This window comes from Rhododendron vialii, chromosome 7a (genome assembly GCF_030253575.1).
Source record: "Rhododendron vialii isolate Sample 1 chromosome 7a, ASM3025357v1".
NCBI lineage: Eukaryota > Viridiplantae > Streptophyta > Magnoliopsida > Ericales > Ericaceae > Rhododendron > Rhododendron vialii.
The window spans coordinates 16,190,746-16,262,834 of record NC_080563.1 but is presented as its reverse complement, the minus strand read 5'-3'; the positions used below and the strand labels follow the sequence as shown (position 1 = coordinate 16,262,834).

The 72,089-nt window shown below is 39.5% G+C and overlaps 3 protein-coding genes and 1 long non-coding RNA gene across 4 annotated transcripts; 1 reads left to right on the top strand and 3 right to left on the bottom strand.

Moving 5' to 3' along the window:
- Nucleotides 1–29,072: 29,072 nt before the first annotated feature.
- LOC131332703 (uncharacterized) lies at nucleotides 29,073–29,957 on the bottom strand. The gene is made up of 2 exons (XM_058366996.1): nucleotides 29,637–29,957; nucleotides 29,073–29,282 (listed from the first exon to the last, which is right to left on the bottom strand). Exons 1-2 carry the CDS (start codon nucleotides 29,955–29,957, stop codon nucleotides 29,073–29,075), a joined length of 531 nt encoding a protein of 176 aa, XP_058222979.1.
- A 12-nt stretch (nucleotides 29,958–29,969) lies between these two features.
- Nucleotides 29,970–41,344, bottom strand: LOC131332701 (uncharacterized). The gene is made up of 9 exons (XM_058366995.1): nucleotides 41,238–41,344; nucleotides 40,383–40,504; nucleotides 36,295–36,354; nucleotides 34,154–34,330; nucleotides 33,458–33,691; nucleotides 32,300–32,557; nucleotides 31,529–32,203; nucleotides 30,354–31,066; nucleotides 29,970–30,242 (listed from the first exon to the last, which is right to left on the bottom strand). Exons 1-9 carry the CDS (start codon nucleotides 41,342–41,344, stop codon nucleotides 29,970–29,972), a joined length of 2,619 nt encoding a protein of 872 aa, XP_058222978.1.
- A 4,645-nt stretch (nucleotides 41,345–45,989) lies between these two features.
- On the top strand, nucleotides 45,990–62,336 carry LOC131333776 (inactive poly [ADP-ribose] polymerase RCD1-like). Its single transcript, XM_058368506.1, has 11 exons — nucleotides 45,990–46,034; nucleotides 51,967–53,218; nucleotides 53,986–54,227; nucleotides 54,614–54,747; nucleotides 56,153–56,314; nucleotides 56,420–56,515; nucleotides 58,358–58,429; nucleotides 58,888–58,959; nucleotides 60,375–60,446; nucleotides 61,130–61,201; nucleotides 62,019–62,336. Exons 2-11 carry the CDS (start codon nucleotides 52,092–52,094, stop codon nucleotides 62,031–62,033), a joined length of 2,064 nt encoding a protein of 687 aa, XP_058224489.1. The 5' UTR covers nucleotides 45,990–46,034; nucleotides 51,967–52,091; the 3' UTR covers nucleotides 62,034–62,336.
- Nucleotides 60,607–61,123, bottom strand: LOC131333778 (uncharacterized). The gene is made up of 2 exons (XR_009201908.1): nucleotides 60,905–61,123; nucleotides 60,607–60,858 (listed from the first exon to the last, which is right to left on the bottom strand). It is a non-coding gene; the product is annotated as an uncharacterized LOC131333778 (long non-coding RNA).
- Nucleotides 62,337–72,089: the final 9,753 nt, after the last annotated feature.

Sequence of the window (72,089 nt, the reverse complement as noted above, 5' to 3'; positions counted from 1 at the left end):
CAAAATCCTGTGTTTTTTTGCAGGATCACTTTTGCAGGAAAGTAATTCCTGTAGGAAAACTTAAAAACATGTTTCCTACTACTTTCCTGCCAATTGAACACTACAAAAATCATGGAAAAGATGATTTTTCCATCATTTCCTGTACTTTCCTGGCAACTGAACGGAGCCTTTAAGAACAAAAAAAAGAAGGGAATATAGAAAAGTGAGGAAGAGAGAGAAACGGAAAGGAAGGAACGAGAGAGAGAAGGTGGCGGGGTACTGGCATAGTTTTAAATATCGGCCGATACGGTTCGTACCGGTATTTGAGAGTTCCGGTTCGGATATAGGCCAGTATAACGGGGAGACTGAAATTCGCAAGTGAACCGGCCGATTCCCGATACGTATCGGTATGTAACCGATTTGTGAACTGGTTCAGGCCGGTTCAACCAAAAAAAAAAAAAAACAACAAAGCTCCTCAACTCCTTCCACTTTTCACATCTTTTTCCCTAAAATTTTGGATCTCACCAGCATTCATATTGGCTCCGTTCAATTGTCAGGAAAGTGTAGGAAAGGATGGAAAAACCAACTTTCTCATAACTTTTGTAGTGTTTAGTTGTCAGGAAAGTAGTGGGAAAAATGTTCTTAAGTTTTCCTGCAAGATTTACTTTCTTGCAAAAGTGATCCGGCCAAAAGTATAGAATTTTGCGGAAAAGTTTTCTGCATTGTGGGGCCAAAATAATTGGAGGGCAAGAAAAAAAAAGAATGACGCCGATACCAAAAAAAAATACGAATTAGGTTCTTAGAAAGGCACTTTGAAATTTACGTGAGCAATAAAAATTTCGACTACTGTGATGCTTTTTAAGATAATTGTTGTAGAAAAAATTAGTAATTGATTTTTTTTTGGAAGTATTTATTTATCTTGTCATTAGTTTTCAGTTTTGTTTTGTACTTACTAATCATCAGTTTATAAATGAGTTTTTGTATCGGCAACTAATCAAGTATAGTTATTTAACATTTGTTTATTTAGTTATCATCTACTTATTTTTTAAGCTTCATGTTAAGGTTTTGCATTAGATAAAATACATTTTCCGGTATGGGTTAGTTCTCAAAGTTACTTTTAGCCATGGGAAATAAAGAAGTTTCTCATAAGTGTCTTTTTCCGACAAATGAATCACTAAACTTTAGTTTTTCTGCAAAAAAAATTTGTCAAATGAACAATCACAGGAAAATAGATTTTTTTTTCCTTTACTTTCCTTTACTTGGCTTTTCCTGAGAATAACTTTCCTGTACAACATTCCTGACAACTGAACGGAGCCATAGTGGAAGCTCTTCATATGGTAGTAATCCTACGATCAGAGAACCATCAACACATGGGTATTCACAATAACAATCCGATAGTAGCGGCACCACCAATAATTTTGAGCATTGTAATTTCACCAACAATTTCTACGGATATCTATTTGGAGCTATTGGGCAAAATTGTAACAACCCGGATTTTCGACCCTAATTTTTTTTTAAATAATAGAGTTAATATTATTAATAGCATTAATAATATCATAAAAAAAGTACTATTAGTAATAATATATATATATATATATATATATATATTTTTCTTTTCCTTATGGATATATACAAATATAATTATCTTATCTTAATTATCTTACTATTATTAATTTTTTTAAATTACATGCATGCATGCATACAAATTCCTTCCATCTCTCCCTCTCCTACTCAGTTTCTACTTTCTTCCTAGCCACAAATTCATCCGTATTTTCGTCCATCTCCTAACCCAAGAGGTAGAGTTTTAATTAAATTCAATTTCGTCACCCTCTTCAAAATTCGTCCATAAATACCCCATCACTCCGACCCTAGGGCATACCACAATATTCTCCACGCCCCACCAGTCCAGAAGAGAGAGAAAAATCAGAAAAAAAAAATCGAACTCCAATCCATGGAATTCTAGAGAGAGAAAGAAAGAGAGAAGAAAACGGGTTTTGTACCGAGACCCAACCGAGACCTGAATTGATCATTCCAATCACATCCCTCAACCCCAAGCATCCACAAGCATCATTCAATTCGAGCCCAAGGTCCCCCGATCGCCAAAACCGAAGTCGTCTTCCCCAAAATTCCAAGTTTCGTTTTAAAATCAATTCGGCCCGAACCAAGGTATTATAATCCCTTCCAAACAATCCTCTAAGTATATTAAGTGTTTTTACGCCTAACCCTATGCCCTAAATGGACCCATGCATCAAAACCGTGACGAAAAACCAAAAAAACCGAACCTGGACCGAACCTTGCGGCCGTGAGGTGCGGGCCGCAAGAACCAGTCGCCGAGTTCGCGGCAGAGGTCCCAGCCGCAAGGTCAAACCGGTCCAACCTTGCGGTTTGATCTGTTTTGGTTCGAATCGACTTTTCGACATCCCAAACACTGTTTTTGACCCCCGAACTATTTTTCCTAGACTTTTCACACCTCAAAGATCATAACTCGTTAAGATCATATTTTTTTAATTTAATTATCTATTTATTTAATTTTTTTTATTCGTTATCTATCAAAGTTTACAAACGAAAAATCTTTGCGACCTTCCAAACAACGTTTTAACACCCAAACTAATTTTTCCTAGACTTCTTGCATCTCAAAGATGATATTTTGTTAAATTAATATTTTTTATTTAATTTTTTATTTATTATTATTTCTATAGCGTTTCCGATCAAAAAATTCTTTACTACCTTATAAACGTTATTATAAATGCCCGACTAATTTTATTTCGACTCTCTATATTATGAAGATGAAAATTTGTTAACCATAACATATTTTAATTTTGTAAATTATTTATTATCTATTTACTTCACTTTCGGCCACTTTATTTAACGTCTTCATTTAAAATAATCCCGCGACCCTCCAAACCCAACTTTTGATACTCAACTGGTTGCATAGGACCTCTCGGACTCGTAATCAGGTCACGTTAATTATTTTAATATTTTTACTTAATTAATGCATTAAATTAGTTTTTAATTAATCTAATTACTTAGAAATAATTAATGAGAGTCTAGAAAAATATTTTTTTTAAAATTTTATTAAAAAGCTCTTACTTATTATCGTCTTGGCCATACGAGATTAAGGGCAACGGCCCATTCATAAAAAGTTACGTGATTTATATGCTTATTACGTATTTCAATTATCATTGTGATTATTTGTATACTGCTCCGATTTGTGATTTATATGTTAGATTGAAACCTAGAGATATGGGGTGGTATGCAAATAGAGTTCACTTAGACGGTACTAAGTAATGGGTAAATTGGAAAGTTTATTTTTAGATCTGCCTGCAGGTAGGATTTTGAGATGTGATGAGTTAGATGTGATGATTTGAAACTGGCAAAGTAAGCCCAGTGATGAATTGAAACTGGCAGGAGTCCAGTAATGATTTAAAACCTGGCAAAGTAAGCCCAGTGATGTTTTGATAAAACCTGGTGGATAGGGCCAAAGATATTTTCTGATGATAAAACCTGGCAAAGTAAGCCCAGTGATGTTTTGATAAAACCTGGCGGATAGGGCCAGAGCTATTTTCTGATGATAAAACCTGGCAGGTGGTCCAGCGATATTTTGCGACAGTAAAACCTGGAGGTTAGTCCAGTGATGTTTTGCGATGATAAAACCTGACGGTTGGTCAGTGACATTTCACGACGATAAAACCTGACGGTTGGTCAGTGATGTTTTGCGATGATAAAACCTGACGGTTGGTCAGTGACGTTTCACGATGATAAAACCTGATGGTTGGTCAGTGATATTTTGCGATGATAAAACCTGGCAGGTGGTCCAGCGATATTTTGTGTTGATAAAACCTGGCAGGTGGACCAGCGATATTTTGTTGATAAAACCTGGCAGGTGGTCCAGCGATGTTTTGTGATGATAGAATTGGTGGGAAACCCGTGGTGATTTTGATGTGGTGATTAAGATAGGCAAACCCTAGTTATGGTCTGGGCATGACTAGATTTTCCTTATTGTTACGTTATCGATCAATAATGAATAGATTTATAGGTATTTTGCTTTTTCTGCATTGATGATATATTGTTACCTGCTAGCTATAATGTAAAGGAGGGGTGATTGGGTTGGATTATATTACGGGGTGAACTTTTTCACTCAAGCACGGATTGTTTGGCATCCGTGTCAGATTTTGCAGAGAATCAGGTAGAGACTCAGGACCCTGAAGGAGGGCGATATTACCTAGAGGTGAATCCGGAGATGGAGACCGAGCAAGTATACGCTTGGGGTCCGTATCAATCCTAGAAGACGGCTCTATTATTTTGTCTAAATTATTACCACGAAGACTATTTTCAGTATTCCACTATGGTTTGTAATAGATGAATCTTTAGGGTGAATTATCTGTTTGAGATTTTGAATTTAATTTAATAAATTTTCAAAAAAATTAATATTTAATACCTTCGATTTTATTTCCGAAAATCGGGGCGTTACAACTTGGTATCAGAGCTTTAGGTTTCAAACCCTCAGCCTTGGGTAGATTGGGTAGATCACATCAGCTTGAATATATAACCATTAAGTCTATAATATCTTGTCTCTGCTTATATATACATATATACATATATACTTTTAATAAATAAAGCCTCCCCCATACTAAAGACAAAACACAACGGTATCTAGATGGTGGAAACAGGGAACGGATCGCACGGAAACAACAACCAGAATAATGGACAAGATGGGGGCCCTCAACTTAGCGGCCCAATCAGAACTGCTAACCTAGTTCAACTCATGCAAGCATTCATTGCCGCTGCCACCGCAAATGGCCAACAACAGCAAGCAGCCCCACACATACCCCGAGGACCCATGACTAGAAGCCATGCGCTAAACGAATTCTGCAAACGCCGCCCACTCTACTTTCAAGGGGAACCAGATCCCATAGCTGCAGAAGTATGGTTAGAAGAAGTCAAGAAGATTCTCAAAACACTAGACATCTGCGAAGCTGGCAATCGAATTGCTCTAGCTACCTATCAAATGCAAGGGGAAGCTCAACATTGGTGGAAACTAATGGAAAGCATGCACGATGTGGAAACCATGACTTGGGATAAGTTCGAGGAAATCTTCCTTGACAAGTACTTTCCAACACCAGTCCAACAAGCAAAGGCCCAAGAGTTCATGAGTCTCGAGCAGGGCACCATGACTGTAGCCCAATACGCCGCACGATTTGAAGAACTGTCTCGCTATGCCCAGACAGTTGTGCCTACTGACGACGCCAAGGCAAGAAAGTTCGAATGGGGACTCACCGAGACACGTCGAGATGTGGTGGCACAAACTCTCCCTACCTATTCACAGGTGGTGCAATGTGCACTTAAAATGGAGAGAGAAAACTTAGATTCTAAGGCGAAACGTGAACAGAAGAAAGCCATGATAACAACTGGAGGACCTATCCGCTCAATCCATAGCAACAGGAATGCTCCTACTCCCCAACCCTACAACCTGAACTATACTCGCCCCCAACAACCACAATTTAACCAACCTTGGAGGAACCCCGACCCAGGGTTTAACCAAAACCCTAACCCTAATCCTAACCAGATCCAGGCACAGAATTAAGGCTCAAACCCTAACCTTGGATCAAACCGCAACCTCTTTCTTCAGAACCAAAACTTAAACCGCCATTGTTATTACTATTTAGAAGAGGGACATATTAAGAGTGATTGTCCTAAGCTAATCGGAGCTGGAAACCAAGGAGGACAGTCGCAAAGTCAGGGTAAAACTGTAAGGTTTGGAAATCAGAATCAGGCTAGACCAATTGGGTTTGGAAACCAACACGGAGGACAGAATCAGCCTCGCAGTGGTTGGAATCAACCGCCAACTCACCCTTTTCAGAACAAAGGACCAAACGGGCAAATCCAGCCCACTGGAGGGAGGGTGTTTGCACTGCAAGGAACAGAAGCAGAGATAGACCCTGCAGTAATCCAAGGTACCCTCATCCTTTACACCACACATGTACAAACTTTATTTGATTTCAGAGCTTTGCACTCATTCACATCTGCTGCATACATATCCGCACTTGGATTAGAAACTGAAACCCTAATAACGACTAAGCATGCGACATCACGATTAGGGGGTAAGATATCAGTAGTACTAATCTGTGAAGGGTACAAATTAGAAGTGTCAAAATTTACGATTTACCTGCGATTTACGAGTAATTGAGACGACTGACTTCGGCGTCATAGTTGGGATGGATTGGTTGACTGCGGATCGAGCTGTCATAGATTGCCATTGAAAGATGGTGACAGCTTATTCACCGGATGGAACGTACTTCAAATTTAAGGGGGATAGGCAAGACCCTTCTGCACCCAAGTCTAACAACAACTAAGTGGCATAACAAAATTCACGAGATGCATGGTTAGCAAGCCTCAAGTTGGAAGAAAGGGACCATATGAAGTTAGGTCTTCACCAAATTATGTGTGAATACGAGGACGTACTTTGCTGAGAATTATCAGGACTACCACCACAATGGGATATAGACTTCATTATAGAATTGCAACCAAGAACGACACTAGTACCCGTGGCCCATACAGAGTGACACTGACGGAGCCCAAGAACTGAAGAAGCAACTCAAGGAACTCAAAAACCGAGGCTTCACCCGACCCAGTACATTTGCCCCGCTTGTTCGTCAAAAAGAAGAAAGGAACTATCCAACACACAATTTGGAACTAGCTGCCGTAATGTTCGCCCTAAAGTCTTAGCAAGCATTAATTGGGAAAAAAAATCACCTTCAAGGAACAACCAATGGAGATTAAGGATTTTAACGAGAAGTGTGTCAAAGGTGCAACACCGTTCAACCAATCTGAATTCTTTGGCGACATCGAGCAATCAAGAAATCAACTTGGGAATGGACCGATACTTAGGGCACCAACTACCGTATCTAGTACTCGTTAATTTCGAGGACGAAATTATTTTAAGGGGGATAGGTTGTAACAACCCGGATTTTCGACCCTTTTTTTTTTTTTAAATAATAGAGTTAATATTATTAATAGCATTAATAATATCATAAAAAAGTACTATTAGTAATAATATATATATATATATATTTCCTTATGGATATATACAAATATAATTATCTTACTATTATTATTATTTTTTAAATTACATGCATGCATGCGTACAAATTCCTTCCATCTCTCCCTCTCCTACTCAGTTTCTACTTCCTCCCTAGCCACAAATTCGTCCGTATTTCCGTCCATCTCCTAACCCAAGAGGTAGAGTTTTAATTAAATTCAATTTCGTCACCCTCTTCCAAATTCGTCCATAAATACCCCATTACTCCGACCCTAGGGCATACCACAATATTCCCCACGCCCTACCAGTCCAGAAGAGAGAGAAAAATCAGAAAAAAAATCGAACTCCAATCCATGGAATTCTAGAGAGAGAAAGAAAGAGAGAGAAAAGCGGGTTTTGTACCGAGACCCAACCGAGACCTGAATTGATCATTCCAATCACATCCCTCAACCCCAAGCATCCCCAAGCATCATTCAATTCGAGCCCAAGGTCCCCCGATCGCCAAAACCGAAGTCGTCTTCCCCAAAATTCCAAGTTTCGTTTTAAAATCAATTCGGCCCGAACCAAGGTATTATAATCCCTTTCAAACACTCCTCTAAGTATATTAAGTGTTTTTAAGCCTAACCCTATGCCCTAAATGGACCCATGCATCAAAACCGTGACGAAAAACCAAAAAAATCGAACCTGGACCGAACCTTGCGGCCGCGAGGTGCGGGCCGCAAGAACCAGTCGCCGAGTTCGCGGCAGAGGTCCCAGCCGCAAGGTCAAACCGGTCCAACCTTGCGGTTTGATCTGTTTTGGTTCAAATCGACTTTTCGACATCCCAAACACTGTTTTTGACACCCGAACTATTTTTCCAAGACTTTTCACACCTCAAAGATCATAACTTGTTAAGATCATATTTTTTTTATTTAATTATCTATTTATTTAATTTTTTTATTCGTTATCTATCAAAGTTTACAAACGAAAAATCTTTGCGACCTTCCAAACAACGTTTTAACACCCAAACTAATTTTTCCTAGACTTCTTGCATCTCAAAGATGATATTTTGTTAAATTAATATTTTTTATTTAATTTTTTATTTATTGTTATTTCTATAGCGTTTCCGATCAAAAAATTCTTTACTACCTTATAAACGTTATTATAAATGCCCGACTAATTTTATTTCGACTCTCTATATTCTGAAGATGAAAATTTGTTAACCATAACATATTTTAATTTTGTAAATTATTTATTATCTATTTACTTCACTTTCGGCCACTTTATTTAACGTCTTCATTTAAAATAATCCCGCGACCCTCCAAACCCAACTTTTGATACTCAACTGGTTGCATAGGACCTCTCGGACTCGTAATCAGGTCACGTTAATTATTTTAATATTTTTACTTAATTAATGCATTAAATTAGTTTTTAATTAATCTAATTACTTAGAAATAATTAATGAGAGTCTAGAAAAATATTTTTTTTAAAATTTTATTAAAAAGCTCTTATTATCGTCTTGGCCATACGAGATTAAGGGCAACGGCCCATTCATAAAAAGTTACGTGATTTATATGCTTATTACGTATTTCAATTATCATTGTGATTATTTGTATACTGCTCCGATTTGTGATTTATATGTTAGATTGAAACCTAGAGATATGGGGTGGTATGCAAATAGAGTTCACTTAGACGGTACTAAGTAATGGGTAAATTGGAAAGTTTATTTTTAGATCTGCCTGCAGGTAGGATTTTGAGATGTGATGAGTTAGATGTGATGATTTGAAACTGGCAAAGTAAGCCCAGTGATGAATTGAAACTGGCAGGAGTCCAGTAATGATTTAAAACCTGGCAAAGTAAGCTCAGTGATGTTTTGATAAAACCTGGTGGATAGGGCCAGAGATATTTTCTGATGATAAAACCTGGCAAAGTAAGCCCAGTGATGTTTTGATAAAACCTGGTGGATAGGGCCAGAGATATTTTCTGATGATAAAACCTGACAAAGTAAGCCCAGTGATGTTTTGATAAAACCTGGCGGATAGGGCCAGAGTTATTTTCTGATGATAAAACCTGGCAGGTGGTCCAGCGATATTTTGCGACAGTAAAACCTGGAGGTTAGTCCAGTGATGTTTTGCGATGATAAAACCTGACGGTTGGTCAGTGACATTTCACGACGATAAAACCTGACGGTTGGTCAGTGATGTTTTGCGATGATAAAACTTGACGGTTGGTCAGTGACGTTTCACGATGATAAAACCTGATGGTTGGTCAGTGATATTTTGCGATGATAAAACCTGGCAGGTGGTCCAGTGATATTTTGTGTTGATAAAACTTGGCAGGTGGACCAGCGATATTTTGTTGATAAAACCTGGCAGGTGGTCCAGCGATGTTTTGTGATGATAGAATTGGTGGGAAACCCGTGGTGATTTTGATGTGGTGATTAAGATAGGCAAACCCTAGTTATGGTCTGGGCATGACTAGATTTTCCTTATTGTTACGTTATCGATCAATAATGAATAGATTTATAGGTATTTTGCTTTTTTGCATTGATGATATATTGTTACCTGCTAGCTATAATGTAAAGGAGGGGTGATTGGGTTGGATTATATTACGGGGTGAACTTTTTCACTCAGGCACGGATTGTCTGGCATCCGTGTCAGATTTTGCAGAGAATCAGGTAGAGACTCAGGACCCTGAAGGAGGGCGATATTACCTAGAGATGAATCCAGAGATGGAGACCGAGCAAGTATACGCTTGGGGTCCGTATCAATCCTAGAAGACGGCTCTATTGTTTTGTCTAAATTATTACCACGAAGACTATTTTCAGTATTCCACTATGGTTTGTAATAGATGAATCTTTAGGGTGAATTATCTGTTTGAGATTTTGAATTTAATTTAATAAATTTCCAAAAAAATTAATATTTAATACCTCCGATTTTATTTCCGAAAATCGGGACGTTACAAAAATAGTCATGGTGATGATCAATTTAATGAGGAATATGTAGATTCTCCGATACCTCCGCGCCATTCATTTTGGCATTGAAGTTGTATTAGCAAAATTATGTATGACTTAAAAGCTATGAGCTTTAAACTAGTTGTGGCTAGCGATTATGTAATGTAAACCTCTATGGTTTGTTTATTTTAATGTATTCATCTTATTTTTGCTATATATGTCAATTATATCGAAACTCGTAATATTGCATTTTTCTCATATTTGTAAAATCTTATTGACTTGCGGGTTTTGATAAATTATCGGATATTTCACATGAAGAGAATGAGCTATTACATGTCTTAAATTAATTAAAATGTGATAATTTAAGCCAATGTTGGGGGCAAAAGCCGCAAAAGTATATTTTTTAAGTTTTATACATGTTGCTGATGATTTTTAAAAATTCACGACCGCGACACTCGATTCCCGCTACGTATCACCGATATGTTTCGATACCGATATACCGCGACCGACACCACGACGGCGACCGATATCGCGATTTAAAACTATGGGTACCGGTAAAAAGCTGGGAACACGTACATGGGATGGAAAAAAAAAAAAAAGAAGAAGAAGAAGAAGAAGGGCTTAGCAAAAAAAAAAGCAAGGGTAAAAATGTCATTTTAGTGCACATGGTAAAAGTAAACACCGACATTATTCTGACGTTCAAGTCTAAAAAAGTTGCAAAGGCAGGCGCGTGGGCTACACAAACCGGTGCCGCATCGTTAGGGGTTAGCATCTGCCAATTACGAATCTAAAAGTCTAAACAATTATTTTATCACAACACCTAGTCACACATCTACATTTATAATAAAGGTAGAGTCCGTATACATTACACATTCAGTGTGTATGGGATCCATTCTTAATGTGAGTGTGGTAAGTCTAACGGTACAGAACAAGTGTACAAATTTTGCGTATAGATTTGTGTGGGGCCCAGTACGAGTCCCACACAAATGATTCGAACCATTCATTAAATGTAAAACAGTTTTTCAAAAGCCCTCGCTAAAAATCAGTTCAATCCAATACTTATAGATGCTCAATCCAATTATAGAATGTTTCATTATCCGGGAATCGAAATCAAAAGTTAGATAATTGGATTGAGCATCTATAAGTATTGGATTGAACTGATTTTTCGTGAGGGCCCTTGAAAAACTGTTTTACATTTAATGAACGGCTTCGGATCATTTGTGTGGGACCCGTAGTGAGCCCCACACAAAATCTGTACGCAAAATCTGTACACTTTTTCTGTACCGTTAGACTTACTGGGTGTGTATTTGGGTGTTGTGGTAAAATTATTGAAGTCTAAAACTCACACGACTCTTTTATTTAAATTCATATGAAGTTGAATTTACTAAAGAATTTATTCAAATATTAGAAGGCTGTTTTCTCTCTTTTAAATTTATAATTATGTCATTAATATTGAAAACTTAAATGTGAATATGCCATAAACAGGGGTGGACACAATGGGGTGGGGTATCTGGGCCCTTTGACAAATCCAATATTCACATTAAAATTAGAGTCTTGCTACATACACAGCAGATCTGTGCAAAGATTGTGCACAGATTTTGTTGTGGGGCCCACCACGGGTCCCATACAAATCATCCGAGCCGTTCATTAAATGTAAAACATTTTTCAAGGGTCCCTGTAAAAAAAAGCTCAATCCGATACCAATAGGTGTTTCATCCAACCATTTAACTTTTCATTCAGATTTTCGGATAATGAAAAGTTATATGGTTGGATCGAGCACCTATAGGTATTGGATTGAGCTTATTTTTTACGGGGACATTTGAAAAAATGTTTTACATTTAATGAACGGCTCGGATGATTTGTGTGGGACCCGTGGTGGGCCCCACAATAAAATCTGTGCACAGATCTGCTGTATGTGTAGACTTTCTGCTAAAATTATACTAGTTTTTAGGTTAATTTAGAGAAATCTTATAGAATTGGCTCCCGAAAGTCTTTTGAGTGAAAAATTCATAAATTTTCCATGTGTGTGCGCTAATCATTTTTTTATCGTGGGTACAATATTAGATGACAATAATATTACACACAATTTTGTCTCCTTTGCGGAACTAACATGCAGTTATATATTATCATTTCGATTTTTTTTTTTTGCTATTAATGTAGAAATGCATGTGATTCGAACTTCTGTCAAATCGTAGGTCTGCCCTGGTCATGAAAGGGTTGCATTATCTGTACGATAGTTGGTTTGTTTGTTTGTTTGTTTTTATTTTTTATATTGGAGTGATTCCTTTGTTTACGTATTTGTATTTGTTTCTCCCTATTTATGGCCCCATGTGTTCTTACAGCTGTATGGTTTAAATTTAAAGGATATTCGATTCAGAAGGTGGCTTTCCTTTTATTAAGAGCATTGGCATTAGTCTTTTTATATTTTGGACCAATTTACACCTTATAAAGCTACTTTATTATTTTAGCTACCAACATTTAAAATGTTTACTGCATCAAATTCTCCATATTAAACTATCTCATTAAAAATATTATTTCTTTATTCTAAAAAAAATCACAAAACCAAACCCCTCTCTCTAACTTTATCATGTGGAGAGGTACTTAGACAAACACATGTCCAAGTTCATTTGAATTCAGGAAGGAAGGGATGAAACAATAAAATAGAAACTTTTGTATACCCTAGGTATAGGAGGGGTTTTGGTATCGCCTTCCGATCCGTTTTTAATTTTCTGACCATTTGTCGAGCACATTTTAATGATCGGTTTGGTTCATTTTGTAGAGCTCGGCGAGAATAATAATCTTGAAAAAAGTCATGTTCATTGGTCTTTAATAAATATATGATCAACCACGTGAAAATTGAAGAAAAATAAAAATTGGATCTAAAAACACACTTAATCGGAACCCAGTTTTTGTTTTCTTGTATTTTTCACGTGTGTTGATCATGTATCTACTAAATTTCGATGATCATAATTTTTGGCAAGATTCATGTTCTCGCCGAACTCTACAAAATGAATGAAATCGATCATCAAAATGTGTTTGAAAAAAGGCCAAAAAATTGAAAAACGGATTGGAGGGGTATACCAAGACCCCTCCTATACTTGGGATACAAGTTTCTCATTAACAAGCTTGTGAATAGTCCCTCACCTCTTGTAACAAGCAACTGTAGCAAAACTAAAAAAATTGCAAAGAGCGTGGAAGGCCACGAGATTGGTGGATCTCACTTTCTAGTATTTTTTTCTCCCTACTCTATCGTTAGAAGAGGAATAGAGAGGGAGATGTGGATGCTTTAGGGGTTTTCGGTAGTAAATAAGTTTTGCGAAGATACTATTGACAAGTTGTTAGTAGTTGTTTCCACTAACCAATGAGTTGTTGAAAAATGTCAAGTTGTTTCTATTAACCAATAAGTTGAAGATGAGTATGTGATTGAAAATTTGTTGAAAAATGTCAAGTTGTTCTCTCTAATCAAAGTTGTTGCTCATTAATGTGCATAACAAGCTAAAATCCCAAAACTTTTTGATTAGTGTGAACAATATGCTAAAATGACATAAGTTGTTGCCTATTTTTGTTAGTGAATGGGCTATTTTTTGGGTGGGGAAATCTACTAACACAACCATTTATATAACATGCATATGTGTCATTATTTCATTGGTGAATGGTTTTTAACAACAAAATTGCAAATAATTTGCTCACCAATGCAGCATATGCATGTTGTACAAATGGTTGTGCGAAAATTGATTTTCACACTCCCCATTTGTCCAATTGCACTATGTTTTTTCTTCTTTATTCATGGGATTACAAAACTACCAGAAAAAAAGTACATTTGGGATATATTTTTGAGATAAAGTTTTTTTTTTTATAGGTTTGCATATTTTTTCATCTTTAGTTATTTTTTAAATATTTTTAACAATCTCTTTTACTTTTTGAATAGAGTTATACTCTATATATACATCCAAAAAAGTAAAAAAAACCCTATTAAAAAATCACTAAGAACGAAAAACACGGATGACGAAACAATCAAAATTATGAAGAGAATATTTCTGAGAGAAGAACTAAACAAAGGCGCTAAACTACACTTGCAGTTTTATTTGACAGTTGTGATGATTCTTTAATGCATGTGATCCACATTTTGGCATAATTTAGGATCTAATAGTTTCACTTGATGATTCAAGCTGTTAATTGTGCAAGTCTCAATGTGTTTATTAGCTATGGAAAAAAGAAAGATTGATCAGATATCAGTGTTCATAAGTGAACTAGACGTTTAGTGTTTGATAATCCATTTTGATCAATACGATTTGATCCAGCCTTTACAGATCAAGTCTTTTTATATTTAAAAAAAATTCACAGAATACAGAATATATTTAAACATTTCGATTAAAATACTGAGTTTCCTATGAGTTACAAATTAAATACTAAACAACTATCTTAATGATGCTTTTATATACACATTATAGGTAAAAGTACATGGAGATCCCCTAATATTTAAAATTGTCCATACAAACCCCTCAATTATAATCCGTAACCAATCAACACCCTTTTGTCAAAAAGACTGTTAAGATGAAGAGGACAACGTGAACATTTTTAATGGATGAGGGGGTCAGCGTGGGCGATTTTTAAGGGGTAGAATCATTATTTTTCCACATTCTGTAAATAGAGTTAGCCAATTTTTTATTTCATATAGTTGAGGGGGTCTGTATGAGCGATTTTAAATGTAAGAAGGTCTTTATGGAAAAAAAATAATAGTTGAGGAGATCTCTGTGTACTTTCACCTACATTATATAGTCAATTAAAAAGTTCTTTCATAGAATAGGTTGTAACCCTCTTGATGAGCAATCGAATAGGTTGTAACCTTCCAGATGAGTTCATATTTTGTAAATAAGTGTTTGGATACTTATTGGATAGAACCGGAACCGAACTAAAACCGGACCAGTCTTGCAATTTGGTTCTAGTTAGATTCCGTGCATATATTGGTTAGGTTCTGGTTTTCAATTTTCTAGAACCTTTTAAAATTGTTCGATTACTGATTTTCTAGAAAATCGGACCAATCCAGACCGTGTATACCCCTATTCTAGACTCCAAAAAACGATTCACTATTACCCCGGGCTGGCCATAAGCTAAGGATCAAGAGGTATCCATGTGTAAAAATTACAACTCAAACGTTTTTTAGTACGCGGTATATAAGCCCAAATTTTAAAAAAATAGTACGTACGATCATGTAAGACAAAATAAAAAAGCACTCCCACTTTGAAGCTCACATGAAGCTCCGACAATGTCAAAACCGGTCCTGAACATATTATCTACATGATTTCTAATTTATAATGAAATTAAAAAAATAGTGCCGTTGTTGGGATCAATATTTTGATTTTGATTTTTCAATGTAATTCAAGCTCAAAGCACAATGCAACCTTGATTTTTTTTCCACTGACTTGTATGTCTTTTTATTTTTTATGATTTAATAAGAGCAAGTGAGAAACCAAGCTTTAGGTTGGGTTTGAACAACCCAAACATCAAGACCAACATTGATTAGCGATGCCGAAAATGCAGTTTTTTAAATTCAATCTTATGCTTTAACCCGATAACCTTGTTTCCACGCAAAACTCAAAGTACGTAGTTGCAATATGGGTCATGCAGTGGTTCAGTTCTGATCAATGACCGTTTCATTTCATTGAAAGATAAAATGAAGAAGAAAATTAAAGCCAAAAAAAATTAGAATCCCATTAAAATTTGGGGTTTTCATAGGCCGGTCAAATTAGTCCCCCAAGCAAATTATTACTACTCGATATAGTCCCGGTCCATTATTTTGGACAAAAATACCCCTTGGGTCACATACTTCACATATGCAGTTCATATATACAATTCACATACCGCCGATTATCACAATTAGTGTTACCGGTTTTGCCTAACGGCGAGGTGTGGACGTGGGCTTGGGGGGGCGTGGATCGTGGGTTCCTAGGCGGTTTCATTCCTGAGTGATTCCGGTTGGCTTAATGATGATGGGGGCTCGCGATCGGTGCAGTGGTGTGGCTGTCAATCTAGGCTTTACTCAAGCTTCATAGGGTGTTTCTATGACGGGGGAGTGCGGCAGGGTCTCGCGCCTGGGTTGCTGGTGTCTCTGACCGTTTGTAAGGGTCGAAGTGGCGGCTTCTTGGTGGAGTTCTCAGGGTTTCAGCAACGTAGGCAGTCAGCGGCGTAGTCCAACGTCTTCGGTACTTGCTGGGTTGTTCTGGTGGTGGTGGTGCATCTGGGTTTCGGCGGTCAAGGACATGGCAACGACAGTTGGATGCGGTTTGATCTGTAGAGGGTTAGGGTTGGTGGTGGTTTTGGGTTGAACCTGATAGATTTGGGCTTGCTGGCCCTTTGTTTTCGTGAGCTGTATTGTTTAGATCAGGGTATTTTTAGACCCATATTGGGGGTGTGGGCTACGGTCTTTTTAGATGGGCTTTGTCCCAATGGGTGTCTCTTGATTGGTGCGTTTTTTTGCCAATCGTAGGAATTGGGTCTCGAAATGGGCATAATTGTTCTTCTGAACATGATGTCGTTTTCTTGCTCTCATTAGTCTTGTAACAATTTCAAGATTAATGAAATTATTTCGCCGTTAAAAAAAAAAACATAGTTGAGAGGCAAAAAAGTCATTTTGTAACATAACAAAGCCTATCAAAAAGGATCCAGTGAGGATGGTGCAGAAAATCATTTCTGACTTGAGAGTTTGCATGAGTGCTTGGAAGAGTTTCAAGAGAACTCCTTTAAATCAGCGTCTGACAAGAATGGAATGTTTCTTGTAATATCCTTTGTTAGAATTCTGGTTCTGCTGCTGTAGCTTACCTTTGCAAGGTTGGCTTAGTCAGTTAGTCGTCTCTTGGTTTTCTTGTTAGGGTTTTGCTAGAAAATGCCTACTGGGTATCCACGAGAAGACAAAAGATTCATATTGCATTATTTTTCAAGATCCACACTAAAAAGATATAGGCAAAAGATATAAAAGAGACAAACAGAATAATGGACAATAAAAATGAGACGGATGGAGTATTAAAATTGTTCGAACTTTCTTCATTCATCGGCGAGTGGGCTTTTTTGTTTGGTGGGCCAAATGTCATCCAGCCAGTGTAAGCTTAACCCCAACCCATGGGCTAGGCTCAAACGATCTAACCGTCTTGTGGCGGCTTATGAATTTTGATCGAAAGTTATTAAAGTTATTATTATTTACACTCCTCTTTTTGTCTAAGTGCATTCTATTTTTTGTCCGCATTCATGTAGAAGTACAAAACTACCCTTCATCTATACACTTTCAATACGATACAACAATAAAGGGAGTGTTGATATCAAAAAAGGGGTGTGAAAATACTCATTTTTATTATTCAAATAATTTTTCTTAAATAACTATACACAAGAAAGAGGTTAGGACAACTTGGTCCGCACCTACGTAAGGTCAACACTATTAGAGCGGGCAGGTGGGTTTTTGGATGACTAACATGTGAAATTTTTAATGGGGTAAGTTTCACTAACCTCTCCTGAGATTTGTGATACCTCCCCCTGAGGTTTTTGAAATAAAACTATCCTCCCTTGCTTAACTGACATTATCGACAACTCTGGTAATTCGTCTTGGATGGCGTCAACATTTGCAAGTAAAGTACCAAAATACCTTTATAACAAAGTAAATAAATTGCACAAACATGTTCTTGAAATCACATCTCATCTCTTTCATTTTGTGAAATAAAATCCACATTAAAACCAATAGGCTCATTCGTGTTATTAATTTTGCCACATGTTTTTATTTTTTTTCAATCTTGTTGTTGCTTTTATGCCACCACCACCATCTCATACCACCATTGTTTTTTCGCCTCTTAATAATAAAGTTATGCAATGATAAAGTAAGACCTAATCATCCCTTAAAAACCATAATATTTTGGATGAAAATTTTATAGTAATTTCTTGATCAATCAATAAATGTATACATGCTCATTTCTCTATAATGGCAATATTATAGGAGTATTTTACATGGTGAATCGGTGATGTCCAGGTTCCCAAGTTATTGTCACTCTTATCACCAATTCAACTGAAATCACAAAAATACAAGTGTGTTTCACAATTTAAACAAAAAAGTGCGCAAACATGTAAAAAATAATCTAGACATTAGAGAAAAAAATTATGATAAAGGGAGATACTCTTTTGAACATATGTATGTATATCGTTTAAATTTATAAACAAAACAAATTGGTGGCATAAATTCTGATAAAAGAGGTGTTTAGATTTTTGTAATAGGTTGGGATAATTGAGCTTGGTTAGAGCCTGTAAGAGTATTAGACGAGGGCATCCGCAATGGAATAACCAAAAGTCAATAATCAAAAGTTGTCATATTATCTTTTAGTTATCCATTTAAAGGGTTGCTAAGAGTAACAATGCAGAGGTTCACAATGGTAAAATCAAATTTGAATAATCAAAACTTACCACATCATCTTTTTCAACTTACAAAAATCTAAAAATTGTGACATAGAAAATAATTTTTTTACAATAGTTTTCAAACTAATAAAAACAGGTTATTAGAAAAAGAGAAAGTAATTTTTTGAAAAATTTGATTTAAAAAATAATAATTTTTGGGAAAAAGTTGAAAAAAAAGTTTTAATGGGAAAAATAGTTTTAATAAAGAAACAGTTTTCGCAAAAAAAAAAAAAAAAGTTTTTGCAAAAAAAAAAAAACTGTTTTTAAAAGTATTTTTTTAAGAAACATGTTGAAACTGGAAGAGAGAATGTTTTTGTGTAAGAGCATCCATAGTGGAATAAACAAAATAAAAAATTGTTAAAGTTAACAATGTTGAATAAAAAAAGTGCTCATATTGGAATAACTAAATCTAACAACCTCTTTGTCACGCCCTCGATTTTCAACATAAATATAAATAACTTTTCTTAATTAGAATCCTCACAATAACGTACATCATACCCCAAAAGAGTTTTACCCAAGGCACATCGGCCCAGTAACTTGTAATTACAAGGAGTGAAAGAGAAATTTAATAGTTTACAGTTATCCATTTGACAAATTAGCTAAAATGAAAGTACAATTACATCTTCCAAAGAAATCCGAACGAGTGTCAATGCAATATCCCCAAGTCAACTTTCAAAAGGGTTTCCAATCAATGCATGCACAGCACTCCATGCTACAACTTCGACTGTACACCTGAAAAATGAAGGGTTGAGCAAACACGCGCCCAGTAAAAAAGTCTCTACAAATTTTGTATGCAAATGAAAAGATTTTGGACATAAAAAGAAATAAGTCTGAGACAAATAAAGAGATTGCAATGAACGCTAACTGCATGCCGAAAGCTCGAGACTTAAAGAGTACTTCATTTGTCATTGATTGATCTAGTCAATCCCTTAATTATCTTTTACATTTTCCCTTCCTATTCAAAATTTCATTCGCACACTTTTACGTTAAGTGACTTACATTCCGGGTCTTATGGACCCCGTACATCTCCAGTCGGTCTCCAATATGAGCTCAATTAGCTCTTCCTCCATTAATATACCGAACAGTGAACTTAAGAAATTTTTCGGATCTTAGGGCCCCATATACCCACAATACATTTCCGGGTGCTCACAACCTCGTACATCCGTTCCACATTCCGGGTGCTCATGACCCCGTACATCCATTTTACTTTCCGGGTGCTCATGACCCCATACATCCGATACAAGTTTTGGGTATCAAGACCCCATATGCCGATTACAACTCATTAGTATTGCATTTCGTCAAATGTGTTTCTAAGGCTCTTATTGCAGGATTGTAGGTAAAAAGAGATTGATATTGAGTAAACGCTCCACCTACCATTTCATATTTATGTTTTGTGTCCAACTTGTTATCTCAACTCACTACTCGTACTTCATGGCACAATTGTCAAGTTCTCGCTCGAGTTTATGACTTATCCATCCTCCTACCCAACAATCAATCTTATCCACACACGCATTTAGTTTAATAAGTTCACTCCGTCTATCTTAGCATCTTACAGTATCACTAGTAGCTAAACGAGTACACCAATAAAACATTAGGACGATAACTCATTCCATATGATACTTGTGTTCAACGCGACGAGAACCAACGAACGAGGATGACCAAGGGATCATTGGAGTGCGAATGACTATGTTTGGAAGTGGTTTAGAATAACTAGAAGTGATCGGAAACCAAAACGGTAAAAAATGAAGCAAAATAGTGAAAGCTGGAGATAAGTAACAGGTATCGATACCTAACACAAAGGTATCGATACCATTTGGTCAAAAATGATTCCAGACGCAAGGGTATTGATAACAACGGCAAATGATATCGATAACAAGTGGTTTTCTGGGTTTTGAAACACAAAGGTATCGATAACAAAGACTAAGGTATCGATAACAAAGGCTGTTCGAGCAGATTTTTAACAGATTCTCATGGGTTTCAACTACAACAACAATCACAACAACCATAGGCACAATTTCATGCACAAAACCAACTCAAGAACAACACAGAGTGAGAGAAATCCCTACCTCAAACTTGGTGAACGAGCTCCAAACGAGAGATCGGGCCTCGGCCTCCAAAATCAACCCCAAGCCAAATACGGCATACCGAGCTTCTATCGACGCGATTCGAGCTTCAATACAAGAAGAGGTGAAGGATTTGAGGTCGGTTGATGAAGGGTTGAAGTTGATTTGTTGGGTTTTTGAGTGAGAGTGGGAGTGAGAGAGAGAGAGAGAGAGGTGAGAGGCCGGGAGATGGAGGGAGAGAATGGAGTTGGGATTTTAATTCCCTACTCTTACACACACCTATATATACTCACACTTGCACTCCCTCCACTAACAATCCTTTCACATTGACCCCAAATCTCATAAACACATATTTCACATTTTCCTCAATTTCTATTATTAATAAATCTTTAAATAATTTCCAAAATTATGGGTCTTTACACTCTTAACAACTTATCAAATTTTCGCTCTTCAATAATCAAAGCTAGCAATATTTTGTCAATAACCAAATTTTATCTCTCAATCAAGTACACTAACATTACACACAAGCCTTCTTTTTTCCATTTTCTCTCTCTCTCTCTCTCTCTCTCTCTCTCTCTCTCAACAATGTTTTCAAAACATAATTTAAAAGAACTGTAACTATCAGATTTTTTTTCTGTTTTTTTCAGAAACTTTTTTTTTTAGGAAATCTTTTTTTTTCAAAAATTTTAAAAACTATAAGTAAATAAAAGTGTGTTTTTCAAAAATCTGTTTTTTGAAATTTTAAAACTCTTTTATAGAAAACTGTTTTTTACACAAAATCTGTTTTAAAAAAACTATATTTATAGTTTAATTTTAAAATTTCAAAACTATTTGTGTAAATATAATTCTTTTAAAATTTCTCAAAATTGTATTTACAGTTTTTAAGTGAACAAAGTGTGTTTTTTGAAAAACTGTTTTTTGTTTCGAATTTTTTTTTAACTGTTTCTAACATAAACTGTTTTTTTCCTTTAAAAATCGTTTTTTCAAAAAATATGCATGAAATTAAGGGAAAAAGTTTGGAAGGCCCATTGGTTTTGATTATGGGCAAAAAATAACCATTGTGGGATTTGACATTGCTAACTTTAGCAACCTCTAAATGGATAATCAAAATCTGATGTGGCATGTTTTGATTATTCACATTTTTTTATTCCACTGCTGATGCTCTAATTATGGTGTACTTGATTGAAGAAATATTGGGACAACTAAATTTGGTTATTGGCAAAAGGTTGTTAGTTTTGATTATCCAAGGGCCAAAATTTGATGAGTTGCTAAGAGGTTGCTAAGTTTGGTTATTCCAATGTAACTATTTTTTGAGCAAATTAAATGTTGCTAACCTTAGCAACATTTTGGTTTTGATTATTCCACTGTGGATGTCTTAGCAACTCATCAAATTTGAGCATCCATAGTGGAATAATCAAAACCAAAATGTTGCTAAGGTTAACAATATTTGCTCAAAAAAGTGACCACATTGGAATAACTAAAATTTGCAACCTTTTAGCAACTCATTAAATTTTGGCCCTTAAATAATCAAAATTAGCAACATTTTGTCAATAACCAAATTTTTTCTCTCAATCAAGTACACCAATATTACAAAAAAATATTCTCTCTCTCATCTGTAAAGTGCTGTTTCTTGTCTGAAATATTGTTAGAACATGTGTGAACGTTAAGTCCGACATCGGTGCTTCGTTCTCCAAGATAATGTGGAATAATACTCCAAGCGTAGGGCTTAACACGTCGGTTGAAGCATAATAAACCGGAAATCCGGGATCGTACCCAAGGGAATAATTATATGGCTTGGTCGGATTTGTAGATGCAAGTAAGGGCTTTCGGCTTTTAGACAACCAACTTTGTTTTACTTTAAACGGTGGAAATAAAAGGCTAAATTAAAAAAAAACGAATTAACTAGAGAAAAGATAGGCTAGGTCTAGGAATTATTAACACTCAAGACTCAAGCTAAATCACACTCTTCACCCAATTACACAATTTAAGATACTTGATTAAAGTTCTCAAATTGGAAGATAAAATGATTTGAGAACCAAGCTAGCTCTAGAATTCATTTGGCAAATACCTCGAGCGACAGAGCTCTAAGCATCATGTGTGGTGGGTAGGCGATGCTCCCACCTACACATGATCAAAGAGGTTAACACCTCGGTAATTTATCAAATAAACCCGAACCCCACATCAATTTTCAAATCAAAGTTTAAAACTTTATTGGGTGCAAAATGCAATTTTCGAGCGAGCCATGAGGTGCTAATCACCCCATGACCTAACCCTTGAAACTACTCGCACATATCTAGAGAGATAGGAGCAAGCAAAAATCTAGCTAACATAATGAAATAACAAGACTTGAAATAAACTAGAGATTATGATAGATCGGGAGAAGATAAACAACTTTAATTAAGGCAACAATAACAAAAATTAACAACTAAGGGCAGAAATTGAAATATTCAAAACTGAAAAATGAAGAACACTCAAGAACAATCACAAATCTAGATCTAGATCTAAAATTATGTAAGTAAATCTAAATCTACTTGTTTGTACAAAACAATGACATAAGCTTTTATACTCCGGGGATCCACGCTTGGAATATTCCCAAGATGCTCGAAAAATTTGCTCTTAAGTCCCTCGGCATCGATGGCAACGGCCTTAGAGTGCTTCACTATGGGGGTCGGCATCGATGGACTGTAAGACTTGACATCGATGCCGAGCTGGTTAGGGGACTGGACCACTAAGGGTCTCAGCATCGATGGAACTTTTGCCTTGACATCGATGCCGAGCTGGTTAGCTCGATGCTTGGCCTTCATCCTTTGCCTTGCTGCTTGCCTCTTGCTCGGGCAAATCTGCTTTCTGCTCGGGCAAATCAGGTTCTGCCTTGGCCATTTCTGGTTCTGCTCGGGCAATGACCTTCCTTACGCCTCGAAAACTCCCCTGTTTTGGTGATTCACCTATAAAACAGACTAGAACACTCTACAGGCAAACAACGTTAACAATAACTAATTATTAATTAAATTAAACTAAAACTGAACACTAGCGCACCCTACATTACATTCTCGGGTGCTTATCACACCCCCAAACTTAAGGTTTGCTAGTCCCTAGCGAACGAAATGCAGAAACTTAGAAAATTAGCAACTATGCAATCCTTCCGAATTCACAACTTAGAACATGCTCAATTCTGTAACCTAGCAAGAGTTCAACAATCCAACTTTTTATTTCATTTCTACAACTCACATTTTCAGCTTTCAATTAAACAGGCTAAGTATCAAGCAAGTTAAAGAGCAAGTCAAAATGGTCTGTGTCCTCGAACAATGGGAGGATACGGGACACAGAACCTGCGAATTCAGATTAAACCATATCCACCAAAGATGTGCTTAACAACAGGCATTAGAGAACCAGAAATACTATGCCTCAAACAATAAAGCACTTTATTCAACAGAATTAACAACTAACAGATGAAAGTTGGATAACGAAAAGAAAGCATACCATTAACTAGTTATGCAATTATCAGTCAGTCAATCAAAAAGGAATCCATACGCACAAAAGATCAACTAAGGTCTTTTTCAGCTTGTAATGACCTTGGTTACAAAGAACGGGTTAGCAAAAATGGGCGACGGTCTATTACTAGCTTGGTTAACTACCCGAGTGACCGCCACCAACATATGAAATGAACCAAGTCAAGGCCAAATCGGCCAAACCAATAAACCAACTACTAACTAACAATGCGCAAAGTTATACTACGAAATAAAAATGTAACAAAACAGAATAAAAGGATAGGATAGTTGGCATGTCAATTAACCAAGACCCCGACCAAGTAAGGGGAATTTCTAGAGCCACTGACTCTCTATCAGATCATCACCATGTCACCACCTCATCAAGTCATCCCATCAATCAGCCAACTCCTCACTCTCATACCTTGCAAAGTCATCACTTACTTCTCCCTCAACAACCGGCTCGGGGACATACTTCACCCCATGCTGCTGCTCTAGAACTGATGTCTGCCAGGCTATCTCTTTCCTTTGTGCTTCCTGTTCCCTCATCATCTTCCTCCTTTCAGCCTTCTCCTTCCTTTGACTATTGATTATTGAAACCCCTTGACAGAACAACTTCTTGAGCCAAGACCTCTGTTTCTCCTTTCTTGATGGCATCGTAGTCAAGTAATCCCCCTTTCTTGCCTGTTTACCCTTACTAGTAATCATACATGGAAATGACATATTGGCAGTAATCAAAGTATTGGCCCTAAAATCACGCAGCTGAGTAAAGATGAACATAGCCCAATCAACTATCAAATCATTAGCTGTTAAAGCAAACAAAATTTCTCCACTTTTCATGGTTGGCCTACTCTCTGAGCCTCGGGGATAAAGGTTATAATGAATCACTTTATTCAGAAATCTAAAGCTTGCTTTGAAATTCCCGGGCACATGGGGTAATGAAGCTAAAGCGGGGTCATGATACAAAGTCTCATTCACCACTTGCAAATCAATTAACTCATCCTTTCTAGGGTAATTCACAGATTCAGGAGGGGGCCTTTGAATTTTCAGATATGCAGCAATATCATTAGGAGTAATAACAATATCAATTCCCCCTACTTTCGAAAAAATTCCAACAACCGGGTCACTTTCCCAATCACCCTCAGGAATAATCATGAACTTATAAAACTCAATAACAACATTCTTATTATAACCCAATAACGGCCCAGTCCATAAATTCAAACCTTTCCTTATGATGTACCGAAGCCCCGTGTGATCATCGGGCAATGCCGTACTATCCACTTGCCTCTCGTTTTTGAACTTTCTGCCCGTGAAACTATCCTCCCAAACCCTCCTCTTATCCGCTGCAATCTGACCCGGAGTCCGTCTCCTCCGCTTACTCCTAGATCTCGAAGCCTCCGCGGGCTGATTTTCTTCCTCACTCTCAGCCATAAAATCATCCTCCTCTTCAATTTCAGGTTGAGAAGAGGGAGCACAGTGCGCAGTCTGTTTTATTCTCGGCATGGAAAACTAAAAGGAATTTTTGGTTTTTATTTTGTAATTTTCGAATTTTTAGAGGAATTTTCTAGGGTTTTGATTTTTTTGTGGGAAAATGGAATGTAGGGAAGGATTTATGGTGGGGAGTGGATATATGAGTGAAAAAATGGGAAGAAATTTCAGATTTTTAGGGGTAAAAGATGAAAATTTCGAATTTGAGTTGTAGGACATGGGTTTACCTTGATTTTGCTTGAAAAACTCGAAATCGATGGAGGAAACTTGTGTATTGTTGAAGGAGATGGAGGATTGGGAAGTTTTCTGTGGGAATATGGAGGATTTAGTGGGTGGATTGAAGGTTTGGGTTAGGATTTTGGTGGTTTACTGGAGGAATAGAAAGAAGTAGTCGGGTTTCAGAAGAATGGTTTTCCTTTGGTTTCTGACGTGATCAGCACTGATCTGTGGGTGAAAATCCATTCGGCATCGATGTAAGGTCTCTAATCCCATCGATGCCGCTCCCCTTAGTTGCTTTGCTTAGGTCACTCGGCAGCACTGTAAATCAATATACTCCATCGATGCCGATTTGCTTACTGGTCTGGCGAGATAGACCCCACGGCATCGATGTAAAGAGTTTTAATCCATCGATGCCGACGCCCTTAATCCAATTTTTTTTTGCTTTGCTTCAATTTGGTCCCCAGAGCTTCCAACAACTGATTCAACAACCCCAAAAAGACCTTTGCATATTGAAAACCACACCAACAATCCCTCCAAACAACCGGTCGCCTAGGCTAAGCAAAGAATGGGAGAATAACAGGATGCAAAATAGGACAAGGTGACTCATATGTGGTATAATCATGCAAAGAATGCCTTGTATCCTTTCCTAAGTGCGCTTTGGATTCCAAAATGATTGAAAATCGACATTTGAACACAATTAGACATGGACATGCGATTATTCACCTAACTACAAGTACGTTTATTGCAAGATGGGGATATGGGCCAAAACTTGCTCAAAAACTTGCTCAACACTTAAACCATTCAATTTTCAACTAAGGGGCTGTTTGATAAAACTGAAAACTGAAACTAAAAGCTGAAAAATTAAGTACTGAAAACTGAATGCTGAAATTTTTAAGCTGAAAAGCTGTTTGATAAACTATATTAAGTACTGAATTAAAAAATGATGAATTAATTTTGTTCCAATTATCTCTTAATTTTCTAACAGTCACAGTATACTTCTGGTAATGGTGGAGGAGTGGTGGAGGTGGAGGTGGTGGTGGTGATGAAGTAGTGGTAGAGGTGGAGGTGGTGATGGTGGTGGATGTGATAAAATGGTGGTAGGAGTGGTGGTGGTGGAGTAGTGGTGGTGGAGGAGTGGAGTGGTGTGGTCGAGTGGTTGTGGTGGTGGTGGTGGTGTAGTGATGGTAGTGGTGGTGGAGTGGCGGTGGTGGTGATGGTTGTGGTGGTGGGTGGTGGAGTGGTAGAGGTGGTGGTAGGAGCGGTGGTGATGGTGTAGTGATGGTAGTGGGGGTGGTGGAGCTGCTGCTGTTGGTGGTGGTGGAGGCGGTGGTGGTGGTGTAGTGATGTTGGTGGAGTTGGTGGAGTGGTGGTGGTGGAGCTGGTGGTGGTGGTGGTAGTGGAGGAAGTGGTGGTGGTGGAGTGGTGGTGGTGATGGAGTGGTGGAGCTAGTGGTGGTGATGTGGTGGGGGAGTAATGGTGGTAGTGGAGGTGGTGGTGGTGGTAGTGGTGGTGGTAGAGTGGTGGAGGTGTTGGTGGGAGTGGTTGTGGCGGTGATATGATGGTTGAATGTAAGTACATAAAAATTCAGCCAGAATTAAATAGCTCAAAGCTATTTAATTTTTTTCAACTTTTTGGCCTATATTTTAAGTGGTACTTAATTTGTTAAGCAATGTAAAATGTGGTTATCAAACCTACTGAATCACTTATTACTTAATTGATTCAGTTTTAAGTGCTGAATTTAGGTTATCAAACAAGCCCTAAGTGTGCAAATTAAGAAGTACAAAATTCTTAGGATTGTTACGAATTCTTGCTAACTAACAACGATTGAGCATGCAACAAGTCGTGAACAAAACTAAAAACTATGACAAAAGGAAGGAATTGCAAGTAAAAAGCTTTATTTATTTTTGAAAATTTTCAATTTTCTCATGTTTTTGGTTTTTAAATTTTCAAATGTTTTTGAAATTTTCAAAATTTTTTAAAAATCACAAAAATCAACCAAATAGCATATAAGCTAACCCCTCCCCCCAACTTAAAGCGATGCTATGCCCTCATAGCATTAGGAACAAGAGCGAAGAAAGGAAGAGTGCGCGAATGTACCGTCCAAGGGGAATGTCAACCCCTAAATACCTCGACCAAGTTGGATGATTTTATGTCAATGTTTTGCTCCAGCCAGATTTGATGCTTCCAGGGTTTACTCCTTCGGTTCTACCAACTCGGAACCATAGCTAGTCACACAGGGCCATATCCAAAGCTTTATCGGACTAACAACCGCGGCGCTTAGCCGCACCCATGCTTAGGGCTCCTGAACGCCTCACTCACTCCGGCTTTAGACCCAATCCACCAAGGCTGGTGTGGTAGCACATAAACCCTGCAAGACTTAGAGAATGACCTTCCACAAAACAAATGACATTAGAACCACCAGCCCGTGTTATCCGGCTTCCAAACGAAACAAAAACTAAAAGACAAAACACAAAGACAATGCAAAGAACAAATGAAAACATGCAAAACATAATGAAATGCACCACCCGATCATCACGTGATCACACGAGTCATACTTTTCTTCCCATTCCCTACCGGTGGGGTAAGAAATGGGTGGCTATACTAGACCGTTGAACATGTGTTATGTTAGCACCCGTAATAAAATCTATCGCTTGACCTCGCCAAACAATGAAGTCCAGCGTCCCCTAGGATCAAAACAAAACAAGATGCAATACAACCTAGCGTGCACTCTAGGCAATATCAAACCTTACTCACAGACCTAAGTTGCCTCCGATTAGGGGCAATCGCGGAGAGCATGGATCATTAATGATAAACTATTACCAAGAAGAACTAATGAAAGCCCTTTTTACACTAACACATTGATGAAATCTTTTGCATGTGAGGTATCTCCAAGATTTTATTTGATGCAAACACAGAACAAAATAAACAAAACACAACAAAACAAAGCATGCATAACTACACTAAAAGAGAAACAAGGCAAGAAAGAAAGAAAGAACAAATATGCACATTATATACAAATTTAATATCAGAACTCGGAGCGTCAAAGTCACAGCTAAACTCCACCAAACAATGAAGTCCAGCGCCCCCTAAGATCGTAACCAGGCAAGCAAACAAGATAGAGTCAAGTGCGTAAGCACGGGAATATCAAAGCCAAACCTAAGGATCTATACTGCCCCCGTTAGGGCTAATCTGGGAGACGTGAGTGGTTTACTGTGAATTACTCCTATCAGAAAAGCTAATTAAAGCCCTATGTCACTGATATTAAATGATTTGCCCTTCGAACCGGAGCTGGGCACACGATCCTTCTTTTAGTAGCGGCGTGAGAAGCTACATATACCCAAGTCAATGGAGGGTACCCCCTACCCGGGGGCCGGGTCCGACAAACAGTTAAGTTCAGCGGTTACGCTTTCGCTCCCCGTGCAATTTTAAGAATCAAACTAATCAACCGTGTAAACTGGATCGATTAACTCCTCATCCGGCTCTCCAAACTCAAAAGTACCAAGAAATGGTTTAAGCTTTTGGCCATTAACTTTGAAAGATTTACCATTTAACGGATTCACAACATCAACAACACCATGAGGATAAACATGTTCAACAACATAAGGGCCAGCCCAACGAGAACGTAATTTACCGGGAAACAAATGAAGCTTAGAGTTGTATAGGAGTACCCTTTGTCCAACCTCAAACTCTTTCCGGTGAATTCGCTTGTCATGGAAGGTCTTGACTTTTGCTTTGTAGATGGAAGTGTTGTCATAAGCATCTCTCCGAATTTCTTCAAGCTCATTGAGTTGGAGCTTTCTGTGTGCTCCAGCGGCCAGTAGACGATAATTAAGTGTCTTGATTGCCCAATATGCTTTATGCTCGAGCTCTACCGGAAGATGGCATGCTTTTCCAAAAACCAAACGATACGGCGAAGCTCCCAAAATGGTCTTGTATGCTGTGCGATAAGCCTAAAGTGCATCGGTCAAACGAAGACTCCAATCTTTCCGGTTCGGATTCACCGTCTTCTCCAAAATGTGCTTGATTTCTCTATTCGCCAACTCAGCTTGCCCATTCGTCTGAGGATGATAAGCAGTGGAGATCTTGTGAGTGATTCCATACTTCTTCATTAATGCCCCAAAAACACGATTGCAAAAGTGAGTTCCTTGGTCGCTTATGATTGCTCTCGGCATCCCAAAACGTGAAAGAATGTTATCCTTGAAAAACTCCACCACTACCTTGGCATCATTGGTCCGTGTTGCGATGGCTTCTACCCATTTTGAAACATAATCAACCGCCAATAAGATGTATAGGTTGTCGAAAGAAACGGGGAACGGTCCCATGAAGTCTATGCCTCAGCAGTCAAAGATCTCAACTACCATAATGTTAGTCAATGGCATTTCATCCCTCCGAGACACACTCCCAAGCTTTTGACAACATTCACAAGCTACACAGAAGTGATGAGCATCCCTATGCAAGGTTGGCCAATAAAATCCACATTGTAGCACCTTGGCAGAAGTCTTCTTAGAAGAGAAGTGGCCTCCACAAGCTTCTGAGTGACAAAACTCAAGAATCCTTCGTTGATCTGAATCTAGGACACAATGGCGCACTATTTGATCTTGACAATACTTGAAAAGATAAGGGTCATCATAAGAGAACATTCGTACTTCATGAAGAAACCGACGACGTTCTTGAGGAGACCAATGTGGCGGTACGAGTCTCGTAGCCAAATAATTCACTATATCCGCAAACCATGGGGCACTCGAAACAACAAACAATTGTCCATCGTGAAACGTGTCTAGAATAGGTAAACTTGGAGTAGGATCCTCAAACTGTAACCTTGATAAATGATCGGCTACCACATTCTCGACACCCTTTTTGTCCTTGATAGTCAAATTGAACTCTTGGAGAAGTAGAATCCATCGTATCAAACGAGCTTTGGCATCTTGCTTGGTAAGTAGGTACTTGAGAGCGGAATGATCCGTATACACAACAATAGGGGTGCCACCAATGAGATAAGACCGGAATTTGTCAAGAGCAAACACGATCGCAAGCAACTCTTTCTCCGTGGTAGTGTAATTCACTTGAGCATCATTCAAAGTCTTGCTTGCATAATGGATAACATACGGATGCTTGTCCTTCCTTTGCCCCAAAACAACACCTACAGCATAGTCACTTGCATCACACATAAGCTCGAACGGGAGGCTCCAATCCGGTGGTTGCACAATAGGAGGAGAAGTGAGACTAGCCTTCAACTTAACAAAAGCTTGCTCACACGCGGAGGTCCATTCAAACGGAGCGTCTTTGACAAGAAGATGGCACAGGGGTCGAGAGATGGCACTAAAATCTTTGATGAACCGACGACAGAATCCGACATGCTCGAGAAATGAACGAATATCCTTCACGCATTTTGGAGTCGGGAGATTGGAAATAAGATCGATCTTGGCCTTATCTACCGCGATACCATCCGACGATATAATATGCCCCAAGACAATCCCTTGAGTAACCATGAAGTGACACTTCTCCCAATTCAGAACCAAAATTTTCTCTTCACACCTTGTTAAGACTTTCTCCAAGTTGGCCAAGCATGAATCGAATGAATCGCCAAAAACAAAGAAATCATCCATAAAAACCTCTACTATCTTTTCAACCATATCACTAAAAATCCCCATCATGCATCGTGAAAAAGTCCCCGGAGCATTGCACAAACCGAAAGGCATACGACGATAAGCGAACGTTCCGAAGGGGCAAGTGAATGTTATTTTCTCTTGATCCTCTAGAGCAACTTCAATTTGATTGTAACCGGAATAACCGTATAAGAAACAATAGAATGCATGGCCGGCTATCCTTTCCAAGATCTGATCAATGAATGGTAAGGGAAAGTGATCCTTTCTGGTACTTGCGTTGAGCTTACGATAATCAATACAAACTCTCCATCCAGTTTGAACACGAGTAGGCACGAGCTCATTCTCCTCATTTCTTATAACTGTAACTCCGGATTTCTTTGGTACAACTTGAATTGGGCTCACCCAGTTATTATCGGCGATAGGATAGATGATTCCCACATCTAAAAGCTGCAAAACTTCAGCACGAACTACATCCTTCATAATCGGGTTCAAACGATGTTGAGGTTGGCGAGACGGCTTGACATTATCCTCCAAAGCAATATGGTGAGAGCAAAGAGTAGCATCGATCCCTTTGATATCAGCAATTGTCCATCCTATAGCGTTCATGTGCCTCCTTAGTGAATTGATCAACTTCATCTTTTGGAGATTCCCAAGAGAAGAGGAAATAACCACAGGATAAGTCTCGTTGTCTCCAAGAAAAACATACTTCAAAGTATCAGGTAGGGGCTTCAATTCCAATTTCGGTGGCTCAACACTAGATGGGAGAACCTTTTTCTCAATTGGTGGTAGCTCCTCAAACTCTTCAAATTTTAGAGTCCAAGAATTTATAGCACAAGCTTCATCTTCCTTACCAAGCAATGAACTCAAATAACTCACTTCAGAAGATTCAAGAAATTCGAGCTCCTCAGCTGTAAGAGCAACTTCCAAAGGATCACTGTACAGTAACTCAGCCACGTGTTCTTCTATAAGAGTATCGATAAGGCTCACTTCATTAACGTTCTCATCATCACCCATTTGACTACCCACATTAAAAACATTGACCTCCATCTTCATGTTACCGAAGGTCATATTGAGAAGTCCATTTCGACAGTTGATAACTGCATCCGCCGTGGCTAGAAAAGGTCTCCCAAGAATAACTGGAGTAGAAGCAGTAGAAGAGTCGGTCGGATTTGTATCGAGAATCACAAAATCCACCGAATAAACAAATTGGTCAACTTGTACTAGAACATCTTCCACTACTCCCCTCGGTGTACGAACGCTTCGATCGGCCAACTGTAGAGTGACACGAGTAGGCTTCATCTCTCCTAAACCAAGTTCTTGATAAACAGAGTATGGAAGTAGATTAACACTAGCACCAAGATCGAGCAAGGCTTGTTCGATACGCTTTCCTCCAATTGTGACAGCGATAGTAGGGCTCCCCGGATCCTTGTACTTAGGCGCGATATTCGTTTGAATGATAGAACTCACTTGCTCAGTAAGGAATATCTTCTTTTGGACATTAAGCTTGCGCTTCCGAGTACACAAATCCTTAAGAAACTAGGCATATAAGGGAATCTGCTTAATTGCATCCATAAGAGGAATGTTGATCTTCACTTGATTGAATAACTCATGCAACTCCGCATTCAAATTTGGTTTCGCCAAAACCCTCAAACGGTTGGGAAATGGTGCCGGTGTTGGAATCACTTGAGGTTCCAGTACACTTTCCTTGCTCTTGCCTTTATCCTTTTCTTCTTCTTCTGCAAGAGTCTCCTTACTTGCTTCCTTGGGAGATTCCCCAAGGATTGGAATTGAACGATCGATCGGAGGAGGCAAATAAGATGGTTCCGGAGGCATCACCACTTGGTTATCCACCGTCTTGCCACTTCGAAGAGAAATAATAGCCTTTGCTTGCTCGGGGAAAGTCACCGAAGAGCTAGCAAAGTAAAGACCTTGAGAAGTCGGATTAGAATTCGGTTGCGGATTAGGTTGAGGTTGAGTAGGAAACTTCCCTTTCTCTTGTTGTAACAAACCCACCGTAGTTGTCAACTTGCCCAACTGGTTCCTGATATCATTCATCATCTGAGTTTGTTGCTCGTTGATAGCAGTTTGACCTTGCAAGAGAGCACTAAATTGATCTTCCCAAGAACGCTTTGGAGGTTGTTGGTGGAACTGAGCAGGTTGTTGTTGAAATTGGTTTGCATGTGGGAACGGAGCAGAAGGAACAAAACCAGGCGGACCTTGAGCTTGAGGGAATCGGAAAGCATTCTGTGGTTGCTTCCAATGTAATTGAGGAGCTTGCGGTGGAGCTTGAGAAGAATTCCCTTCAACAAGTTGACTCCAACGGAAAGCTGGATGTTGCCTTGTCCCCGGATTATAAGATTGAGAATAAGGGTCAAAGCATTGCACGACTTGTACTTCCTCTGGAGCAATCCCATTAATCACATTCTTAAGAGCAGGAATATTGGGGCACACTTCGGTAGAATGACCCACAATCTCACAAATAACACAAACTTCCTCCACTTGGCGTACTGCTTTCACTTCTTGAGATTGAGCACTTTTTAATTCCAACTTGTCAAGTTTTCGGGCTACTTCCTCCAAACGAGTTTCAAAAGCTGTATGCTCCGCAATAGAGAATTTTCCCGAACCTGTAGGACCTTGATTGAACATCGCTCTATCTCCCGGATCTGCAAATTGCCAAGACTGAGTCTTCTCAGCTAGTGACTCATAGTAATCCCAAGCATCCTTCGGTGTCTTTCCCATAAAATCACCTCCACCCATGGTATCCAAAAGCTGTTTACTCTCTTGAGAACACCCTGTGTAGAAATAGTTGACTCTGAGATACAACGGAAGGTTGTGATGAGGAACCAACATAAGCAAATCTTTGTAGCGCTCCCAATACTTGTGGTAAGTCTTTCCATCCCTTTGCTTGAAACATTGAATCTGATCGATAAGTAATTTAGTCCGGCTGGCTGGAAAGAACTTAGTGGTGAAAACATCCTGAACTTCTCCCCAGTTGCGCAAAGATTGAGGCTTCAAAGAATTGAACCACTGTTTTGCCTTGTCTTTAAGAGTGAATGGAAACAACTTCAGGCGGGCTTGATCAAGTTGCCCTGGAATTGTAACAAAAGAGTGCAGAATATTTTCGAACTCCCGAATATGCAAATAAGGATCCTCCAATTCTCGCCCCCGAAACTCTGGTATTATCCGAAGGTACTCAACCTTGAATTCAAATGTATTCCCAGCGGTCGGAATAACGATAGGAGATACTTAAGGAGCCCGTTCTGGATTCAGATAATCACGTAGAGTACGAATTGGAACTTCTTCGGCCATTGGGCCTTTGTGATTGCGATTTAATTTGCGAGGCAGAGAGTGGGCAGGATACGCCCTGGCAATGCTACGGTTTTTTGGCGGAGACGAAGAATGATGAAGCCGATTTGAAATTGGGCTTCGGTAAATACGCATACACAGGCAAAAATACTAACTAACTACCAACAATCTACCAGACAGAAGGGGCCATCCCGCCACCTCAACTCAGCAAACAGAATATGCGAGGGGTTATGCCACCACCTCGGCTAAGCAATGCAATCAAATTTAAACTAACTAACTAAATTAATTATGCTAAACTAACTAAGAACAAATCCAATATTTAGCTTGGCTTCGTTACACCTCAAGTTTAGTAGAACTAGGTTAGAGGTATCCACCAAACTAAATATGAACTACTAACACATAAACTACTAAACTACTACTAGACGAAAGCGGGATACTTACAGTGGTTTGTCGAACCTCCACGAAAGCCATAATAAGAAATCCCCGGCAACGGCGCCAAAAATGCTTCGTTCTTCAAGATAATGTGGAATAATACCCCAAGCGTAGGGCTTAACACGTCGGTTGAAGCATAATAAACTGGAAATCCGGGATCGTATCCAAGGGAATAATTATATGGCTTGGTCGGATTTGTAGATGCAAGTAAGGGCTTTTGGCTTTTAGACAACCAACTTTGTTTTACTTTAAACGGTGGAAATAAAAGGCTAAATTAAAAAAAACGAATTAACTAGAGAAAAGATCGGCTAGGTCTAGGAATTATTAACACTCAAGACTCAAGCTAAATCACACTCTTCACCCAATTACACAATTTAAGATACTTGATTAAAGTTCTCAAATTGGAAGATAAAATGATTTGAGAACCAAGCTAGCTCTAGAATTCATTTGGCAAATACCTCGAGCGACAGAGCTCTAATCATCATGTGTGGTGGGTAGGCGATACTCCCACCTACACATGATCAAAGAGGTTAACACCTTGGTAATTTATCAAACAAACCCGAACCTCACATCAATTTTCAAATCAAAGTTTAAAACTTTATTGGGTGCAAAATGCAATTTTCGCCCGAGCCATGATGTGCTAATCACCCCATGACATAACCCTTGAAACTACTCGCACATATCTAGAGAGATAGGAGCAAGCAAAAATCTAGCTAACATAATGAAATAACAAGACTTGAAATAAACTAGAGATTATGATAGATCGGGAAAAGATAAACAACTTTAATTAAGGCAACAATAACAAAAATTAACAACTAAGGGCAGAAATTAAAATATTCAAAACTAAATAATGAAGAACACTCAAGAACAATCACAAATCTAGATTTAGATCTAAAATTATGCAAGCAAATCTAAATCTACTTGTTTGTACAAAACAATGACATAAGCTTTTATACTCCGGGGATCCGCGCCTGGAATATTCCCAAGATGCTCGGAAAATTTGCTCTTAAGTCCTTCGGCATCGATGGCAACGGCCTTAGAGTGCTTCACTATGGGGGTCGGCATCGATGGACTGTAAGACTTGACATCGATGCCGAGCTGGTTAGGGGACTGGACCACTAAGGGTCTCGGCATCGATGGAACTTTTGCCTTGACATCGATGCTGAGCTAGTTAGCTTGATGCTTGGCCGTCATCCTTTGCCTTGCTGCCTGCCTCTTGCTCGGGCAAATCTGCTTTCTGCTCGGGCAAATCAGGTTCTGCTCGGGCAAATCAGGTTTTGCCTTGGCCATTTCTGGTTCTGCTTGGGCAAATCACCTTCTGCTCGGGCAATCACCTTCCTTACACCTCGAAAACTCCCCTGTTTTGGTGATTCACCTATAAAACAGACTAGAACACTCTACAGGCAAACAACGTTAACAATAACTAATTATTAATTAAATTAAACTAAAACTAAACACTAGCGCACCCTACATTACATTCTCGGGTGCTTATCAATCGGATAAACACAAAAAGAGTTAGACATTAATATACAATTGGATGACTCACCACTTATAAGGCTTAGCCTTTTAAGTGGATATGGGTCATTCAATGTATATTGGACCCAAGTAATGTGGTGGACTCTTTGCCGTTACTCCCATACAAATTGGGCCTTGAGCACGCAGTGGTGGGTCGATGCATCAGACAAACTCCCAACAAACGGTATCAGAGCTGATGGCTGGCGATCTATGGGAAAACTCTCAGCGCACCATTGAAGGGACTTGCATAGAAGATACTCATGGAGCGGTATAAAATCCAAAGGTGACTCCCGATGAAGCAAGGTGGCTCGATGTTGGAGTGCTATATTGGATGACTCATTGTCGATGGAGTTGACTCGTCAGGGAGCATGGTGCTATTGAATTAATGAGCACATTGGCTCTCAATGGAGTTCTCGTCGGGGAGCATGGTGCCGGTGACTAGGCACGTTGACTCTCAATTGAGATGACTCTGAATCGATTGAGTGGGTGCAGAATAAGCCCAGTTTGGGAGATAGGGTTGAGAGTATTAGATCAGAATCAAGAAGGAGTTTGGATGCAAAGAGAGGTTAAGGCCCAATGTTCAGTTCACACATGAAGGAGAGATTTGGAAGAACATGTGTGAACGTTAAGTCCCATATCGGATAAACAGAAAAAGAGTTGGATCTTAATATACAATTGAATGGTTCACCACTTATAAGACTTAGCCTTTTAAGTGGATATGGGTCATTCAATGTATATTGGACCCAAGTAATGTGGTGGACTCTTTGCCGTTACTCCTATACAAATTTGGCCTTGAGCACGCAGTGGCGGATCGATGCATCAGACAAACTCCCAACAAATATGTTTATTTTGACAACTTCAATTATACACAGTCGTTTTGACAACTTCTATACTTTCAAAATTGTGTATCTAAAATCTTTTAAACAAAATAATGTGCGTGTTTGCAATAGCGGTGGATAGATATTTTAATTTTTGGATTCTATTGCAGATTATAGGTTTTAGATTTTGGTAGAAGCAAATATACTTGCTTACCCGTTAAGATTTTTATTTTTTAAGTACACTTATTTTTTTGCTTTATGAGACAGATTATTCTCTCATAATACATTACCCTTAATTCAAAAAAAATAACTACTTTATTTTAGTTAGTGGAACAGAGACCGCATAATCGTAGATAAAAAATAACTTGTACAATATAGTTTCACATGGGAAATGATTTTGCCACTTATTTTTTTGTTAACGCCACTCCTCTGCAAGTGTATTTTTGCACCAAAAATACACTTGCAGGGGAGTGACGTTAACAAAAAAGGGAGTGACAAAATCTGCAGCCTTTCATATATCCCATTATACCTTTCTCCAAATCTTTGTCAAAGTATTTACTGTTAATTTCTTTTTTTCAAATTGTTGTTGCGTTGCGCCAACTAAAGATGAGTTCTTTTGTGTATGTTTTCCGTTTCACAAGTAAGCATTTTGCTCCTCGTAAATGCATGTGTAAATGCATATTTGAACGTGCTTTCAATGATTTCACATGGTTGAAGCTATTTTGTATACCTTAAATGCCAAAAGTGGTCCCTTTGTTGTATGGTTTGGTTCCCAACTATTTTTCCGGTGTTTTATACTTTTGATAGTATTTGTTCAGATTTTTGTCGTAATTTTCGGAATTAATCATTTTTTTCGACGAGAGTAACTAGAAAAGTATAAAAATATGGACTGAAGTTGGAAAAAATTCAAATAAGTCGACACTTTAAACAAAAATACTCCTAGTTGTTTGGTATTTTTTCGCCTTTAGTGAACATTTTTACTCCTTTTGTCGAGAAGAATAGTTAATCCAAAATATAAAGCGGATCTAACAAAAATTCAAGAAAGATGAACAAAAAATATCAAAACCAAATATTTTATTTCCCAAAAAAATATCAAAACCAAAAAGATAAGAAATTAAAGGAGAATTTATACTATTTGCTCGAAAGAAAACAGGAAGCATAGCCATTAACTATACAGATTTAGTTGATTTTGAGAATCTGAAAATTAATGAGACTAATTGTACATCCCTTGAAATCATAATTAAACACAAGGAAATCTGATTATCAGATTCTCTAATTATACAAAATCTTCCCATAAATTGAGCAATTAAGGTTTTAAAAAAGTACTGCTAAGTGCAAAATAAAAATGGCTAGAGGAAAGAGAATCATGAAAATGAAAGAAAAGTCTATATAAGGCCGGTCCATTCTGCTAAGATTGTTATTTTTATGTACTTATTTTCGTTTTATGAGACTGATCATTCTCTCATAATACATCACCTTTAATTAAAAAAATAAGTTTCCGTTAGCGGAACGAAGCCTAAGTGATTTTCACGAGTTCAAAAAATCATATATAGTGAGATTTAACGATCATTTAATTCGTTCGTATGGTGAGAGTACAAAATTTTCCTCTAATTCAGAAACGGGAAAAAAATAATACTAATCCGAAAAATTAATGGAAGAACTTTAAACAGCTATATATTTTCGACCATGACTTGGGGGCCACTCCAACACTTTTAGACGGGTCATTAATCTTACAAGCAATTCCAACGTTTTAATGAGATAAAACTCATTACCAATTAGGTAGAATATTAAATGAAAAGTTTACTTGCCGTTATGAGATACTTTCGTAGTGTTTTTTTGGTGTGAATAAAAATTTTCTCACCATTTGGATACATTAATTAATAAATGGAGAAACTGGACAATGAACTTAATTTACAAAATTTTCTATTATGGCCTATGCGTCTTGGCTTGGGGCTAAATCTTACAAAAAGTGGAGACCCAAAAGTAAATTTTATTTTCTCTTATGGTACGCTTAAAATTTTATTTTCTCTTATGGCCGGGAAGACTACATTTGTAGATTGGCATTCTCTTTATGGTACGCATAAAATATCCATCTTGGGTCATGATTTGGAGGCAAATCTCAAAAATTCCGTGAACCTCATTACAAGATTGATTTTTTTTTTTCCCCCTCGGCGAAAATCACTAGAAGTGTTAATTGTAATTGTACGATCGATTTTTTGAAAACCTTTAGTTAGAACTATCCATCTTGGATCATGATTTGGAGGCAAATCTCAAAAATTCCGTGAACCTCATTACAAGATTGATTTTTTTTTTTCCCCCCGGGCAAAAATCACTAGTATTGTTAATTGTAATTGTACGATCGATTTTTTGTACAAATAGTGTATCAAATAATTATGTTGCATCATATATATACATATAAATATTTTATTATCGATTTTATAAACAGTGTATCAAATAATTACGTCGCATCATATAAATATATAAATATAAATATTTTAGTTAGGCTGTTGATTTTGCTACTCCATTTTTTGTTAACGCTACTCCCCTGTAAGCGTATTTTTGCACCAAAAATATACTTACAGGAGAGTGACATTAACAAAAAATGAAGTGGCAAAATCAACGGCCTTTACTTATTGATTAAACACTTCTATATTTTTTAGTGAGAATGACAAACTTTTGTTGGGGCTTTTGAATTGTGTGAGTACAAATGTTCTTTTGTACTGTGCGCTGTACGAATCCAAGAAATAAATATGCTGTATGAATACAAGAAACATTAAAGTTAAACATTAATTAGATTAACAAAATCTCCGTACATTAAAGGCAAACATTAATTTAGATTGACAAAATCTCCGTTGGATTATCGAGACTTGGGGCGCAATCTTCCAAAAAAAAAAAACGTGGACCCCACACTCACGAGACCCCACCTACTGTTTTTCAAAAAGTGGGCCCTGAACATGCCACGTGTCGCCCAGATTCTTCCCGTTTGAGTCGGTTACAGCGCGCATGGCACTGTAGCACCGTTGGTGTCCATCTGTTGCCTGGCTCGGCTCTGCTCTGGCTCATTAATTACCTTTTGGATTTCTTTGATTTACTGAATCCTCAACTGACTCAAATACCCCTCTGATTTTCCGGAATACCGGGGACATACGAAGGAGTAACGTCCCCACAGGGGCAGTTTCGTCAAGTGGTAACCTGTTCGAATATCGAAAAGAAAAAATATAAATAGGGGAGGAACGGGGGAGAGTCGGTTCCGTTAAATCGTTTTTAGGGCTTGAAAGTTAGAGCAAAGGCAGGAACCTTCCATCCCCCTGGCTCTTCTTCTTCTCTCTCTCCTGTTCACCCTGCAATACTGTATGCTCTCTCTCTCTCTCTCTCTCTCTCTCTCTCTCTCTCTATACGTATATCTGGAGATTCATTTATGTATACGTGTGTATCTGTCATGCATGCTTTGTTGTTGATTTTTTTCTCGTGTTTATCTCTCGCTGAATTGGATGGTTGGTCGACGCCCCTCAAGTCAATTGATCACATGAAATTTGCCGACAATCTTCAGTTTGTTTGTTGTGTTAGCAGAATAGGACTTCGAATTTACGTTTCTTTGCTGTTTTGGTTGAGGACGGTTAGTGTCCTCTCTGGAATTCGGCGAAAACAGACACAATTTGCTTGATTCTTTGTGTGTGTTTATGTGCTCTGTTTTCTTTCCCCCCCGTTTTCTGGAGTGCTGGCCGGTTTCTACTTCTGTGAGTGATTTTTTTGGGAAGACCTCGTTGTAATTTGCGTCTGGTTTGTTCAATTGGAGTTTTGTTACCAAACCAATGTGCCTGCATTGGAATGCACCATTTTCTCAACGTGGCGGAGTCAGCTGTTTCCTGTCAATTTGTTTTTTTATCGGCAAAAGTTACTGTCTTTGGAGTAGTTAGATTAACACCTCGGAGGAGGAGTTGAATTTGTGACCTCCTTCCCCCTAGCACTTAAGTGCTTCTTCTTGATGCCATTGGACCAAAGGCCTCTTGGCTGCTTCTTCCTGAATGCCATTGGGCCAAAGGCCTCTTGGCTGCTTCCTGTCAGATTTTCTGGTTTTTCTGAAATAAAATTCGTTTTGAGTTTCCCCCTGGCCCTGGAAATTTATGTTACCTTCTTTTCCTTGATTTTACTAAACAAATTCCACCAGTTTGTAGGTTTGCGTATTTGTTTTGTCCCCTCATTTCCTTCTCCATTTTTATGCATCGGTAATCATAAGGAAATTTTGTTGACCCCATTAATTATGAGGGAAGTATTGGGGTTTGATACTGAATTAGAATGGACGGATAGATGGATTGGTTCTATAGAATGTTGCTTGTGGAATAAGAATAAGATTGATATAAGGCACATATGGAAGATTATAAGACAACTATGTGATGAGCTCTTAAAATTATGCATTACATACTTCACCAATTACTAGGTTGTTTTCATATTTAGTTAGTGACAATTTTTTTTTTTAATAATTTAATTGTTGTTTGTTGATGAATAAAGTCTTGAGCTTGTGATTGACAATTGCACATCTCGATTGAATTTCTGGCTCCTCAATCCTCCATGGTACGTCTTGATTAGGTCTGAGTACATGACCTGCATCTGCTAAATACCGACCCGCATTATGCTCGTATATAATGTACTCTTACGTTTTATAGGCTGATTATTGTGGGTCCCATGCAGATTAAATGTTGGGTCCCAGTAATATTATTTGAGGTTTAAAGATTGTGGTTTACAATTGGAATAGAAAAATAAGTGTAGGATATAATAGTCATTTAGCATTTGTACGGGATATACGTGACACAGGTGCCACTGTTATTAGAGGTAGCAGATTAGTACCAAAAGCATGCTGAGATGGTTCCTCTGGGCAGCTTATAGTGGGTTTAAGAGGCAAATATGTTAGATGGGTGCTAGTATCTTAATCATAACGGTTAAAATGACATCAATGCTGCTATGATTTTTTCTTAGATAATTGCAACGTTGACATATAAAGGGTATCAATTTGAATGTTTGTCTTCAAAGAGAACAAGAAACTGGGCTGGTCCACTGCCATTTCTTTTTGGATTTAGCCATCGGTAGTTCCCCTCTACCTACTAGTTCATAAATGCACACATGCACTAGGGAAGATAAACAAAACAAGAAGAAAAAAAATAGAACAAACAACTAATAAATCTCACAACCGATTGCCAAACTAGAAAGTTCTTTAAAACTATCTAATCACATCTAATTCTTAAAATATCCAAAATTACATGCATTAGGTTGTCTTGTCTTGTGGAACTCCGGAATCATCTGGAACCAGAAGTAGGAGGAGGATTTGGGTTGTGGTTGGGGGGTGGGGTTGAAAGACATGAGGAACTAAAGATAATGTGGCTCTCCCAAGTAATTGATGCTGAAGTCAAACTATTGGGAGTGTAGCTAAAGGTCATTTTAGATTTCTTTATACAACGGTGTGATATTGATATGGATGCATGATTATTGTGACTTGTTGCAAATGCAGTGCATAACTTGTCTCTGTTACTACATTTGTTCTCATTGTTGTGGTAGATGATTTTTATCCAATAATTATTGATATTATGTCAGATATGATGCATAGCGACAAAAAGTGTTGGCTGTGATAATTGCTCTCTGAGTACAAAAGCTGTATTGTTGTCAAACATCGGGTAGTTTGGCTAAAGTTGTGTATGGTCCCCAAATTTATGAAGAAATGGGGTGAGTAAAAGTTGAAGACTATCCTAAATGTGTAAGAGCTGGAGCTCCAACCGACCAAACTGGACCTAACTTTACCTTTTATTGAATGTGATATTGGAGGAAGTCAGCTCATTTTGTTGCTTTATTCTTCCGTTTTTTGAAGCAGTTTTCTAACTTTGGTAAAGTAATTCAACGAAATTGTACTACGTAAGACGTGGTAGAAAAGACATACCCTAGGAAAATCTTGAACTAAGCCTAGTAAGAATCCAATTCAGGCCTCCAACCCTTATCTCGCCCACTCTCGGCAGGCGTCGCAGGATTGTGGGCAATTGTTGCATCATCACGATTCTCTTGTCAATGCTCACCGCCTTTACTCTCTTCCTTGTTGATTCTTTGCCCTATGAGATTGCATTCCACATGCAAAGCTTAGGAAATAAGATGAGTGTTGGCAATGACGATTTGTCCTCTGGGGCGGTTCTTACCCAAATCCTGATTGGACATAGTGGAGCACTTCGAGTCCTAATTGTGCATATCGGTCCTTTGCTTGTTCTTCAAGATTTTTGTGTTGGTTCGCCCTACAACTTCAGCATTGTGCCTTTTCTACCTCTAAAGGAACTAAATACAAGATGTTTCTAAAAATTGGAGGTGGTTCTTCTAGGATGAGTTGGAAGAATGAGAAAGAGGTTTCTCGGTTAAGTCCTACTGCAGGATGGAGAGAACTTTTTCCAGACTAGTGTCTTGTCTAAAATGGCATCTTTTGTTTGCACAGTGGCTTTGGACTCCGTTCTCACTTGTGAAATTTGATGGAGAGATGTTTTAGGCTTGCTAGTAAGTATGGCTTGTGCCACAGGGTTGACGAGACAATTAACCATTTTCTCTTGCATTCCATGGGAGCTTGAGCGTTGTGGAGCTTGCTTGTGGTGATTTTAGGTTGAGTGGCGATGCAAGGTCTCAGTTCTCAATCTCAATCAGTTGAAATCTTGGATGGATAGTGCATGAAGAGGAGAAAGGCATGGTTGATAGCAACTTTGTATCTTATGCGGTGTTTGTGAAGGGAAAGAAGGTGATGCACGTATGAAGGTTTACAATCGAAGATTCATAAGCTTAAGATGGCTTTATTGCATATATTCCACTTGCTGTAAATGATTTTTCCATGAATCCGATTTTGCCCTTGTTCGTTTCATAGCCGAGCTTAGTCTTCAAGTTGAGCTTTAATGATTCTCGTTGGAACAATATCTTTAATTTTCAATGTTTGTGTTCCACTGTGTTCCCAGTATGGGAAAAAAAGAAATCAATGAAATTGACACAAATCCTAAAAACAAATTAGAAAGGAACACAAGCATTTGGTTGAGTTATTTCTTCTTTACAAAAGAAGAAACAGAAATACTTTTCCTTCAACCCAACTTTCCTTGTATGGGCAAACTGCACATAATAATCCAAGGTTTTATCATCTTAAATTGGGAGTTTTAGGAGAGAAATATTGAAGATCTGGGGAATTAGTAGGCAACGATTTGGAAGCGTCGTCCTCTTGGAGGGCTAAATTTATTTAGTACATGGTAGTGATTTCAAGTGACAATAGGGAAAAAAAAAAAGGGGGACGAAAGAGGTCCAAGACAGCAATAGAACAGATTTAAAATCTTGTGTATCAGTCCCAGTGTCTAGGAATCTTTTTTCCCTTAACAAAATTACTATTTGTAAAATTAAACATATGGAATGACGTAATTGTTGGGTAATTTGAAGTAGGACGGTTTTAGGACACGACCTTGTTCGTTTGGGGTACTCAAACCCTTTGCGCACGGTCTCCAATAAATTTTCTCTATGTATCTTTTTCCACTTATTACTCTTAAAAACCTCATTCAAAACCCAAACCGAATAGGGCCTTAGGTATGCCGCCAACAATATGAATCGTGGTGGTTTTTAGGACTTAGGGCAAGTGTGCAAAGAAGAAGAAACAAAATAGTAAGAAGAATGAGAGAGAGAGAACGAGTGCTTCACCCTCTCAAGGGTTAGACAATTTTTGTAAGGGTTGCAGCCCCAAATACGATGACCACAACCTCGATATTTAAATTCAATAATCAACTCTATTCATAAAATGACTGATTACATCCGAATTTATAATCCATGGAAAAGACTTCTAATTCATGAAATTTAAATCAAGTGAACTTAATCAATGAATACATCGAATAGCATATGTGAATATAAATCCATATCCATATATTGGATAAAGTGCATACATTGAACTTACTAACAATTATATACCATGAACTAAAAATGTGTTTAATACATACATTGAACCTTCCGACATGTGTTTAATGTATCTAAATGTATCGATGCTATTGCTAGATTCATGATGACCATTGAATTACCAGTACTTGAAGGACTGATGATGTCCCTCATGAAGATCTCTGCAATTACTAAAATATTGTCGCCTACCAAACTACCACATTTTCTTGATTTCCTCATAATTATGTTTTTTTAACTAGAATTTTTCGAAGACATTGAAATTTGTAACATTTTTTTGTTGTAACTTGACGTTTTACGCTTGAAAACCAATATTTACAAAAGCATTTGAGAAGTTAAAACTCAAAAGTAGTATCCATTGAAAATTTCTTCCCTAGTGAAAAGGCATGTGGGCGTTGTGGGGTTTGGGCGGTGGGTGTAAATGCGTGGTCACCCTAGCTAGTTGTGACGTTACCATGGTTGGCTCCATCTCGTCAAGGAGCGGGAGATTTTCATAGGTTCCCTTAATACTAGTTGAGACATAGCATAATCCCAACCCCATTTATGGCATAGCGGGAAATGAGATGAAATGGACGAAAGAGATCCAAAAAGTGTATGAACATTGAGTTGTTTATGGTAGAATACCGAATTCTCCTAAAAGCTTAACCAACTAGAAAATTGGTTTAATGATCAACTAGAAAATTGGTTAATGATCATTATCTGTCTACCAAACTCCCTCCCCACGTGTGACCTGTCTTGCAGGTGGAATTCAAATATCCATTTGTAGGGAGAAATATATTGAAACGAGGTACAAATCTAAATGGAGCAACATGCTAACGAGGAATATGATTATTGATAGAATGATACCATTGTTAGAGCTTGTCCCACATTGGTTAAATATAACCTCCAAACCTAGTATATGAGCCTGGGCGGTCTCTCCACTCATTGCCAATTAGTTTTGAGGTGGATACTTTAACATGGTACCATAGCTAGGTTTTCAGTCTCTTTATTCCCCCTTTGTTTGTTGTTGATAGTTGATTATTGTCGTATGTGTTGAATCGTTTGTTTACTTAACTACGTGTGTTCAAGGGTCGTACGTGCTGAGGAGCGTTAGAGCTTGTCCCACATTGGTTAAATATAACCTCCAAACCTAGTATATGAGTTTGGGCGGCCTCTTTACTCATTGCTAATTGGTTTTGAGTTGGATGCTTTAACAACTGTTAGATCACTAGTTCTCCTAAAAGCTTAACTTGTTAAGAAGTAAACTTAACAAATATAGTTGAACTATCTAATAGTCAAGTCTTGGGTTTCGTATTTAATTTGGGTAGTGTTTGGCTAGTCGTAAATTTTGTTAAAGATCATGTACGTAACTTAAATGTTGGTTCTTTAGTTGTGAAATACAACGAAATAACATTTTAAGAAGCCTGTAACCGTTAAAATTAGCTTAGTAACTTGTCAAAATGCTTGAGAAGCTATAAAGAATAGAAAGGCGCTTGAGAGTTGCCAATAATTCAAGTATATTGTCTGTATACAATCTATGGTCTAATTAAAAAGGAGGGGAGTGAAAGAATTGGGGAAGTTAAAAGTTCAACCTTTTTATGTGAGAGAATTGGGTAGGGCAAGAGTGGCCTTGCCTTGCCCTACCCTACCCTACCCTAACCCTAACTGAAGGCATAACCCCAGTGAAATACATGTGGGAAATAGGAATTAGAAACTCGGAACCTCTACTTCTCTCTCATGATTGAAGTGGGAAGTTGGCCATGCTTCACTCAATGCTCTTACCTTATATAGGCAAGAGTGGTAACTACCTATAAACTTGTTGAATGACAAGCCATTGAACCCATATCCTTGGAAAAAAAATTGCATTAGTTTTTTCTTGGACAAAAGGGTAGAGGGTAGACAAGCACATGGCTGTCCTAGCTAGGCATGACATTGTTGCCCTAGTAGGCCCCTACGTGTATGGAGAGTAGGCTGGAGGCAGTGGTGCTTGTGGTCTTGTTGGAATCAGGGATCTCGATGGTCGGCTAGCGCCTTGTCGTTTTTGGGTGCTGCGGTATCATGGCGATCGGTTCTGGGGTTTTCGGGCAGCGACAAGGGTTGGCTTCGGTATAGTTTTCAGTCCTTTGTCTCTCTCTCTCTCTCTCTCTCTCTCCCTTTCTCATCCTTTTTTTATGACCCCATGCCCTTGGGCTTCTTCTTCTCTTCTTCTCTCCCTTCGTTTGCCCCTCTCTTGTCTATTTTTGTTCTAGTCACCTCGATCTATGGTCGGTTTTTTTTTCTTTCTCCTGGGTGTCCGATTTTGGCCCAACGGCAAGGAGGTTTTGGTGTTTAGGCGGCTCGGTCGGCATGGCTCCCGCCGTGGTTATTGTTGGGTGCCTCGGTCTTTGCCTAACGGTATGGGTGAGCATCTGCGGCAGTTTTGGTTGGTTTTGTGCATGGTGAAGTATCTCCGGTGGGTGGTTAGTGGCGGCTTGGTGGTACGGAGGTGGCTGATCGATTGGTTGTGGTGATGGCGGGTGGTAGTGGTTTGAGCGGCAGGGTTGAAGTTTTTCAAAAATTTAGGGTTTTGTTATGGGTTTTCTTGGGCTGGGCCTAGCCCAATTTGGTGGATTAGGTTTTTTGTGCTTATTGTAAGATCTGGGCTTCTTAGGCCTTGCTCTTTTTGGGTTTATCCCAACTGGATGTACTTTCCAACCTTTGGTCCTTCCCCCTTTCCCTTATTATAAAATGTTACATTTGCCGATAAAAAAAAAAAAACTTCAGCTTTGATACATTGATACAATAACAAATCAGCAATGTCCTGAAGGCTTAAATTGTTAGGAAATAAACCCAACATTATATATCGATCTACAAATAGCAGTGTGTTAAATTTCATATTTAATTGAACATCTTGCATGGCTGGGTAATATTTGGATAATCTTCGGATATCTTCTTTCCATGGTAAAAAGCATTCCTGTTGAAGTTCGTATGAGAAATGGCTTAATATTGGTTGTTATTTTCAGCGAGAGTCACATGTTTTGATGAGATGAGATATTTTGAAAGTTAGTCAATGTTGAGAGAGACACATACTCGGAGTATAATGCTAGTACGTAGTCTATGACTAAGGTTTCAAAAAACAACAGCAATCACCTTAGCAGTAGCGGTTGTTATCATGCGGTTTTGGAGGTTAATAGTCATAGCATAACTATAGTGATAATTGGAGACATGAATTTTGTTATTATTTTTCACAACATTATATATCTGCGTACTTAATTTTTTATATCTATATTTATGTTTTAAAATCATATTTGTTGGGGTTTAAAATGGCGATTGGCGACTTTTCTTCGTTTTCTTACCTGATCCAATATATTCTGTATCTTTTATTGTTCCCTTGTGAAAATAGTCCCTGCCTTTCAATATTAAATTATCTTTCCCGTCGACATAAGTGATTTTTTGTATTTCTGTCGGTAACGGCGGTAATGGCCTGTTACCACCTTTACGTAACAACCGATACTGTCATAACGCCGACACGCCTGCAAATATCGATCTTGCTGATATGTCGGCCCGTTTGGGTCTTGGCACCCACATATACTGTTATGTAACGGCTGATAGGGTTGTGTTTCACTCATATTTCAAACTGTGGTCTATGGGTTCACATTCAGTGAAAAGTGAGGACAATGAAAAAATTGGAAAAAAGAAGAAGCTTTCCTTTAATTGTCCTTTTCAATGTAATCCCATAATTAAGACAATACTTATGAACCCATGACCTCCTGTCCACCAACCAACATGGGAATTAGTCCCCCAACGACTTGACCACTTACTTCAGTCGGTCATTGCTACATATTTACTTGGATTCTTCTACTTTCATCAAATACCTGTGCCAGCAGGTTATGACAAGTTGAAAGGGTGAGAATATGAGATGTGTCCAACCCCTATTTAACTTTGGAACTTGTGTCCTCTATGTTTGTATCATGGTACTTAGTAATCTATTATTCTATTATACTTTGACATGCTTGAACATTTATACCTGTACCCTTACCCGTACGGAACTTAGCTATAATACAAGCAAGGCACTACTATGACGCTTGCATGTCCAACTTTTTCAGCATGCGGTTTGATGCATACATGTAAATTCGATCCAAGGTTAATGTAGTACAACATTTACCATGGTGGAACTTGAAAGTCCTAATGACACGTGTTTGATGCATACATGTAAATTCGATCCAAGGTTAATGTAGTACAACATTTACCATGGTGGAACTTGAAAGTCCTAATGACACGTGTATTTTCAGCATACGAAGTTGTGCACAAGTGGTAGTTCCGTTGTTATTGCTTTAGTTATGCAGATGTTTTTTTTTTTTGTGTGTGCGCGTGCGCAATTTGGTGTATAATTGTTTCAGCATTCAAAATGAATAGCGAAATGGTGTATATGTTGCCTGGAATGCATTTCTTATCGGTACGAGAAAGGGGAATGGGAATGTTTTACACCACATGCCTAAATTGTGGTACACTAGGGGTAGGCTTACTCTTCCACTCGCTAAACATCTAGTGAAAATGAGTATCATTTTGTAAACTATTCATTAAATTCATATCTATTGGAGCATAGTAATTGTTTTTTTTAATATTTTTTATATATATATTTTCTCTGACCAAAATTCCATTCTCTCTAGTTACCTTAATAAGTTGATTTTTTGGAACAGAAGCATACCATTATTCGGAATTTGCATACCAAACCGTAATTCAGTAGGGTGTTAGCGTTCCATGGCAACAAAAGAGTCCCTTTTCTTTTAAGAGGAAATGTGGGAGCCATGTGAGTAAATCTGTTTGAAAAATGGATAGAAAGGTGTAATGTTGTAGGCTAGCATTTCTAGGCAGTTGTCTTGCTAGAGCATCATCAATACCACTTTATTGTCATGCTCATTAATACGTGAAAGGAGATTAGATGCCTGTTAAGGCCTTGATATAAATATTGATGCATTTTGAGAGCATGTGACTTTTAAGTGAGGTAAACAATTTGTAACTTACTAATTGGAATTTGCAATAACTGGGATACTCCTTTTAAATGATCAGGGCATGTACTGTTTTTTCAATTGGGTCTAGTTTTTGTATGACTGCAGTTATGGGGAACCCCTGCCTATGATTTTTGGTACGCGATCAAAATGTTACCATTACTTGCTAGAACTCAGAATTGGCTATCTAGATTGTCTTTAGGCTAGGTTTCATTTACTACCGATCCTACTCGGGAATCTGCTTTTGGACCAATCTTTTAACAACTTATGATTCTGCAATTTAGGATTGTAGGATCGCACAATCAATGATCCCGATTGTAATTTTGATAACATTATGTATGCAGCTGTTGTGTTGGTGCATTGATTAGCTTTCTAGTCATATGTTTTACAGGGCACGGAAGAAGGGAATCCTTGAACCGTTAGTGATGTCTGTTCATGAAGGCTATGCATGCGAGATTTCGGTTATTTATCCTTGAAGTTGCTATATTCGACTAGTTTCTGATGCAGATTCTATGAGCTGCATCTTTAAATGGGTTACCCGAAACATTTAAATCTTTTTGTACCCTCTTAACTATATCTTCATCTCTAAGGCGATTTAACAAATATGAAAGGTTCTAACATGAAAGTGATTTTGTGATAAAGTTTTAAGCCATGTTCGTTTGCTAGTTTTGGGTATTTTAGTTTTGGTAGTGGGTAGAGAGAGAAATAGAGTAATGATTGGAGAGATGGGTAATGAGTACAGAGAGATAGAGAGAAAAATGAAAGTAATAATTGGAGAAATAGGGTAATGATTAGAAAACAAAACTAAAACAAAGTTAAGTTACAAAACGAACAAAGCCTTAATATCTCTAAACCACAAGATGAACACTGGTGGAAAATTAGTGTTGGGGTTTGTATGATTTAGTTCCGGCAAAACTGGAGAAAAAGGACAAGGAAAATCCTCCTCTCATTGCGGCTTACTATGTTAGATCGTATTACTATTTAAGCTTTCCTTAGTTTTGGATTGTAGATATTAGGAGGTTAGGTGTGTACTACGTTCAGAAGGTAATTTGAGACCTCATATCATGTTGTGATGTTGAAGCTACTTTGGTGGAAACTTTGGATCCAATGTGTAATTGAGCTATCCCAGTTCTTCTGTTTCAGATTAAGTTCATTGCATTCCAAAGAATGTTTATGGCACCATGGTTTTGAATGGGTTTTTTTCATACCTTGTTAGTTATAATAACCACTTAATTGTACGCTTTAGTGAGTAGTTCGTTCTTGTTCACTTTGATGTTGAATTTCACTTGTGGTTCCATTTCTGTGCATACATGCATTGCACGCGCTCAAAACAACAGTTGACAGTAGTATACCATGTGCTTAAATTTGCATACACGCGCACACACACACACTCATAGATTGATAGAATGTAAGTACGTGTATGTGTATATATATTGTCTTTCTTGGTTCTTTCTCTTACTTTACTTTTCGTTCCTATCTTTTGGGCAGTTCCAATGGACTTCTTGCTAGATTTGATATTTTCTTGAATTGGTGGATGATGATTTGTTTATTTATTGAGTGGGGATTGTGTCCTCTAGTGTTCAGCATCTACTGTCAGCCGTCTCCGTAGGCTTCAAACTCTTGATGGGCCTTGTTTGTCATTTTTCTCTCACATGGTTGTTTTCTTTTGTTTTGTATATGATAACCGGAGTGATTTATAAAACAGTGTCACTTTTGTCGAAGAATAGTTTAATGGAATGTACTATTTTGCAGGTTTTACCAATTGTCACCAATGGCGCTATTTTTCTGAGGCACCGGCAATACTAAGTCTTCTAGAATTGTTATCTTTGAACTTTTGGCCTCAAATCTGTGGAAAGGTATTGATCTTGGGGTTAGAAATGGAAACAAAGTACGCAAAGGTGTTGGATAGTGGCCGTCGAGTGGTGGTTGACTTGAAGAGAAAGCGGTCAACCAGATGTGAAACAATTTTGACTGGTGCAGCCAGCACTGTGTTATCTCATCGGGCTGCCTTGAACTCTTCCATTCGTAAGCTTAGCAAGCGGAGGAAATTCGATGGATCCAACAGTAAGTGCGGTCCTCGTGTTGTTCAATCAAAAAAATCTTTGCTCAAGTACTATTCAAATTTCAGGACTAGTGGGGTCCCTAAACGTTTGATGTTTTATCAAAATGGTGAATGGACTGATTTTCCTCAAGACTTTGTTGTTTTGATTAAGAGAGATCTCCAAGTGAAGAAGGCAGCCATTGAGGTGGACATCGATGGTCATCCCTTTCTCATGGATTTGTTGCATATGATGAAGCTGGACTTGAGGACAGGTTTACAACAACCTATTGCTTGGATAGATGAAGCAGGTAAATGCTTCTTTCCAGAAATCTTTTCTGATGACGACAAACTCTATGACTGCTGTCACCGTGACTTTGAGAAAGATAAGGAACATCTTTTATCAGAGCCTCGTGGGTACCAAGATATTAGGCTTCAACTCGAAATTGAGTTGAATGGATCGGATTGCTGCAAGTTAAAGGAATATAGCGGAGAGTCAAATGTGCTTGTTAAGAAAATTCATGTTGATGGGAAACCTACTAGTGACCATTTTGATGTTGAAGTGGGTGATAATTGTGTCGAAGCATTTGATACAAAACATAATGCACTTATTTTGGGAAACCAACATAAAGCTGGTTTTGATGCTATGCAAGGAGAAATGGACTCTGATGCTGTGAGGAACATATTTTTGGTTGGTATTGGTTCATTTGCTAGTGCAGATATTGTCGACCTATATCATTGCTCAAGTACTTTTTTGCAAGCTCGATTGGAGTTGTTCCAGAAGCAGGTTGAGATCACTGACAAGTATCGCGGAGATGCAAATGTTCGATATGCTTGGCTCCCTTCTACAAAAGCAGCAGTGGCTAGCATCATTATGTATGGGCTAGGACATTGTGGAACATCTGCCAGTCAATCCACCCATGGTTTTGGTGTTCATCTTTCACCTGCAAACTGCTCTATAACCAGGTCTGATTGTATTAGTTTAATCAATAATTTATTTACTTTATGACTTGAGATTAATATTTGGAAACTATTGACATATATGCGGAGATAGTGGAGTGACTCCCTTCGACGAGGAGGTTATTTTGGATGGTAGAACTACAACCCGACCTATCACAGGCTAAAGTCTGTTTAATTTTGACAGGATTTATTAACCTATCTGGGCCTGACGAGCCCAGCTACAATTGTTTAGTTGGTGCATCTTTGTTATGGTAGTTGGCCAATACCTGGTAGTTGCAGTAGATTTGTTTACAAGACTCAGTTCGCACTTTGTGAACAGCTGTCCTCCTTTGATCTGCCCTTGGTTTGTTGTTGGTTTGATTTTGTAACTTCTGTCCCAGTGTATGAGCCATGGCTGAGGCTTTACCCATTGGTTTGTGGTGAAATTGTGAGTTTTCTTGGTTAAAGTGTTTGTTTGGTGTTCTAATAGAGCTGGAAATGACCAACCTATTGGTTTTGTTTGAGCTTGTGAGATCCTTATTGTGATGCCAGTGGTTGCTACTAACTAGTGACTCTATGTTCAATTTGTAGAACTTCTGGCCACTTATGTTTGGAAGTTAAAGCATATAGCCATTTCTTTGTTTTTTTTTATTTGGTAGTTATTTTTCTCTTCTTTCTGTGATTGTTGGTTACAATTCAACCCTCTGAATGATCCAGCTCATGTACCTTGAAATATGGTCAGGTATGGATTTAACTTTTTCCCTATTTGCTTTGTTCTTTCATTTTTTTGACAGTGCACGTTACTGCGATGTGGATGAAAATGGTGTGCGATACATGCTGTTCTGTCGCGTAGTAATGGGAAACACGGAGCTTGTGCCAGCAGGATCTAAACAGTCCCATCCCAGCAACGAGAACTTTGACAGTGGAGTTGATGATCTTCAAAATCCAAGGAATTACATTATATGGGATATGTATAAGAATACCCATATTTACCCAGAATATGTGGTTAGTTTCAAGGTCTCTTCGGATGGTGAAGGTGATTTTACTCTTCAAGTTTTTCTCGTCTGATGGCAATTTATATTTTCCTTAACAACAATTGTATAGGATGTCATACGTTTTAACGACGTGCTATCATAAAATTGATTCATATTGTGATCAACAAATTTGGATAGTCTTGGACAAGTCAGTTGATCTCTGCTGTTCAATGTCATTATCATGATAACAACCTGAGAGTGCAGAACGTATTTGGATTGAAAACTGTGCTTGATTTGTCCGTGCTTACTGTAATACGTGGGGTAGTGGACTTCCTTGCCGCCCATGTCCTTGTAGATGATGTATCCTTTTTTTCTGGCTTTTTATGCATTGACTTTGATTTTCTCCGAACTTTTTAGCACCAACAATAGTAGTTCTATCTTTCTACAGGGTTTTTGGTTGGAAATCCAAGCAGGCTCGAGAGCTCAAGGGTCAATTTAGACTTGAATTCATCTCCAATTCATCAGAGCAAGCTTGATGTTTCAAGGGGCCAATTAGACTTGAATTCAACTTCAGCTCAATTAGTAAGTACAGTACTGAAAGTTGTTCGTTGCTCTTGCCTCTAATTTTGATTTTACCTGTTGTTTTCTGGTAAGTTGTCTAGAATTTTAGCCTGGAATGTGGGGGGAAAATTTATGGAGTACTACTAATGGACCTTGATTTCTCAGCTATTGTGTGATCACCTGGACAACTACTTTAATTGGATGATTAGTGTGATAGATACTCCAGTTCTGCAGTATTCAATATCCGGGATGTACAGTGGATAGCAGTACCCAACTAGGACTGGTCATTGTGATCTACTATTGTGTTGGTTTGGTAGAACATTGTTTGTGATCAGTTCATGAAGTTGATAAGATGTTCCATTGACATTCTAGTGGACATTAAGCACTTGGATATAGTTTTGGTCCCTAACTTGGATGAGCTACATTCCTCCTGCCTAATTTTTCTAATAGTGATAAGCAGTTCATTTCAACTCTGTAATCCATTTGAAAAGGAACAGCTTTGTGGTCTCTTCAACAGAGATGAGTTTGCTAATAATTGTTGAGGATCTCCCGCTTCCATTCCGCTACTTCGTTCCATCCCCATTCACTTATTCTTGATAAAGAACCTCAAAGAATTCATCCACTGGCACAAAGTCACTATCTTAAATTGCTCAAATACATTGAGGCTTCCACACTGCAACTGAACTAAATCAAACAAGCCTAAAGTCTCAATTCTTTGTCTCCATCTAGTTCTGTTGAGAGCATTGTGATCTGATATCCAAGAAACTGATGTCTTGGCGGTTGTTCCACGCTGCTACTGACAGAAAGTAAAATCCTTGTCTTTGATGAAGTAAAAGCATTTCATTCGCAGTGATTTTTGTAGAAAATCTGTGCACTCCTCAAGCAGTAGAATACCAGTGCTTTATGTCACCTATTGAGACCTTGTGATTCTTTTACTTGAACATGGTGCTTTGTAGCCCCGCTGGACACCTGAGTTATCAAAAAAGGTGATTTGTAGGATTTTGTGTGCGTGCAAGAATTACTAATGATTTAAGCTTCTTATTGCTAACTTTGGTTTTATTTTGTCTATGACTCTTTGCGACAATTTAGTGCATCAAAATGCTGCAGAGTTCTTTACTGATTTTTTGCCTAACCAAAAATACGCTTTATAGTTTCTGTTACGTTGATCAGTAGTTAAGAAAAGACCCTTTGCTGTTTGTTGATTTTCCTCTGCGATTTCTCCATGAAGTGGATTAATTGTGCCTGGGACTACCCAGTTGAGATCTGGTCTTGTTCTCTTAAGCAGTGCAGTCTGAATCTGTCCCTGCTAAGCCGGCCCTGACTTTCAGTTGTTTGTTAATGATTATGAGTATGGTGGTTTTACGTTTGCTGTCATATCTGCTGAAAGTCACTTCTTGTCCTATAAAAGCAATATGTTTATTCCTAGGGAGTTGATTGCGTGCAGGTTTCAGCTGCTAACCTGGGTTCTAGAAATACAAGGACTCCCAAGTCCCCTTGGCTGCCTTTCCGAATGTTGTTTTCAGCCATCTCAAATAAAGTTCCTCCTAATCATATGGAACTAGTTGAAGCTAAGTATAAGTTGTTCGTGGTATGTCCTTTGACATTGTGTTTTAAGTTCTTTAATCTTGTGAATGGATCTTTCATGCTTTTTTGGTCTCTGTTGCTTTTGTTTTTTCCTACTGCCATAATCCAGAGCAAGAAGATAAGTCGGAACGATTTTGTTAAACAATTGAGAATGATAGTTGGAGATACTTTGCTGAGGTCTACATTAACAAATCTTCAGTCTGAGGTAGGGTCATCGTTGCTTGTTAATAACCTTTTTGTATGTGTTTTTCTCCTCATGGAGATGGACTGCACGATGATGAAATGCAGCTGCTGCTTTCATCCCAACTATGTAAATATCCTGTGATGTAGTGTAGTATAAGAATCATATTGGTTCTGTATTTAATATCGGATTTGGTTTCAATCTATGTTGGTCTGACAGCCTTGGTCCTTTGGCCAAGTGATGAACATTTTCTTGAACAGTTAAGTTATCCAAAACCAATTGTCCATTTAGAATAGTTGCCTTTTTTTTGTTTGGTGCATAGTTTTGGTCTAAAAAGCAGTTCTCCTTTAATAACATTCAAGATGGCCTTCATGAACTTCTGAGTTTGAAACCATTCATTCTTTTCTCTCTTTTGGCTGGGTTTTGAATTGAAGTTTGAACATTCTATGAAGTGAGAGGTCTACTTGAAGTGGAAATAATATAGATACAATGAAGTAAAAGAACCAGAAGAAAACCAAAAAAGTGAAAACGAAGAGAAGGAAACTGAAAGAACTTTCCTTTTTCAGTATCTGGTTGTTTGCAAGGAAGATAATGACATGCAAAATTTTAGTGGTCATGTAACACATTTGAAGGAAGTGAGCCTCCAAAACCTTTTTCAGGGGCAAGACTTTGACCTTGTTTATTTCCCACTTTGCTTAGAAGGCATCAACAGAGCCTTATTCGTAAATATCTCAGCATAAGCTTTATGACGCCAAGGACCTCTCTTGCTGTCACCTTTGGTTTGGTGAAACACATGGAGAATTTCAAGTTATTTTCAAAAGGAAACATAGAAATCCAACTATGTTGGAGTTGTTAGCACTTACATGATTATGCATGAAGATAGTGCACATCATGGATGTTGCACATCAAACAATCCCTTTTTGAGGAGTCGGAGGTTGTGTTACTTTGTGGATTGAGGGGTTGGTTCTAATCATGTCATGTAGAAGCCAAGGGATGTGCCTCAAAGAAACCTTTAAAGTATTGATGGGCACTGTCCAGATGAGTTGGAGATGGGATCGAGTTTTAAATGAGAACGATGGAATTACAGTATAGTTGTTGATTGGGTTTTACTGGCGAAATCATTAGTATTCTTGTGGTATTTCTCATGTTCTTGCTTCTCTTATTTTGTCGGACACAAAGTGTGCATTCTAATGTAGCTGTTCATACTAGTATCTTTTTGCATACAGACACGATTGTGTGTATATTTTCTCATTGAAAATTTATTTTCCATTGACCTCCTATCTTTTACTTTGCAACTGCTAATGCAAAATATTATGTAATAATGAATGCCCCACTATCATGTAGTTGTTCCAGCAAATTTGGTCATATAGATGGTAGGATTTGGTTATAAATTGATTCCGTTGCCTGATGAGACTTCTTTCCCTCTATTTCGCCAAGAATCTGTAGATGGATTACAGCCAGCAACGGCTTACTGACCACCCTTGTATAGTGCTCTTAATATGTTTTTTTTTTCCTTGACAAGTACTACCCTTAAATTTTTGTGGCTTGGTGACCTTTAGAAGAATTCTGTATGTCAAAATGTTTCAATGAGAAACTCGCTCTCCATTCGTCAATCTATGGATTGTGATCGGCTGACCTTGTCAGTAATAACTTACTGCGGTGGTGTTCCTTTTTCTTTTCAAGTAAGTAGTGCATTTATGTTTTCCTTCTTGACTGTTGTCACAGAAATTCTGTTTCATAGATGGTGTTGCCAGCGATTAATACTAGTTAACTCTGTTTATTCAAGTCATATTGACTGCTTAACACGTGGTCATATCCTTCTTGTTTATATGCAACTGATTAGTTTTCGTGCATGATTCTTATTAGGCAAATAACAAATTTCCATTTGGAGATGGCACCAAGCAGGGTGCTGGAAGGGTTGAGTTTGAGGTTAATCAGGTAATGGGGATATAGTATAAAAGAATATCAGTGTTCATGTTGATTCGCTCACATTCCAACCCAATCATCAACGGAGGAGTTTGAATTAAATATATCATTTGAAACTATCAATTTGACCTGAAGCTGAGGCAAATATGAAATTTTGGATTTGATAAGATGGATTGGCTTGTGAATATGGGAACAAAAAAAGTTACTTGGCTTGCTGGGACCAAATAAAGTTATTAGTAATTCAATTTCTATTCCTAGAGTTTGCTTATGTCAAAATGCAAGTGGATCCCTTTTTGAACTTTGATCTGAGTAAATAAAATTAAGTTGTTGGATCTATAGAGGGCTTGAACATTCTGATACAGCACTAGATTGTTCATAAGGTTGCACAATTTGTATTTGTTCCTGCATGTGTCAGCTTTTACATTCGCAATATGTAATTCATGGTTACTTTGCATCCATGATCTAAATAGGTAAATAACAAGCTTCTATTTGGATATGGCGTCAAGCAGGGTGATGAAAAGGTTAATTTGGAGGTTGACCAGGTAAAGGCTGATTATACGATGTCATATGTAGTAACACCAATGTATATGTGTATATGTTGATGTTTTCATTCCAATCCAATAATTAATGAAGTAATTTGAATTGGATAAGATACTGTGAATTTGACATGAATCTGAGGCAAATAGGAGAAGTTTGGATTTGTTGAAATGGATCGGTTTGTCAAGGTGGGAACTGGTAAACTTAATCTTCCCTCACACGCAGAATGCTCACTTAGCGGCACCTGCCGTGTGCAGGCTAGAGACACACACCCTACCCATCTCTGGTACCTAGCTCTGATACCATGTTATATGGTTTTGGGTAGAACTCAACCCCCAAAGCTAGCCATTGAAGTGAGGGTGCCCTCACACTAATATACGTCATATTACTTTGTACCCCAAGCGATGTGGGACTTTGCCTTTGTAAAATGCAGTGGGACAATAGACATGGATTCCTTTTTGAAATTCAGCGGATAATATTTAACCAATTTAGCTTGGTTGTATCTTGTTGGAACTTGTGACAGCCCTTACGATGTCTTTAAGATAAGTACAGCCCTTATGTTTGTTACCCGGTTTCATCTATTTCTTCTCCTTTCTCTGGGTATGGTGTGTGGGGTGGGGTGGGGGTTTTACTCCATAAAACTGGTGCTGATGGCTTGAAGTCAAACATTTTAAACCAAACCACAATTGAGCCTTAAGTCTCAGTTAATTGGATCGGCTACATGAATCAGTTTTCTCCATTGAGGACATCGTTTTGTGTGATAAAAAAAAATCCTATGTACTTTTGGAACATTTTAAACAAGCCCCAAATTTTGCAAGGCTCCAAGAGTTGTCTTTGTTCATGCATGTGTTTGTTTGTAGGCATTAGGCGGTATCGTTTTGTGTGATATTAAAAAATCCTTTATACTTTTGGAACATTTTAAACCAGCCCTAAATTTCGTCAGGCTCCGAGGGTTGTCTTTGTTCATGCATGTGTTTGCTCCAGCCGGCTGCAGTTTATTGGCCAGCCTTGTGTAGGGATCTTGGTTTGAAAATTAAAAGTTTTAAATCTTAATGGCTTCATGGCCAGCTGATTAACCCTCCATTTCATTCCCCCTCCTTAATTTTGGTGACCTTGAAGAATTTTATATGGAATGTGTTTGAATGGGAAACTTGCTCTCAATTCCTTGTTGGATTGTGTTTGACTGACCTAGTCAGAACTCAGTTAATGCAGTAATGTTGTTTATTCTTTTTAAGTAAGTAGTGTGGTAGTGCTCTCTTCTACTGTTATTACAGGCGTTATGCTTCATAAATAGTATTGTCAAAGAATAATACTATTCGTGCACTGTTTATTCAAGCCATGTTGACTGCTTATATTGTAGGCCATATCCTTAGAGTTTAAATGCAACTGATACTTACTTTTTGTGCACGATTCTTATTAGCTAAAGAACACATTTCCATTTGGAAAAGGCACAAAGCGGGGTGCTGGAAGGGTCGAGTATGGGGTTAATCAGGTAAATGTGGATATAGTAGGAAATAATAGAGTTTTCATGTTGATGGCCACAGTTCAATCCAATTATCAATGTGGGAGTTTGAATGTAATAAATCATTGAAAACTATCAATTTGACCTGAATCTGGGGCAAATATTGATATGATGGATTGGCTTGTGAACAAATGAAATTATTTGTCTGGGGTGCTTTGTAGAGGCAGGACCATATTAGATTATTAGGAATTTTATTACCGTTCATACTTCATACAGCATTTCAGTATGTCAAAGTCTAAGTGGAAACCTGTTTGAACTTAAATAAATCAAATAGAAAAATGTTGGATTTGGTTATTTTTCTATCTTGGGCCTCTACACAGTCGTCATGTTTTCTCATTCATTTCAATCGATTTCTTCTCTCTCTCTCTCTCTCTCTCTCTCTCTCTCTCTCTCTCTCTCTCTCTCTATAAATGTATATACAAACACACACACACACACACACACACACATACATATATTTATAGATATCTAAACATACATGCATGTATGAACTGGGTATAGAGGGCTTTAACATTCTGAACCAGCAGTATATTGTTTGTAAGGTTGGGTTATTGGTATTTGTTCATGCATGTGACCGCTTTTATGCACATTAGGTAGCATCCTTTCTGTTTAAATGCAATTGATAGTTACTTTGCGTGAATGATTCGTATTAGGAAAATAACAAAGTTCTATTTGGATATGGTGTCAAGCAGGGAGTTGGAAAGGTTAAGTTGGAGTTTGACCAGGTAAAGGCTGACATCATATTTAGTATTTACTCAGACCCCGATCATGTTAATGTTTATATTCCAATCCAATTGTTATTTGAGTAATCAGAATTTGACGAGATATTGGAAACTCTAAACTTGACTTGAATCTAAGGCGAATAGGAATAAATTTTTTATAAAATAGGGAACATGTCGATTAATTAAATCAAGTTTATACGAGTCAATTCAAGTTTATTCCTTGTTTATAAGGGGATATATAAAATTTACTTGTGATCAAAACTTGCAAGACAAACTGACATTCATCTAGTATTTCAGTAGGATTTAATCGACATGTTCCCTATTTGCACTTTGATCTGATTACAATCAAATCTGAATTGCGTAGATTTGGGTGGGTTTTTATTTGTTTATTAATATCTTGGTTGGACTAATAGACTGTCTTTATGTGTTTTCATCTTTTAAATCTGGTTCCTCTCCCTCTCTCTCTGCATGCCAGGGGTGTATAACATGGCTGGTGCAGATGGCTCGATATACTTAACATTTTAAACCAGCAATAGATTGGTTGTAAAGTTCAACGATTTTTCTTTTTTCATGAATGTGGAAAAATACCACCTGTAGTAGCATCTACAATGATTGTTTTTCTCATCTTTAGCTAATTTTTCCCATTTAGAAACGGTATGATTGGTTGAGTATATTTGATTTGGGAACCACCTATGTGATCAAAGTTATGTCAGGGATTGAGAAATCTTTCGGTCCATTAATTGCGGCTCAATCTGGCCCTTTTTGCAGGAAACAACATAATCTATGCGAATTGAGGTGCTCCTGAAGCTATGAAATTCAGGTAGCTTCTAAGTGATCACATCTCAATTTCCCGTTGGCCTATTTGAGGACAAGGTGGTTTGGTGATTTTGGTGGTGGGAATGCGTCGAAATGAAGATGTGAATATTTAGTGGGACCTGGTTGAATAGCTTTAGATATGAAATATATCATCAGAACTGTTTAAGTTTTCCTTGTTTTTTGAATAAAGTTAGGTCCTCGTTTTTGAACTGATACATGGTAATTCCTGGTAGTCAGGATTTGCAACTGATACAGCCGTATTGGGTTGAAACTTTGGTCATTTTGGATATTAATCGGATTATTCCTTGGTTTTGTTTCGTAATTTACATCATTGACATAAGCAGTTTCTTCATAAAATTCTTTGGCCTCTCTGCACACCGAGGTTTGTGCTTTAGCCAAGGGAAATCTAGGTACGTACATAAAGGTTTTGTGGAGCTTTCCAATTTCGTGGGAGTATTCTCAGCGCCGGATGCGCTCTGAGCTGCCAGTTGGTTAGTTCAGGATCTCAGTTTGGTATAGCTTTCATGTTCTTTGTTTCTGTTTTTTGCTGGTTTTGAAAACAGAACCAATGCAAGTTCAAGAAGTTTATTATTCTCTCTTTTATGCTGAAACTGTATTCAAAAGTTCATTATGTCTTTCGGTGTTTTCTTAAGTGTGGTTTGCTTTTCTGTAAATTATCTTTGAAACATGTTTCAGAAACAGTTTGTCAAAGAAGTCTGAGTTCCAATGTCAAAGAAGTCTTGAGTTCCAACTTATGGAATATGTTTCTGATGTCCCCAATGTTTCTTTTCAAGATTGCATAGCTTTAAAATATTTTTGAGAATATTAAATCAAGTAAAATTGATTTAATTAACGTGTCTGAAAATCGGGGCGTTACAAGGTGGCTCTGTAGAGACCCGTATTTGTTTTATCAATGTTAATGTTTTATAAGTGCATGATTATTGAGAAATAAATGTGGAATAATAGTATTTATGTGATTTGGGGCTAAAGTGATAGAATTGATTGTGGAAGGGTGCAAGTGTAGTTGGCATTTATGTGAGTATATATAGGAGGCTGAGAGAATAGAGAATCATTTTTCTCCTCTCCTCTCTCTCTCTCTCCCACCCAAAATCCCACCCAAATAACTCAAAACCCTCACAAACTAACCTTCAATCCTCGTTCTACGTGTGATAGAATTGTTGGTGTGTTCCGGTTGAATCAAGGTTTTTGGAAAGTTAGGGCTCGTATCTTTCGTGGGTCTTGTTCTTTGACATCGAGGTAGGGATTTTACCTCTCAAAATATGTAAAACAAGTGTTTTTTTGCCTTGAATTCGTGCCTATAGTTGTTGTTGTTGAACCCATGAAATTCTTATAAATCGATGCTCGTAACGTCACCGTATCGATACAGGCTTTTTGCTATATCGATACCATCTCAATAACTTTAGAACTTCTGATTTGAATGTTGTACCGATACAACCTTTTTTGTTGTATCGATACCAGGACCTTATGGACAATTTTGCTGCATTTGTTCCACACTTCATCGTTTTGACCTTCGATCACTTCTAACTTGTTCTAAGTACCTCCAAATCACCCCATGACATGATTAATCGTATTCGTTGAGTTTTGGGAGTATCTTTGCATCTCTCGCCCTGGTTTGGTGGAAATTTTACGTTGCTTATCTCTTGAACTACGTTGAATTGAAATGACACAATACGAGAATATGTGACTCTTGAACACCTTTTGACACAATGTGAACATTCTGGACCCATCAACGGGTGGGTGCCTGATAGGGGGTATCGGGATCCCTTAATTGGCCCAATAGGAGTAAAAACTCATATTGGTTACATTCAAGACCTACCGATGGGTATGGTCATGGGGTATCAGGATCTTTTAATTGGCCCGACAGAAGCTTCGGTTCATGACACTTACGACGAAAGGACTTTGGACACGTAAAGGATGAAAATGGTTCTAGTTTGAGTTGCGCGATGATCGTTAAGTGGCTATATGAGCTTATTGAACTAAGATTGTTGATTATCCTGTGGTATTTGTTCATGTTCCTATCTTGAGATCATTCTAGCTGTGGGCACGCGCCTCGGAAATTTTGTTTGTAAAATTGGGGTGCGGCCCTTTTGTCGGAAAGTGCGGCGAAACGCCTCGATTCAGAGTCGCCACTCGGGTTTTAGCGGTGAAAACACCCAAGGAACCGAACTCGAAAACGTTTGCCACGTTTGTTTGATTTTTGAAAAGGCGTAGATTGATCCTTCGTCACCTTCGATATCTGAGGTTCGGGAGCCAGGTTACGAGAGGGGAAGGGTTTTATGGCACCCCTCTCGCCCAATCCGAAGATCGGTCTCTACTCAGGCATTTTGTTTTATCAAACATTTGCATTTTTCTCTCATTTGATCATTTTTTAGCTAGTTAGGGCGGGGGAACAGTTAATAGGGGTTAAAGCTGTAACAAGTTGCATTTATGTGACAAAATGTTTATGGATGATTCGCTTGTAATAATAAACATAGATTGAGAATAAGCACTGAGTAACCCGATTGATTTGAAGTACGCTGCCCTGAAGGAACATGAGCAGGGTCCGCACCAGCATGCACTGATCGAGCCAGTGCACGCAGATACGACCTGCGCACGCCACAACCAAACTGGCGTACTCCACTTTCCAGGTTCCACAGTCTTTGTTTGCAACCCTCTGGGCTCTGGAAAGGGACCAGCGCACACCCAGGGCAAACCACGCAGTTAAATAGAACAGAATATACATGGTTACAGATAGATGATATGGCTTGAAGCCATAAGAATAGACAGGGAACCCCCTAAACAGAGTGGGGACATAGAAGAGGCCAAGATTAAGCTAAGATGCAAGGGCCAACCAATGGATCCTGGGACAAACTGCCGTACGCCAGGTTGATCAAGATCCAGTGCTTGGCTTTGCATCATCTGGGCTCTGGAACATGACCAGAAGGATCCCAGGGGCCTTTTAAAGCGGAGGAAAGCGAATATTGAATGCTATAGCTAAACAGTTCTAAGATACAGAAAGCTGTAAAACTGGTTATTTAGCATGCTAAGGTGATTGACAGAAACGTAAGTAAGCAGAAATGATGATCCATGATCCCCACGCCAGTAGTGCTCGTACTGCCATGACTGGCGTACAGCATATGTGTACTGGCGTGCGCCATGTCTCATCTCATACGATTGTCGTATTTTACCAGTCTAAGGCCAGGACTAGTATTGTTTACTAGCCTGGACCTTACTGGTTCCCTTCAAGAGCCGAAAACAGAAAAGAATGTAAAGGTGGTATACCTTTTTGTATTGAGGTTTGAAAGAGGTATTGAGCTTAAGGCTTGAAGATGGAGGCTTAGAAGGTGACTGTATATCAATAGGGTGTATGGAAGTGGGTTGCTTTCCTTTCTCTTTCAATGGAAGAAAAGAGATAGAGAGCAAGAAGAGAGGAGAAGAAGGCCTTTTTCTTCTTAATGTGTCTAACCCCTTGCAAATGAATGCAAGGGGGGTATTTATAGGGGAGAGAGAGACTGAGATCAGGCTGGACTAAGGCCTTGTTTGGCTGATTGGAACAAGAATGGAGCCTCCCATGCATTAAATGCATGGGACTTGCCTTGATGGGGGGTGTAGAAGAGAGAGGGAGCGCTTCTGCCGAGAGTAATCATCAGGGATACTGTGGCCGACGTCAGGGTGGCACAAAAGTCTCGTCCATGTGGCTGAATAAAGTTGATTTGACTGGGATTGACTGGCGTGCGCCACATATGGACAGGCGTGCGCCAGTTACAACTGAGTCAACGGTCCATGACCGACACGTGGCAGTTAACTGGCGTACGTCATCAAGGTACTGGCGTAAGCCAGTTGGGTTTTGCTGGGGCTGTTTGGCTCTGGTTTGATGGGTTTGAAAATGGGTTTGAAAGCGGTTCGGGACGCTCAAAGCTCAAACACACCATCGTCCTCAGACTGTTCTCGACTATAATCATCATTGGGGAAATAAGAGATCGAAAAATAACGTTATCTGGACAGTCCAGAATGGGGTGTCTACAGAAGTCCCCCTTTGACGGCACTTGAGGTACCATTGACTGGAGACAAGTAACGTCAAAGGTTGTCTAGACACCCTATTCGAGGCTATCCATAATGCAAGAATGTTGAAAAACCAGTTTGATTCGGATTCGGACGGATAGATTGTCGTTGATTTGAAATTGGACGAGTGGATCGTCGTTGATTTGAAGTTGGATGAGTGGATCGTCGTTGATTTGAAATTGGACGAGTGGATCGTCGTTGATTTGAAATTGGACGGGTGGATCGTCGTTGATTTGAATTTGGACGGGTGGATCGTCGTTGATTTGAATTTGGACGGGTGGATCGCCGTTGATTTGAATTTGGACCAGTGGATCGCCGTTGATTTGAAATTGGACCAGTGGATCGTCGTTGATTTGAAATTGGACGAGTGGATCGTCGTTGATTTGAAATTGGACGGATAGATCGTCGTTGAATTTGAAATTGGACGAGTGGATCGTCGTTGATTTGAATTTGGACGGGCCTCTGCTTGGGGATGGGTCCAAAACTTTCCAGAACGAGTCGGGCTTTCATTTGAGGATGAATTCCGACGCTGGGCATGAATTTGGGCCTGAGGCCCACAACATACTGGCGTACAACACAAGGTAACTGGCGTGCGCCACATTGTACAGAGATCCGAGCCCAAACCCGGCCCAGATCCGGCCCAACTACTCTCTTACGTCGTATAAGCTTCCGAACCAGTGCAGGAACCGCCATTCGTTTCAGTTTTGAACTTCAAAAACTGCCAAACTCTCTCATCTTCCCAAACTCTCATTCAATCTTTCCCTTTTCTACCATTATCTGCTCCAATCAGCGGATCCATGGCCGAGCCCAGCGAAGGTGGCGGCAATGGAGAAGAAGGAAGGCGATCCAAAGACGAAATCGAGACTCCGGGGCCGCAAATCGACGATCAGACAGTAGAGGAGGGTGCTTCGGATACTGGTGCAGAGGGTACAGGCGGTGATGGGGGCGGCGATGGCCATACAGCAGAGGGTGGTGATGGCGATGGGTGGCGTACGCCAGAGACGGTGGGGCGTACGCCAGGGGTTATCGAACCGAGGGGCCTACTGGTGCGTCGGTTGGATGCTAGAAGCGGTGTAGAAGGCTTGATCGTGACAGGCCTGGGCTCGGCTGGGGTCAGCGGTGATGGCCGTGGTGGTGGTGATGATGGTGGCTGGCTGGAGACACTGGTGAGAGATCCGGCGAGGGGCAAGGGTCCCGTGGTTGAGGAGGGAGTATCCGGAGAGGTACCCATGGAGGAGGTGGAGTTCCGGCCTGCAGTAGGGTCTTCGGTGCACGTACCCATCACTCGGGGGGATTTTGCAGAGTTTGTGTCCGAGGAGGAACTTAGCCGCTTGCTCCGGGAGAATCCGGGGGTGGTGGCTGCAGTGTTGGCAGCACGAGAGGATAGGTTCCTGCAGGTTGAGAGGGCCCAGGAGGAAGAGCGCTTGAGAGAGGAGGCCGAGAGGGCCAGGGCCGAAGAGGAGGCCTTTGTGAGCGAGACCGAGGCAGCCGAGGAGGCTCAGGGGGAGGTGTGATCTTTTGAGCGGGCTGTGACGCTCGCAGAGTCCATACGGCTGGCACCCCGTGCTAGGTTTGACGCGGCCACATATGCTTTGCCCGAGCCAGACTTGTTTATCCCGTCTGGGGTTGAGAGCTTTGCACCTTTGCGGGAGGCTACGACTCGGAGCTTATACTGAGAGACTCGCAGAGACATCTGTCCATGGACTGGGCACAGGTATTCTTTTGAACTTGCTTTGGTATGCATGCTTTGTTATTTGTAACGATGTGTAGCTTGCATTGGCGTAGTATAGCTTGTAACGTATGTAGGCCAAAATTCTGAACTGTAGCTTGACTGAGAAGGTAGAACTTGGATAGTATGCCTCGACTTTGAAACTTGACCTGAATCAATCATAAGCTGCCTCGACTAATAAGATGGTCCTTTGAACTTGAACTCGACTATGTAGATTGCCATGACATGTTGAACGCCCGAATGGCATGCCCTACAGTTTGAATCTACCATATTGATAAGCAGAACACTTGTGAAATCGGCTGAGAAGTGTACCTCGAGAGAAACAGGGCCTTGTGGCTCGGAACTTGTATGAGAAATACCTTTGAATTGATTCGACTGAGAGCAGAACTGGATAGAGTAATACGAGTGCCCGGTAGCTTGGTTCGACCTTTATAATACCTGTTTCGACCGTAGAATTACCTTTGAAATTCTGAATTCGACCAACTGTTTGAATTGCAACTACTGATGAAACTCTTTTGTTGTTTGCCTTTGTATACAGAGAGGAGCAGCCAGCACTCGGGGCCATGGAGGTCCGGCGAGTTCGCTTGAGTTGTACCGAGGGTTGCCTGAGCGAGTCAGGGCCTTAGTTGATGCTGTAGGGTTTCGGCTGTTTATTCTTATGTTGACGGCCGTGAAGAGTGATCACGCCCTGCTTACAGCGCTGGCCGAGAGGTGGTGGGATTCCTCGAACACCTTCCATTTGCCGATCGGGGAGATGACGGTGACTCCGTCTGACTTTGCAGCTCTCACCGGCTTGAGGGTAGGAGGGGAGCCTATCCCGTTTGACTCGGAGATTCACAGGGATCCCAGGGCTCTGGAATGGTTCTTAGGGCAGGTGCCAGCGGGCGAGGCAGAGACCGTTCACTATGACCAGTTCAGACGGTACTTGCAGGGGAAGGAGCCGACTCGGAGTTGGAGGCGGAGCAGATGGCGAGGGCCTACTTGTTGTACTTGTTTGGGGCTACGCTGTATCCGAACAAGCGATCTACGGTGCACCTGTCCTACTTGTCGGCCCTCTATGACTTGGGCACGGCCTCACGGTTCGACTGGGGAGGAGCAGCTCTGAGCACCTGCTATGGTTTCATGGGGGAGTTCTCACGGGGGAAGAAGGCAACGGCCGGCTACTAAAGAGTGTGGGAGGTAAGAAACAAAGCTTGCAATTCATTTCTTGTTTTCCCTTTCTTGCACTCGTCTTTGATTTGCATATACACTGTACTCTGATGCTTTGACTGTCTGGCTATTTGCAGCTGTGGGCCTACGAAGTGCTGAAGATGTGCCCACTGGAAAACAAATGCCCGAATCTGAGGATGCTCCCTCGTGCCATGATCTGGGGCCCTATGTACAGCGGCAAGAAAAAGTCGAGAGGGAGCCTCTTAGCTTTCCGGTCGTACCTTGACGAGCTGTCTGGTACTCAGGTAAGCAACATGTCTCTGCCCTTAGAATTGCTTTAATGCTGTCGCTGATGACTTTGAACCTGTGCACTTGTCCTGCAGGTAGAGTGGAACCCATGGAGCAACGCAGAGCCTGAGCCTGAGTACCTAGCACAGAGCAGAGTGGTGACAGCGAGCCGGGTGTTGTTGGAGTCTGCCTTTGGGTGGCGGTGGTACCTGGGTGATCGGGTGACACAGTAGTCACTGCGCTCTCTTGAGTTCCAGGTTCCTGGGCCACTTCCACCTCACGCCTCTCACACAGAGAAGTACATCTTGGCTGAGTTGCGACGCTTCACTATTCCGGCCGGCCTTGCTGCTTTCCTGAGGCCCGAGCGCGATTATGCTGTCTATAGGAGGCAGCGCTTGGTGAGGCCGCTTGGAGTGCTGGAGCACATTGCCGTGTAGGGCAAGGCACTGGAGGCTGGCGAGGAGAGACGGAGCCGGGAGAGCAGGGTAGCTCGGCCGAGAGAGAGGAGCGACTATGCCACAGCGACTGGGCTGCCTCGGCTGTCTTGGACTCTAGCGGTGTGGGACGCGCAAGGAGAGGAGGCCGTAGTTCGATTTGAGCCCGCCAGGACAGATCCAGCAGAGATCACAGGGCCGGTATGACACTCTTCATCCCTTGTAGTTTCCGTATTTTTACTTTTAGCATGCATATTTGGCTCGTATTCTGATTTTGCCCCAAAATTGTATCACAGGCTCCGATGGAATGGGTGCGGGAGGCAGCTCGCTTGATGAAGGCCATGGAGAAGGAGTTCCACAAGATAGCCGGCGGCGCCTCTTTGCAGTTGTACTATCCACTGCCAGCTCCAGCTTCTGCCGTGCAGCCTCAGGTATAACTTTCCCCTCTGCTTTTGGATAGGGTGCTTTCAAAGCTTCCTACACTTAGCATTTCAATGTATACAATATGCACAATGTATGTTAAATGACTTGAATGACCATGCAGGGACACGCTAGGGCGGCTCCTAGGAGGAAGAGTGTGCGGCCTCCTCCAACAAAGAAGGTAGCACCGAGCTCCTCTCGATCAGCGGCGAAGGTACAACGGGGAGAGCAAATCACTCCGGCTAGCGAGGAACTCCAGTTCCGCCGAGAGCTGAGGAAGAGGCCTGCAGAGAAGAGGCTTGCCGAGGGACCCTCACAGAAGAAGAGGAGAGAGGAGGAAGAAGAAGGAGAAGAAGAAGAGGAGCAGACGTCCCTCAGCAGCGGCTCTGACTCGGCGAGCGACCCCAGGTTCCGGATGGACCCTCGAGAGTTGGAGGAGAGTGAGGAGGACGACGACGACGAGGATCTTTTTGACGACTGAGGGCTACCACCGAGCCTTAGTTTATTTTGCCAGTACTTGATACCTTGAGTAGATATTTTGATACTTGGGGTAGGGCCTGCGTGCCTTTTGACTTTTGGGCGAGTGTGCCCTGCTACTTTCAGTTCTGCCCGGGCCGTTGTGCCATTTTGATTGTTGATACATTTCCACCTTTACGCTTTGACACAGTAGTATAAAATTTCTGCATTCTCTGTTTATCATTTTCCTTTTGCTTTGATGAGACTTGGTAAAGGAAAAGAACAAACCATCCGCTAATATCTAACATGCATTGATGAATGCTCTGAATCGACAAAAGACACTCGCGCTCGTACACGATTGACTTAGCTCGAAGAAAAGATGGACAGAAAAGTCTTAGGATACGACACATATCCCGGACACGCGGAGGATACGGGAAATTCGGACGTCGGTAGGCCGAACTCTGAGATTCTCCTCGGGGAAAGAAACTGACCCTTTTAAAAGGTGATATAGGTATATAATGACCTGCACGAACCATCAAAATTGGTAGAACTGCCCCGGTGCGAGGGAAAAAATAAGAAAATGCCACAAAAATGGACATAAGACGCAAAAGATGACTCGATATGGTCCCGGACTGAAACCGACACCCCCATACAGTCACATAAGGCCTATGTAACATGTGTGGTATGACAAAACTTGGCAAGAGCCCCTGAAACGAGATTTGACCTCCCGTATCCTTGATTTTGGCTTGAAACGGGCCACCGAGAGTCTGGAATCTTCATCGGGCATGGCTTTTGGAATCCGACGCCTTGCCATAGTCTTAAATGACATTTGTGACTTGTAGGAACCAACAAACGGCCAAGGCCAGCCCCGGAATTGAAAATGACCATGCGGAGGCAGTAGCTGCTGCAAACTGGTTTCTGGTGAACCTTACTGGCGTACGCCAGGAATTGAGGCCCGTACGCCAGTAAGTGGGGGACACGGACATGCCAGTTATAAACTGGCGTACGCCAAGTTTCTAAACGCCAGATCCACTTGACTGGCCAATTGTCCTTTTTCAGGGGCCACTTTGTTTTTACCCCCACACGGTTTGCACACGGTTTCTGAGCTCCCAGAAGGCAGTGTCCTTTGCAGGTGTGTGTTTTGGAAGCTAGCATGAGACTTGAATGGTTTATTGGTAATGGAATTGAATGGCCAAGGCCTATAAAGCAGAGGCCTAGGCATTGTGGCCTTCACGGCTGTACTGCCTCCTCTTTTCCTCAGCATATTTCAACATTCTCCATGGACAACCCCCTCCCAACTTTGCTTAGGCCCTGGTTGGCGCAATTCCTAAGCGTTGATTGGCTCAATTTTCAATATCACGGCTTGGCTTCGTTCCGTTTCCTTCGACATGTGCCGCTCCGCCCAGCGCTCCTACGGGCTGCCCTCAGGTTCTGGGACCTTGACGTCCATGTCTTTCGCTTCGGTGACGACTAGATGTGCCCAACCGTCGAGGAATTCCAGGCGTACCTCCGGACCTACTCGTCCCCTACGCTTGTT

What these genes read in the sequence shown, in the direction of transcription:
- LOC131332703 (XM_058366996.1), bottom strand. Translation starts at nt 29,957, where the DNA reads ATGGGACCGTTCCCCGTTTCTTTCGACAACCTATACATCTTATTGGCG. An exon ending in AGCACATTTTGGAGAAGACG is followed by an intron (nt 29,283 to 29,636) that starts GTGAATCCGAAC and finishes TACAACTCTAAG; the next exon opens with CTTCATTTGTTTCCCGGTAA.
- LOC131333776 (XM_058368506.1), top strand. Translation starts at nt 52,092, where the DNA reads ATGGAAACAAAGTACGCAAAGGTGTTGGATAGTGGCCGTCGAGTGGTG. An exon ending in GCAAACTGCTCTATAACCAG is followed by an intron (nt 53,219 to 53,985) that starts GTCTGATTGTAT and finishes TTTTTTTGACAG; the next exon opens with TGCACGTTACTGCGATGTGG. An exon ending in TCGAGTATGGGGTTAATCAG is followed by an intron (nt 60,447 to 61,129) that starts GTAAATGTGGAT and finishes GATTCGTATTAG; the next exon opens with GAAAATAACAAAGTTCTATT.
- LOC131332701 (XM_058366995.1), bottom strand. Translation starts at nt 41,344, where the DNA reads ATGGCATTCAGGAAGAAGCAGCCAAGAGGCCTTTGGTCCAATGGCATC. An exon ending in GGTGATTGCCCGAGCAGAAG is followed by an intron (nt 34,331 to 36,294) that starts GTGATTTGCCCA and finishes TTACAATTCCAG; the next exon opens with GGCAACTTGATCAAGCCCGC. An exon ending in GAGAGTTTGTATTGATTATC is followed by an intron (nt 31,067 to 31,528) that starts GTAAGCTCAACG and finishes GTATCGCGGTAG; the next exon opens with ATAAGGCCAAGATCGATCTT.